Raw genomic sequence first — 54,171 nt, 5'->3', positions numbered from 1 at the left:
CAGAGGAGGTTGTTGGGAAGGGAGTCATGCAGGAAGACAGCAAGTAGTATTTACACACAGAGAGAGCCAGTTTAACTACACTAAAGGCACTGGATCCTGTCTAATCTTGGAAGTCAAGCAGGGTCAGCCCTGGCTGGTACTTGGATGGGAGATCACTAATAATACCAGGCTATATGCTACAGAGGAAGGAACTGGCAAAACTACCTCTGAATATTCCTTGCCTAAGAAACCTCTATGAAACTCATGGGGTCTTCATATGTTGACGGGCAACTTGAAGACTCACACACATGCATTGGAGCCACAGGAACCTTTAAGAATGCAATTTCTCGATTTCTCACAGCATGTTTTTGTGTGCCCAAAAACATAATTTGGAAATTATTGACCTAAGGCAAGTGTGGGCAATCTGTGTGCAGCTGCCATGATTCCTCACATTGGCGATGCTGGCTATGGTTAGGGGGATTTGTAGTCCAGCAATATGGAGGGGCGGATGTTTACGTTTAAGGCATTAAAACATCCATTGAAGTCAGCATGAGTTTGGTGCTTTGGCATTTTTAAGCATTTCCTTTATCTTTAAAGTATGAAGGACTTCTAATTCTTTTTGACTCTTCAAACAAGAGTTGCCACTTGAAACAGAAAGCTTGCCCACTCATATTACATTGCCAGTTTTTAGAGAAACTTAATATTTTGTTGACACATACTCTGTGGCCTGCACATTTCCAGATGTGTTAACGGCTCAGTGTATTTTCCCATCTCCTTTCTTTGACTGGCTCTTGTAACTCCTAGATTGCTGCCTGTGTTGTTGACATTCTGTGCATACCTCACGTTATTGTAAAGCATTTTGCATACTGCAAAGTGATCTAGAGAATACTGAATATAAATGTGGCCGTAGTCAGGCATTTTTGTTTCATCTGTCTATCTATGTAGAGATACACATATACATACATACTAACCTTTTGGGAAGATTTGTAGATGAAAGATTAAAGGTTTATTGGGAAGAACAGCCTGGATTGCATCATAACTATACCATGTGTCTGAAGAAGTTTTCAGTCTCAATCCATTGCACCAAGACAGAGGGGCTGGACATCTCCTTCTTGTAATTTTACAGAAAGGAGTAAATTTTAATACAACAAATACCAATCAGTTACATTCACATAAAACTTTCAGGTCTATATATAGGCACCCCAAGAACCCAGGAAGTCCTGCAATATTTTAAGTCTTGCGAGACTTTGCATAGGATCCAGCAAGTGAATCATGCCAGATCTCTCCTTGAAGTCCTATGATGGCATGTCTTTCAAGACTTTAGATAAGCTGCAACATCCAACTTCCTGGAGAATTTTTAGATTACCTAAGCTTTGAGAAAACATTGAGACCTATTATACACAGGTTTTCCTAAAGCTTAGAAGTGTCATTGAATTCATTGGACTCAGACCTTAAAACATGTGCCTAGGGACTAAAGATGGAGTCCTGGGGGAATGAACTGTGCCATAGTTGCAAAAGGCACTGTATTATTTTAGATGTGACTCAGTACATTGTAGTCACATATTCAAGCTTTTATGTATGAGGATTATAAACCTTATGTATGAAAACGTTCAGTGAGATTTTCATATTTTCAGCAAAAATCTATTTAAAATATGAAGAGTTGTTCAAGTTGTTCTAAGTGCTGATATTACCACTTGATAGACCTATCTGTGGTACAATTTCATTAGTTTTTTTTACAAGTTAGGTACTAAACTGACTATCTATGTTTGTGTTGGAACTATTATTGTTCTGTCATTTGTTCCTAGTGGTTAAAAGCTATTGCAAATACACCAAACAAATAACAATTTATTCATTCCTCAAGTACAATATTGTTCTAATAAAGGTATTTACTACTTGTGTGGTGAAAGTGATCCTTCACTTAGGCCTGTTACAGACTGCCAAAATAAAGCTGCTTTGGGTCTCTTTGGAGGTATGCTATTTAAATGATGCCTGGGTCCTAAGAGTCCGGAGGTCGCGCCAAAGCCACACTCCATTCCTAAGCACTGGAGTGCAGCTTTGATGCAGCTTCTGGATTCTTAGGATGCATGCATCATTTAAACAGCATACCTCCAAAGAGACCCAAAACAGCTTTAATTTGGCAGTCTGTAACAGGCCTTAGGGATATTTCTAAAATGTCCTGCCAAATTTTATAGGAAAAAAGGGGAAAAATAATTAGCATCTATCTACTGTTAATATACAACTTGCATTGCAACTAGACTACTCTACCAAAGATTTATTTTGTCAGCACTTTTTTATGTTTGTGATTCCTCTCTATAGCTATGAACAAATATGGTGTAACTGCTATCTTTTCCTGTACACTATACTATTTAATGCCTAATATATTAAGAAATAAATTATTTACAAAAAGAGTCATTTCACTTCTTCTTTTGACAACGAAAAAAATGGGGAGAGGTTTGTCATTTTGTTATCTAACAAATTAATTGGTCTTCCTAAATCTCTTGGCTATGGGAAGCAACAGGAACTTAAATGGCTCAAAATGTGCTTTAGAAAACAATTTTGCATCACTATAGAGCATGTTTATGATTTCTGTTTGGATGATCAATGCTTAAGTTGCAGTCTTTTTCACTTAACTGCATTTCCCAATAATTCTAATTAAATTATATACAACGAAAAGGAGTCACTGGCCAAGTTGGATGGAGTGTGCCAATTATTTTGCATCCATTGCAACCCAGCCACACACACCAAAGGATTGTATTGGCTTGGGAGCATCCTGCAATATGCAGAAACACAGAAAGGGAAATGATAATCTCAGATGGAACAACTTCCTGACAAAACAACTACAAGGAAACTATGCATTTTTGCACTGCATGCCTGGCCTACCCCATATGGGGCTAAAATGTAGCTTAATCCCAGTTCTAACCTTTATATGATGGCACACATGGTTTGCTCCCTTCCAGAACAACCTCAAATAATTTTCTTTACAGGAGAGTTATAACTTGGGATAAATGAACACAGTTTTAATTTGAGCTTTTTAAAAATAACCAGGTTTTTCTTTATCTTTCATGCATACATTCTACTTACTAGTCCAAGACAAGGACTAGTCCCAAGAGAAGCAAAAAAGGTTCAGAAATAAACCAAGATACTGCCAGGACAAGTTCCAGTGTAGACTGGGCTCTTGTCTTGGCCAGTTTGTAAAATCTGCTTAGAACCAGGATTCATGCAGCAGACTTGCAGAAGCCACTTTGCAGGTTCCCGGTGGAAGAATGAGCAAGAGGTAAGAGGCACAGAAGGTGTGGCCCTCTGGACTGTGGCTCCCATCATCCCTCACCAATACTGACAATGTGGGAAGAGATGACGGGAGTTGCTGTCCTTTGACATCTAAAGGGCCACATACTCCCCATCTCTGAGGTAGAAGAGATGATGACAGATGCAGGGCTGGGAAAGAAGACCAAACAGTTATGAGATGGAGAGGTTAATGAGACGCAATCAGTGAATGAGACGCAAAGGGGAAGGAAACAGATACAGAAAGAGGGGACAACTAACAGGATAAACAACAAAGAGAAGAAGAGGAGGGAGAAGGAGGTAAGGCATGAAATGGACGGCAGCAGAAAAGGAGGAAAACAGATTATTATGGGTGACAACTCTGTCTTTTGATACAACTTTCAGCAACTTGTCTTTTCATAGTGTACGCTGAAAAGAGCTAGAAAATTTTGTGTTGTGAATATTACACATTTATTAGGTGAATCTATACACATCACCAAGGCAACAGAAGGTGTACAGTGGATGTCTTGCAAAACCAAAATAACAGAAAAGCATACCATTTGAGATGACTGTTGGCAGTAATATCAAAGTTAAGGCACTAGCTTAGCCCCCACGCCTTCATTTGCCTTGCAGGCAGGATCAGAGTTCAGAGGGAAAGCACACACTTTTTTGTATGCATCATATCTCAGGTTCAGTCCCTGACACTTCCCTGTTTAAAAATGTTTTTCAAGCTGAGCTGGAAAATATTTGCAGAAAGCCATTGGCAGTTGGAGTAGTTCCAGATGGAGAACATAAGGCCTTCCAGATGTTGTTGGACTGAAACTCCCATTAGCCCAAGCCAATGGTGATGAAAATGCACTTCAGCAACATCTAGAGGGATACACATTCCACACCCCTGGAGTAGATAGTGTCTAGATAAGCCGATGCCTGATGCTGCATAAGGGAAATTTATATGTTTTGTAGGTCAAAGTATATTGAAGTAGTGAATATTGTTGTATAAGTCAGAAATAAAATTTAAATTGTAAAAATAAAAGTAAATTGTAGCATACGTAAAAATGATTTGGAGGCACACAACAACACCAAAGCGTACATAACTCTGCAGGTGGAGTTACACATCAGTTGTGCTACAGAACCCTTGTATTGAATGGCAGTGTTGAGCAGCTGAACCAAGGCACCAAATGTGCAACTGAATGCACAACCAAATGCTCATGCATGTACATGTAAAATGATTTATCGTAAATAATGTGTCTGTATTTGCAATGGCAACACATGAGCAACTCTGCTTGAATTGAATATACAGGACAAAAATGGCCAACAGTATGGCAACTTGCACATGTTTAAGACACCGATAGGATTCCAGCTTTGGTGTTGCATTTACATATCAATAAATAGCTCCAAATTCCTACTCATAACTTAAAGTAGGGTCTCAGAAGAAACAATAATATTTATGGCACTTGTTTATATGCAAAATTATTAAAGTGAACATAGCAACAGCTATGAAAGCTCAACTAAAATAATTTCTACTGCTCAGTAACAAAACTACAAGTAGTTGTATCACACCTTGGTGAAAGGCTGCAAAAATAAAGGATGATCTTTAGCAGGTGGTAAAAAATTCATTACTATAGACACCTGCCTGTTAAGCGGGGAAGAGTTCTAGAGGTCAGCTGCTGCAACAAGGGCAGTTTTTCCTGGAGCTGTAATCTCAAAAAGTAATTCCCCCAAGATCTGGTAATATGAATCATCACTACCATCTTCTACAGTAGAAATCCAGCATAAGCACTTCAGGTAGAAATTGGTTCTCATCCATTATGAGTCTAGGGCATACTACTCAAGCCCTATAATATTAGATACATCCACCAACTGTCTATAACCTTTCCACAGATTTCATTTTTGCCAGAAAGGAATTGTCTGAGATGACCAAGTGAAGATGGGGCAAACAGCTGACATCTGACATGTGCTCTCATCCTTTTACCAAAAAGGGAAAATGAGAGAATGGGCAGCTTAACTGTTGACCTGTGAGGCCAGAGGTCATTTCAAAGCCACATAGTTCAATCCAAAAGCCAGTCGAGATAAAATGACTCTAAATTCATCCTTTTTCATAGCCATGATTGTACTTTTAAAATAGCAGGTGCTAAAAGGATACTAAAAGGGAGAAAGGTGAGGAAAAATAAAAGAGGGATTTGCAGCTGGATGTGAATGCATGTTAATACACTGGGCACACCCACCGATTTCTGATGATGGGGGGGTCCAACATTTTTCATAACACTGCACAGTAAGAAATGACAGACATTCACATTCTCTGAACTATGAAAGGAAAGAATGATTAAGGGAAGTAAGGGCATATCCTCCTTTACATCTCAGGTCTCTCCTCATAATTTATGATTCATGAGGTCTGGCCCTTCAGAAGCTTGAGAAACCCATTGGTTTCTAGTTTAGTCATTTAGCGGTTACATTTATGCCTCCTCTTTCCTCCTGAGAGCTAAAGGGGGCATACCTGGTTCTCACTCTGGCGGGTTACAGACCGCCATTTAGTACGTACAGAATACGTACTAGGGTTAGGAAGGGGCGGTGCTTATACGTATTCCACACGGCCGCCGCCATATTTACGTATCGGACGCTGTGCGTCCGCACGTGTCGCGGCGTCTATGACGTCACGAGTCCGCCCCTGGCGCCTCGCGACGTCATAGAGGCGCCACTTAAAGAAGCTCCATTTTGGAGCTTCTTTTTTGCTCCGTAACGGAGCCGCGCGGTTTGGCTGCAGCGGCTCCCTTACGGAGCAAACAGTGGTGGCGGCAGACCGCCTCAAAGCAGCGGTCTATAACCCGCCTCTGATTGATTTATCATCACAACAACATTTTGAGGGACATCAGGTAGGTTGAAGGAGGAGAATATCAGGCCTAAGGCCACCAAGTAAGTTTCAAGGCTGAGTGGAGATGTGAACCTAGGCCTCCCCACTCTGTCTGAAATGAGCATTTTAACTGCTAAGCCACACTGGCTCCCCTGTTTGTTATGACAGCACAACAGGGAGTGTTCATAGCCTGTAACCTTCATTCAGCTGAGTATATGTTTGTGGATATCATCCCATAGACCCCTGCTACAGTTATGTCAGGATCAGTGAACCATTGCTCCTCTAGATATTTTGGACTTCAGTTGCCACAAGCAGTAGTCAACATCATCAATGGAAAGGCATTGTGAGCACCATAGTCCCAAATCCTCGGAGAGCCAAGTGTTCCCCATTCCCAGTTTAAATTTAAGACATTTAAAGATTTAATTTGGCTTTTGGTGGCTAGGGACTGGGGAAACAACAAAGATGGACTTTATAACAGCTACAGCTAGTTTTACTATTTGTTATGGTTTTATGAATCATGCACAACTATTCAAAACAGAGATGAAATCATGAGGCTCTCAGATGTGGTGGACTGCAACTTCAGCCATAACAAGCACAGCTAATGATGAGAAATGCTGGGATTTACCATTGCAAACACACTCTCTTCACCACCACACACTACCAAGAACTTACAGCACTGTCCCCAGGTCAAAGCCAACTCCACCATTTTAGGCATCTTTGAGCAACTTACAAGGACCCTATAATCAGCAAAAAGTGGGCACAAACATGTGGCCAGGAAGCAAAACAGTGTCTCAGAATCTCCTGGGTCATCATAGGGGAGTCTGACTAGTTAGATTCAGTTGCAAAGGGCTTTACAAGATTATGGGTGAACATGCTGTCTGGTCAGGCCCTATGTAGCCAGGATTTTGGGAAGGAGGGGGGTCCAGACTAAGTACCACCATTATAATGGGAATTGGGTGTGGCGGCACAGCAGCACCATTCATTGTATCTAATGTAAGGGGAGATCCGGACCCCTCGGATCCCCCCCTTGGCTACGTCCCTGCCTACAATGATTGAGAATCAAGATGGCAGAAATTGGTAGACCACATAATAGGTCAAAGTCTCAAAAAACTGTCCAGCCACATCAACTTTGTTGTTAAGTTATCAGGCTACTTCACTATGTTTCTCTTGATCTCCACTATTTTATCATGCCAGATATGCAAACTAGTGTAATACAAATAGCAATCAGGTAGCCTTATATTAGAACAACAAATACTTTTATAACAAATTATCATGAACCCAGTAATGAATAAACAATGCAGCAGTATAATTATGACCAATTATAACATTTTAACAGTATAAACACAGCTAACACTTTTAATACTATGGGTGCAACATGATTATTGCAGCAAAAATGGATATTTTCTAACCATAATGCCTTTCATGTCTACTGTCCATGTGCATATCTATAAAGGAAGCTGTCCATATGTAGTTACAGAGTTTGTTGAAGTCTTTTAAGCAGTCCTTTAGCCGACAATTATGTTAAGACATCCAAAAACCACAGAAGTAAATGATTCTTCCAAGGAGTAGTTGCAGAAGTAAAAGTCTTGATAATGGAGCAGTAGTGAAGTAATAGTAGCAGTAGACAGAAATCAATGAATCTTCCTCAGAGCATCAAAAGTTGCAGAAGTAAAAAAGCTTGGTAATGGAGTAGGACAGGAATGCAACATTATTATTTCAGCAAAATTGCTATTTTCTAACCATAATGCTTTTTATGTGTACAGCCTATGTGCATGCCTATGTGTATTACAGTAATGAAGTTCAGGATACTCCTATATTTGCTTGTGTCCAGATAAGAAAACCAGGGCTAGCATCCCATCCTGTTGTTATAAGATCATAAACTAGATTTACAATCTCATAACATTTGGAATTCATGTTTACAGTCATTAATGACTGGACATAACCCCCAAACCCTATCTTTTAGGCCAGACAGAACCCCAACTGCCTGGTTTCCAAGGTGCTGCAGATCAAGGTGCTGGAAAATGATGTTTACAGTGTTCTCCCGATCACAGGCTGCATTGAGAAAAGCGATTGCTGCAGGACCCTGAAGAATCTCTCTTGTTGCCTGTTCTCAATAAACCTCACAACCGGGGAGAGCTCTACAGACATAATTTCCCGGCCTTCCAATCTGCAGCAATTTGGAAACCCAAGTCGAGTAGCTGCCTGGATTAAGAATTGGGTTTTTGTTTTTTGGTAGGAGCACTGTCAGACACAGCTACAGTAATGGAGCTCAAGTTACTTCTGTAGAATCTCAGTTTAGATGTTCAGACAGGAATTGCCTTCAGATCAACCAACCCTTTTCCACAGCTGAGAAATTGTAAAAAGCTGGAGAGAAACTCTGAGCACTCAGAGCTTCTCCAGCCAAAAGTCTCATTGTCTTGACCTACTCTTGACCAATTTTCACTCTCTTCTTTGTAGGTCAGTGGTTTTTGGTGAGGAGTCTTAGCAAAGGCCTTTCCATTTCTCTCCCATTCTATAGAAGAATCGAAGAAGAGATGATGATGATGATGATGATGATGATGATGATGATGGTGATGATGATGATAGGAGTTAATTAAATCCTATGGTAGTCATGCAAATCAGCTTTCCAAATAGAATCCTTATATATCCAACCCCCACATGCGTCCTTCTTACAAAGATTTGAACCCATGTTGGTTGTGGTATTTACTTATGTATTTGCTTTCAAAGAAGTCACTCTGTCTAAACTAACAACTAATACTCTTCTTTGGAGACAGTCCAAGTCATTTTGGCACCTGAGACAGAAAAACCAAAATAAATAAATAAATAAACAAATACATAAATAAAATGAAATAATTAGAAATTTGCCGCTCTTCTATAGCAGCCTAAAATTCCCTGCCCAAGGAAGGCCGAGTTACCCTATAGGTCTGGTCCTCTTTTTCTTTCTATTCAATGTTTTGAATTTTAAATTTCCAAAAGAAAAAGAAAAAGGGAAGAAAGCAAGCTGCATCTTTGGAAATGCAATTTAACAACACAACACCCTCCCCACCCCTTCAAGAATTCCAGCAGGATTTGAAAAAGCAAAGCCAAAAACACAACCCAAACCACCAATGGGATTTGGGTTTTTCTTATCACTCTCCTGCAGAGGCTCTAAAACTCTTTATCTCGATAGAGCAGATTACTTGGCTGATCTCCTCCTCTCCATGCTGAGTAGAAATCAAACGGCCGTTTTACTGCTGTCAGCAATTTGCACATTCCCTATCCCGATAAATCAATTAATGGGATGCAGGCTGATTCATTCAGCCCCTCTTTCATTCAGTCTGCCATTCTTCCTCCCTCCCTCCCATGTTTTAATACCATCTAAGAGTCCTTAGTGAGAAGAGGACTTGTTCGCCATGCAGGTGCAAAGCCTTCAGCTCCATGGCCTAACAGCAATAAACCCTTTCTGCCCTCCTCAGGGCTTCTCTTTGTTGGAAAACTTCTTCTTTTCTCTTCTTTCTCCCCCCCTTCCTTCCCAAGTCCTTTTCAAATGTACAGCACCATGCAGTTAATCTGATTATGCTAATTTGTACTTCATGATCCCAAAAACTGTAAAGAGAGCGGTGGCGGAGGGTGCCCCCCATACCTAGGGCTGATGGGGTGTGTATGTGGGGTGTGAGGGTGGTGGCAATGGAGGACAATGCGGTTGGGAGTCAGTTCACAATAAAGCATCTTCTGTCTCCAAAGACAAAGCTCACTCTGGGAAGCCCACGATGCTCTTGAGAATTTTAGAGTGCTGGCGCTGAATTGGGTAAGAAAGGTGGAAACAGACACCCGCCCAATGCAAACACTGCATATGGGAGCAAGTCCTTTTCTTTCCTTAAAAAAAGTGATAAAATATTTGCCAGTAAACACAACATTATGGACCCAACAACTGCTGTTCAGTTTTCTTAGGTACATAGTGCACTTTTCCAATGGTGAAATGGGCCAAAGTATATATACATCATCATCTTGTACCTTCCAACTGCCCCAGTTTTACTCCTCTGTCACCCCACTTTTTCTGTTGCTTTTAAAATGTCCCAGTTTCTCTCTCCTCCTTTCCCTCCCTCCCTGTGTCCTCAGCCTACTTCATTTACTGAAAACTGAGACATATGTCCACTTTTGGCTTTGGAAAACTGGGTTTTAAAAACGTGGGCCCTATGACCTATTTAAATGCTGACTAGCTATCTCTGGAAGCTTCCAAGAAAGGCAGCTAATCTTCCTTTTTGCCAGAAAACATAGGTCTATCTAGGGCCCTAAAAGCATCTTTGAGGGTTGATATGGGACAAAGCGAGAGCCAGTGTGGTATAGTGGTTTGAGCCTTGGACTATGGACCTTATCACACGGGCAAAATCAAGGGGAAACCAAGGGTTTAAACATATCACAATTAAGATTTTCTCACACACCACTATTAAATGGGCAATAAATAGGCCAAAAAAAAAAACAAAAAAAAAAAAAACCAGGCAATAAACAGCAACAAATCATTTTTGGGATTTCCCCCCAAATGATTTGCTGCTTATTGCCTGTTTAATGGTGATGTCGTGTGAAAATCTTAATTGCGATATCACATTTTGCGCTGGATAATCACTGTGTAAACCCCCGATTTTGCCTGATTTCACCCGTGTGACAAGGTAGTATGACACTGGAGGATAGGGTCTGAATCTCTACTTGGCCATAGAACTGCATTGGGTGACCTTGGGCCAGTCACATGCTCTCAGCCTCGGAGGATGGCAATGACAAACCCTGCTGAAGAAACATGGCAAGAAAACCCTGTGATAGGTTTGCCAAGGGTTGCCATAATTCGGAGGCGACTTGAAGGCACAACAACAAGAACAAATGGGACAAATCAAGCAAGTGACAGGTGCTCCATATAAACTTCCTGGATCATGTTAGCTTTCAGTTCTGGACAGGCTGCTTGCAATTTCATAGGGGTCATTCAGATGTTGTTGTTTTTTAGTGTAACTATCTGAATAATCTCACTCATGCATTCCAGTCTTGTTGTCCACAGTATTTTTTTTTAAATAGAACTGCATCCCTGCAAATTCTGTTGCTCATACGTGACAGCACTGCGAATAAAGATGGATTCAATAACACAAATTTATTCCAAACTTGTTCAAGGCATGCAGAGTTTTATCCTGATTTATCCCGGGTCTGTTTGCCTTGGTTGTTCACAGAGCTGACAATGAGAATCTTTCAGGAAAACCCAGAAATACCTGCAAGATCAATTATCCCGGGTTAAGTGGGGTTTTAATCGGATGCATTTGAAATGCATCTGAGCAATAAAGATTCAACCCAGTTTCTACCAATTCTAAGAAACGGGAAATATCCTGGTTTTGGAAAACCCGCACCGAGGTGGATTTGCACCTGAACAGTAGTGCAAAACCTCGATCCGGGTGTGTAAAACCTAGCGCTGGTAGCAACACCCCACTTTTAATCCAGGGTGAAAACTGGGTTATACGGTAGTGTGAATGGCCCCCAGGATTATTTTCACCATTTGAAAAACCCCATAAATAATCTTTCAACAGTGCTATCTTTGTCCTTTCACAGCTCTCCAACTCTGCTTGACCTTGCTTCCATGCCCAGCTCACCTATTCCTATTCTACAGACAACCTGGCTGGCAATAAACTGGCTCCTAGTCAGCCAGTTTAACTCTAGTACCCTTTTAATGGTTAAAATTTGAATTATTGATAATTGGGGCTAGGAAGGGAACAAAACACAGAACCTTTGTTTTCCAGCAACTAAACCTACTGAGAGATTTGACAATTTAATTGAGGCTATGGTTAATAGTGATAAGGACTGAAATAATAAAAAAAAACCTGGCTTGATAAATCTTGATATAAGACATAGGGTAAACTGAGAGAGATTTATTATACATATGGGACACATAATGAAAGAGCCTCCCAAATACCTATTTTCAGTTTTAAAAGAATGAATATAAAATCTGGCAGTTTTAAGACAAAAACAACCTTAAAAGGAAGTGTGATGTGTGCTTGCAGATGCTTTCATTGTCTAGATAGAGAATTTTGGAAACATGTATCAGGAGCATTGGTAAATCCAAATGGCAATTTACAAGGTGAATGGAAAGAGCTAAACTGTTTTGTCTTTCTAGGCTGAATCTGCACTGCCGAAATAATAGTTTGGTGCTGTTTTTATTGCCATGGCTCAAAGAAACATTCAAGGAAAAATCAAACTGTTTTGACTTTCTAGGGCTGAATCTGCACTGCTGAAATAATACAGTTTGGTGCCGTTTGTACTGCCATGGCTCAGTGCTCTGGAATTCTGGGATTTGTAGTTTTATGAAATATTTGGCCATCTCTGTCAGAGAGCTCTGGTTCTACAACAAACTACAATTCCCAGGATTCCATAGCATGGGGCCATGACAGCTGAAAATTTAAATCAATTCTGATCTGCATCTGGTTCATACTTCCGTGGAATCGATTTATCCAAAAAGACGTGGAAAAAATCAGCATGAAAAAGACGCAGGTTAAATGAGCCTAACACGTGGCCCCCCTCTCCGAATTGCTTCAGCGATTCGGTTCAAGTGCGAACCATAGCCATTTAAACCAGTTTTTTAGGTAGTGGGAATGAGGCCTACATTTGTTAGACTCAGTGTTTGTTTGTTTATTTATTTAAATAGCATGCTTTGTGGAACTGTAGTGAATATCTCATGCTCAGTGGCATCATCAGCAGCTGCCACTTGCAGCAGCATCCTCTAAGCATCACCAAGGTCTGCTTGATGTGACATCACAAAGGGCTGTCCCTAGGTCTCACATTTTGGCCTTAAAAGCTCAGGGCTTGGGATAACCCTGACCTAACAACCCAAGTGGGCATTACATGGCCTGGACACTACATTCCACCCCCATTAAATTTGTGGGGTAGTATTGATAGGGAGAAATGGGTTTTCTTTTAAAATTAGGTCCATGCTTTCCCACACCTTTTTAGCAAGTGGAATTTCACTCCCAGAAGTGCCATTCCATTTGGAAACAAAGTGTGCTGGATGTATGTGCCTCGTTTTAAAAGGGCAGAATAGTTTCTTCAGTACTGTTGCAAATTTAGCAGCAGCTCTAAACAGCTCAGGGTAGGTGCCTTTGCAGCTCCCCAAGCCTCAGAAGTGGCTCATCTCTGAAGAAAATAAGTCACTTGACGTTGAAAATATTGAAAAATACCACTAAAAATAGAACTTTTTCTTCTGAAGATGACATTGATATTAGAAGGAGAGACAGAAAGGTGCCAGTCAAGAATTATACTTTATATGATAACGGCAGCAAGGCTGCTTTATGCACAGACATGGAAGCTACAACAAACTGACAGTTGAGGAATGGATCATCAAACTAAATTAAATAAAAGAGTTGGATAGATTATCAAGAAACATTCAAGGAAAAATGATAGATCATTTTGAAAAAGACTAGACTATCTGAAAAATATAAATGTATGAAATTAATATAGAGAATGTGATATTCAAAAGGGAAAAGAAGTGAAGGGAAAAAGTGGATCAGAAAGATTTGTTAGAATTCAGATACACCACAATATGTGACATATAGGCAGGTTAGAAACCGCCACTTGGGACGTCCTCAGGACGTCCCAGTTTAAAAAAGGGGCGTCTCTTCCAGACGTTCCACACGGCCGCCGCCATCTTGACGTAACGGACGCTGTGCATCGGCACGTTGTGCGGTGCTAATGACGCCGCGAGTGCGCCATTGGCGCCTCGCGGCATCATTAGCGCGCTGCCAGAAGAAGCTCCATTTTGGAGCTTCTTTTTTGCTCCGTAAGGGAGCCGCGCGGTTTGGCTGCGGCGGCTCCCTCACGGAGCAAACAGCAGTGCCGGGAGACCGCCGCAAAGCGGCGGTTTGTAACGCCTCATAGATTTAAGCATATAAATGTCAAAAGAAAAATAATAGAGAAAGTAGAAGTACAGGTGTAACTTATTATGATCTGGCATTATGAGTTGAAATTAATGGATGATAAATAAGCAAGGGTAAATGATCAAATCAGATAGCTCAGGCTTTTAGCAACTTCAATTATTGGTGAGGGGGAATATAAGTTGGTATATTAATAATGTAATAATACAATATCTTGTATATTTTACAAATTGAAGAGAACAATGGATGTTATGTTCTATAATCAATTTTCATTTTTCATTTTCTCTTTTTTTAATAAAAATTATTGTTAAAAAAAAAGAACTGGTTCATCTCTTCAATGCTTATGGAATCCCTCAAACGGCTTATTTCAAGCAATTAGGCGCCTTCGTTTCAAACCACTGTAAGACCCCTGACCTGGTGATATAAGTGGTGAAGGTACTAAAGCAAATAGTAGGCAGTGGATCCCTTAGTGGAAGTGCTTCTGGGAAACTGCCACACGCTGATAAAAACCAACAAATGTGCCTGCCTATAAAAAGGGATGGAGATTAAACCCTTCCAGGTATTGCCTAATGAGTCTGTATTCCATGACTGTGAATATGTTTCATATCTGGGCTTGATCCACAAGTCTAAGGTGCCTGGAGGTGAACAGATCAGATTTAAAGCCTGACGTTCTGCTGTTGGATACTGCTGGACTATATGACAGTGGGACCTTGGTATCCGCTGGGGTTTGGTTCCAGGATTCCCCAGGGGAGACCAAAATCTGTGGATGCTCAAGGCTCATTACAGTATATACAATGGCATAGTAAAATGGGGTCCCTTATATCAAATGGCAAAATCAAGGTTTGCTTTTTGGAATTTATATACGTTTAAAATATTTTCATGCTGTGGATAGGGATAGAGGACTGTACACTGTGTAGAAAAGTACTGAGAGACCTGGCATGGTGTAGTGGTTTGAGTGTTGGACTACAGCTCTTGTGACCAGGGTTCGAATCCCTGCTCAGTCATGGAAACCCACTGGTTGACCTTGGGCAACTCACACTCTCTCAGCCTCAGAGGATGGCAAAGACAAACTCCCCCCAAACAAATCTTCCAAAAAACAAGAACACGCAGGGTCACCATAAATCGGAAATTACGTGAGGGCATATGATACCAATAGAAAAGTATGGCTTTTGTGGATCTAAAATGAGCTTTTAGCATATCTTGCCACGTATTATCAGATAAATTATGGGGAAGTTGCAGACCATCAAAGTAACTTTTCTTTTCTTTTTTGAATCTTAATCTTTTATTAAACGTATAACAATATAACACATAACCAACATTAATTTACACAGTCGCCTACCCACACCTAGACAACCGAACATCCAATCTATAATATCTAAACTAAAAACACATCCACACAAAATTGACTTCCTCTTTCCATCTAATTGGTTTATTACTGATATATTTTCCTTTCTTTAATGATTACACTCTTTTTTTCTAATTTTTTTTGTAATGTTCCACCATATAGTATATTTATTTTTAATCTGTTTACATTTTCCTCCCAGACAGTTTGCTCAATTTCCTAGAAAGTGTATTGCAGAATCTCCCTATCTTAATTTCTAAAACAGTATTAACTTTTCAAAGGTTTGCTTGGCAGTGTAAATTTGATCCCAGGGTAACACTTCACTTCCTTCATCATTATTTGGCCTGATTTGTCTCCCTCTTCTGCCAGTTTGTGAACACTAGAAGTCAGTCTGAATTTCCTAGACATTTTCTAGACATGAACTTGATGCCACTCAGTGGGTAAAAAGCTGTATTGCAAAGGAAATAATGGTGTGTCTCTATAATGCTTGGGAATATATATATATTCAGGGTCCCATACAACTGTGTTGGGTGTAATTTGATACTTGCGGGCCAAGAATTTATCAGAGATTATACAGTATAATGGAAGGAGGAAAGGAAGAATTACAATGGTAAAGAAAGCTGATTTTCCAAAGCCTGCCACAATGCAAACCTTACAGAATTAATGAAGAGCATACTTTAAATGTATTTTGTATTATTCAAATCCTCCTGGAAGGGACAGATTTAGCGATGGAAGGATAGTGGGACTTATTTTGTTATATGTTGTTTACATAAGCCACCTCAATCATTTTGGAGAGGCAGGATAAAAATAATTTTATTGTTATTATATCGACCAAGGAGATATACATTGCTAGTTTCTGCAAGCAATTTTCACATAAAAGGCGATTTTCAAAAAGACAGCTGTATTACTGTTCCTGTATAACAAGAAAAGGAAAAGGTAGTTCTCTGACACCTCTGCAAAGTTGGTTGTTGCCTGTGAAAGCTCATGCTGAAACAAATTGCTTAGTCTTATGCCCAGTTCTTACAAAAATAAATGAATCGGGATTGCATCTCCAGTCAATCCTGTCCTTGCTTTCGATCTCCAAAGTATGTATTTTGAGAAACATGGGTTTGAGAGGCAGCAAAGGACTAGGCTTGTTCCCCCTTTTAAATAAACCAGACAAGTTCTGGGGAAAAGTATGTCCAAACAGTGTGACTTTTGACAGAAAAGGCATGCACATGTTTGCACTATAAGCTGTTTTGGAGTCTGCAGTGCACACTGGAGTGCAAAATGGGCTTGGAAAGCATGGTTACATCAGTGTCACACCAGTTTCAATTAGCTTGGCTCCATCCTAAGGAATCCTGGGATTTGTAGTTCAATGCAGTACTTAGAATTCTTTATGACAGAGCTCTAGTGCATTCTGTCTACACTGCAGAAATAATCCAGTTTGAAACAGCTTCAGCAGCCATGGCTGGATTTGCACTGCCATGTGTTTTGCACCTAAAATTTAAACTGATTAAATTACATAGTTTGTGTTATTTTAGGAATACACAAACTGTGTAGTTTAATCAGTTTAATTTTTAGGTCCAAAACACAAAGTCTGCCAGTTGAAGCTGTTTCAAACTGGATTATTTCTGCAGTGTAGATGAGGCCTAAAAGGGCTCAATGACAATCACTGCCTTCTTAGGCTGCATCTGCACTGCAGATATAACTCAGTTTGAGACCACTTTAACTGCCCTGGCTCAGTGCTAGGGAATCCTGGGAATTGTAGTTTATTATGGCACCATGCCTCTCTGACAGAGAAGGCTAAATGTCTCACAAAACTCTCAGCTCTGCATCTGTACTGCAGAAATAATCCAGATCGACACTGCTTCAACTGCCATGACTCAATGCTATGGGAATCTGGGATTTGTAGTTTTGTGAGACATTTAGCCTTCTCTGTCAGAGAGTTCTGGTGCCACAACAAACTACAGCTCCCAGGATTCCACAGCATTAAACCATAGCAGTTTTAAAGCGGTGTTATTGTCTCATTTTCCCCCTTGCAGTTGGAACTCAAATGCCTCAAGGCTATAGTATTCTGGGATTTGTAGTTTTTTGCGAGAACTCTGAGGGGAGAGGCCGCAAACGAACTACAACTCCCACAATTCAATAGGGAGGGAGGAGCAACGACCGTTAAAAAAACAATTCGTTCTCCTCGCCCCGCCCACAGCGCGCGCGGGGGGGCGGGGCGGAGGCTAAGAGTCCAACCAATCCGCTTCATTTCCCTCCATGTGACGCCAGAAGTGGGCGGAGCCATTTCTGCCCGTAAACGCCACACAACCTTAGCCGCCGGCGACGGCGCTTCGTGGGGGACAAAAAACCCCGCCGATTTGTTCCTCCTTTTTTTTGGTTAAGCCGTTCTCGGATGGGGCTTGAAGGGGAGGGGGCGGGGACTTCCCCTGTGGCCCCGCCCCCTCGACGACAGCAGCGGTGGCTTTCCTGTTCGCCTTGGCTGCTTTTCATTCCCTTCATCATCACCATCAGAAGAAGAAGCAACAGCAGCAGCCGGGTCCGCGCATGCGCATGAGCAGCCATGGAGGCTCTGCTAGGGCAGGTGCCTGTGCGGTTCTCCCGGCTGCCCATGTTCCCCTTCTTCGACCTGGCCCACTACGCCGCCTCCGTCATGGCCCTCAAGGAGCAGCGGGGTGAGTGGCAGGAGGAAGAGCTCCTGAGCATGGGCAGAGTGCACTGCTGGCGGACACACAGAAAGAGGCAGCTTTCAACCTTCCCTAACAGCCTCCCTTGTTCTTATTCTTGGATATGCCCACACTGCAGGAATGACCCACTTTGGCACCCCTTTGACTGCCACGACCTCACGAACCTGGGATCTGTAGTTTGGGGACTTCTTCTGGCAGACCAGGCTGAATGGCAAAACACACTGTAGGAATAATAATCTACTGCTTTAACTGCCCTGGCTCAGTGCTAGGGAATCCTGGGAGTTGTAGTTTATCGTGGCACCAAAGCTCTCTGACTGAGAAGACTAAGTGTCTCGCAAAACTACAGTTCCCATTACTTCCTAGCATTGAGCCAGGGCAGTTAAAGCAGTCCCAAACTGGGTTATTCCTGCGTTTTGGACCTACCTCACCAAACTACAACTCCCAGAATTCCACAACATGGAGCCCCGGCAGTTAAAGTGGTCTCAAACCACTTTGGTTCTCCAGTGTGGAAGAGCTGGTTGTCCTTTCTGACTTACAGCAAACCTTTCGTGGGGTTTTCTTGGGCAATTCCTCAGAGGGGTTTTTGCCATTGCCATCCTCTGAGGCTGAGAGAGTGTGACTTGCACAAGGTCACCCAGTGGGTTTCCATGACTGAGTGGGAGATTTGAACCCTGGTCTCCCGGGGTTTGAATCACTGCACTGTGCTGTTTCACCTAGATGGATACATACGAATTTGTTGTTGTGTGCCTTCAGGTTGTTTCTGTCTGAAGGGGACCCTAAGGTGAACCTCTCATGGGGTTTTCTTGGCAAGTTTCTTCAGAGGGGGTTTGCCATCGCCATCCTCTGAGGCTGAGAGAGTGTCACCTGTCACCGAGTGGGTTTCTATGGCCGAGCTGGGATTTACTTATGATTAAATGTTGGTAGGACTGGACTTGATGGCTCTGAGGATAACCAAGTAGGAAGAAAGAGTTGCATTTATATCTGCCTTTCATCTGATAATGGCAGAGGTACTACTTCTCCCTAATTACCAGTTCTTGAAAAGAGAAATGAAGTTTCACACATTACCTTTACAGGAATGGAGGAGGCATCTTTTGTTTTAGTGGCTGCGTGCCTTCAAGTCATTTCCGACTTATGGTGACCCTAAGACGAACCGACTTATGATGGGGTTTTCTTGGCAAGTTTCTTTGGTGTTGTCTCCCTCTGAGGCTGAGAGAGTGTGGCTTGCCTGAGGTCACCCAGTAGGTTTCCATGTCCGAGCTGGGATTCGAACCCTGGTCTCCAGAGACATAGTTCAGCCAAACCATGACACCATGCTGGCTCTCGTTGCTCAATTCTTCTGCTGGCTGCAAGTTGTCCTGAGCGCTTTCATGGACTTGAGGCTTAATTCCTTTTCTAAATAATAATAAACCTCTTGTTCACAGTATTGTGGATTGCCAGGGAAGGTAGGTAGGAATGGGCATTTTAAAAACTTAGGCCTGTTACAGACTGCCAAAATAAAGCTGCTTCGGGTCTCTTTGGAGGTATGCTGTTTAAATGATGCATGGGTCCTAAGAGTCCGGAGGTCGCGCCAAAGCCACAGTCCATTCCTAAGCACTGGAGGGCAGCTTTGGTGCAGCTTCCGGATCCTTAGGATGCATGCATCATTTAAACAGCATACCTCCAAAGAGACCCGAAGCAGCTTTATTTTGGCAGTCTGTAACAGGCCTTTGACTTGATGCATTTTGGAATTTGTGACGTTGTCCAACGCAAACCACTACGCCATGCTATCAGTGCGGGGTGTGTGTGTGTTATTTGCTTCGTCTGTCAGCTTCCCAGAGGCTTGTATGGAACAGGATCTGGAACTAGAAAGACACATCTAGCAGTGAGTGACTTACCATTGTCTATGTGGGCTAGGGCTAATGGGACTTGCAGTCCAGCAGTATCTGGAGGCCTGCATGTCTTCTCCTCTAATGTGTGTGTTGTGTGTCTTCACGTAGTTTCTGACTTATGGCGGCCCTAAGACAAAACTGTTGTGGGTTTGTCTTGGCAAGATTTGTTCAGAGGAGGTTTGCCATTGCCTTCCCCTGAGGCTGAGACAGGCTGACTTGCCCAAGATTACCCAGTGGGTTTCCATGGCCAAGCGTGGAATCAGACTCTGGTCTCCAAAGTCACAGTACACCATGCTGCCTCTCCAGCTCAAAGTTAGGGCATGGGAAGTAATAAGAGTGTGTTTGGGCAAATGTAGAGTTTACTTCCCTCTTACGCTTTCTGACCTTTATCTGTCCACATCCATCAGGGAGAGTGACTGTTAGAGATAAAACTTTTAATAGGGCTCAGAAAGTTTGTTTGATTTCGACCCTGCCCTTCAGTAGGTTCTCACGCTGGCTTGGAAAATGTAACATTGCAACCAAACACATTCTGATAAGGATTCAAACCCCTCATTATTAGAGCAGACGGCAGAATTAAAGCAAACAGTAGCCACATAAAAAATTGTGTAGACCTTTTTAAACGTCTGGGGAAATTGGACTAGATGGCCCTTGTGGTCTCTTCCAACTCTAGGATTCTTTGACTCTATAAAATGGCAGGACCTTTGCCTGTTGCTAAAATTATATGGATAATAAGGATTTGGACCAATGGGCACCATATCAATCAACGGACAAGGGCAGAGGGCTCTTATTTCATTAGCTCAGTGGTTTCCAAACTTTGGTCCTCCAGATGTTTTGGACTTCAACTCCCAGGAGCCTCAGCCAGCTTGGTCAACTGTGTGCCCAGAGTTTGGGAATCACTGCATTAGATCATGTTTTCTTCACTGATAGGACTTCAAGCATAGGGTTGCCTGAGAGTCTCCAATCCAGGCTCTGACCAAATTCAGATCTACTTAGCCTACAACATCAGATGATTTCAGTCTGTGAACTGGTCTAGAGTAGAAGTTGTGAAACCCTATTGTGGTTGAAATCTGAGCAGTGAGCACAAATTTAGAATCATCCAATCCATTGTATTCCCCATCACCATATGTGGATGGGAGACCTGGACAGTGAAGAAAGCAGATAAGAAGAGAATAAATTCATTTGAGATGTGGTTCTGCGGAAGAGTGCTGAGGATACTGTGGATGGCCAAAAAGACAACCAAGTGGATTCTTGAACAGATCAAGCCTGACATCACCCTGGAAGCCAAGATGATCAAAATGAGGCTGTTGTACTTTGACCACATCATGAAAAGACATGAATCATTAGAAAGGACAATGCTAGGAAAGGTGGAGAGAAGTCAAGAGAGATGGACTCCATTAGGGAGGACACAGGTATGTGAAGTTATGGGACCTGAGCAGAGCAGTGGAGGACAGGGAGCCTTGGAAGTGCTTCATCCACAAGGTTGCCATGGGTCAGGGACATCTCAAAGGCAGTTAACAACGACAACAAACCCTTTAGAAATTAAATATCACACACAGTGCAGCTCAGAATGGTGACCATGGACTATTGTTGGTTCACAGGTCATCAGAGCAACTGTGTGAAGATGATGATAATATGGCATAAATATGGTACCAGCCCGTGGCCAGTCAGTCACATCAGTCACCTTGAGAATCATTCTATCCTACCATTCAGCTGCATGCATGTTGATCATCTCTTTAGCCCATTATTATACTTTGGGTCCTCTGTGTGAGGCCTCTCTGCCATGTGCTGCTGCTTTTGACTCAAATAGCTCTCCCACCATGTCCTGTGGGCTTTCCCTAGATAACTGATTGGTGACTGTGTAACCTGAATAGCAATTAGGTCTTTGGTCTGAACCACGAGTGTTCCTCTTAGGTTCTTAGGTGTTAACCTTTGCTTCATCGTAGTGCTTTCTGGGAACTGCATCCCCAAGGTTTACTTTGGTTTTTTGATTTCATGAGCTGCCCCTTTGCCAAATGTCAGCTTTACTCACACCAGGCCTGCATCCACACAGCAGAAATAATCCTAGTTGACATCACTTTAATTGCCATGACTTGATGCTATGGAATTCTGGGAAATTAGTTTATTGTGACACCAGAGCTCTCTGACAGAGAAGGCTAAATATCTCACAGAACTACAGCTTCCAGTGTTCCACAGCATTGAGTCATTAAATTAAAATGTTGTCAAGATGGATTATTTCTGCAGTGCAAACGCAGCCCAAGTGACTGTTTGACCCTCAAACTCAATCACAAAGTAGCCATAGCCAAACCCTAATTGCCAGTCGCTGAAATGGAAATCCAGTGGCATTTTGCTAAATGTGACCCATGTTCGGCTGCATTTCTGGTCACCCAAACTGACATATTTAGGCAGTAAAAACAAAGCAGTTCTTCACACTTGAATGCAATACTTGCAATGTATTGATGGCCACTAGCATAAATGATTTTTAAAGATGATTTAGAAAAAAGGAAAGGTTTGATCTGTTAATAGTATATCCATGATGGTTTTCAAACTCCATGCTCTGTACATCTAATGCAAACAGAGTGTGGCTGTTTATCTTCAGGCTCTTTTGTGGAGTTTCCAAATTCACTCAGGCTGTCACTGTTGGAAGCTGAACAGTGGATGTGATTCAGCTCAGTAGGGTCTCTGTAACACATCCAGCAGGGAACTTTCTCATGGGATATGTTCTCAGGCTTTTTTATAATTGACACATGATGGTTATTGACTTCTTCCTTGAGGACAAAGTGCCTTGGTTGGGGGCTTGATTGTCAGGACACATGGAAGTGATCATTAAAAAAAAAGAAAGATAGATAGAATCCATTAGATTTGTCTAATGGGACTGGAGAATGAGTCCATTAATCCCCTGTATTGTTTAACTAACTAATTGATTATATATGTGTCTTTCTCCCAGCATGGGATTTAAGGGCATGTATGTGATGTGGTGATTTGAGTGTTGGACTATGACTCTGGAGACCAAGGTTCGATTCCCAGTTCAACCATGAAACACACTGGGTGATCTTGGGCAAGTCACTCGCTCTCAGCCCCAGGGGAAGGCAGTGGCAAACCTCTGAACAAATCCTGCCAAGAAAACCCCAGGTTAGGTTCTCTGCTTCACGTTAGAAGAGGCCTCAATTATAAGAGAAAGAAATCAGAATCCTTTGGGCAAAAATGTCACAACAAAGTTTTAATTTTTTTTATAACAATCCCACCCTTGGTCTTCAACATGCACAGTATGAGAAGGGATAGGTCCTTCCTAGTTTCCATCCAAACCCAGTTTTGCTGCACTTAGTTGCCTCTTGTGCTTATGCTGTATTTGTGGCTGATCTCATTTTCTGCCAGCCACCCACTCATCCATACACCTGTCAGTAAATCTCAGCCTTTAATGACTGTGTGCCATAATGGACTGGAGCCCAAGAGCACACTGTACAAATTAGGCTGAGAGAGTATTTGGGGCTTTGGATGTCCTGCCACACCCTGCTGACATGGGAGAAGCCTGAAAGACCGTCTGAAAATTTGTTCAGATAGGGCCTCGATGCGAGGGTGGCAAAGATAGACGGATGCTTGCAAGTGGGCAGATACGTTTAAAGCTGGAGCCACGCCTCAAGGAAAAGGCTCATGATATTGCTTTCTGTTGTATTTGTTTCCCCCAAATTGTTAAGTTCATAAAAGAGTGAGAGAGCGAAAAAGAGAACATGAATGTACTGTGTAATAAGACTACACTGAAAATGTTGAGTAGAGGATCCTAAAATAATTTTAGTCCAGGATCTGAAAGAAGAACTACTTCATAATTGCCCATGGAGTTTTTGACTTGGTGACATTGTTATAATAGCTTTTGTGGTTTTTTGGGGGCAATGTGGCCACATTTTAGAAGAGTTTATTACTGACGTTTCGCCAGCATCTGTGGCTGGCATCTCTGAACTAAAAAGTAAAAAGTAAAACAAACAGTATACACATAAACAAAACACATAACGATATAAACAAAACAAACAAATGCACAAGAAGTACACAAAAGGTTATCCCTACCCCAGTCACAAATGAAAAAGATTCATAATACAGTGGAGCCTCGGCATACGCGGGGGATCCGTTCCGGATCCCGCCACGTATGGCGATTTCCACCTATGCTCGAGCCCCATTGTAAACAATGGGGCTCGTGCGCAGCGGTGCAGGCGCTCACAGGGCGCAACGGGCGCGTGCGCCCATTCAATTGAATGGGACGCACCGCCCCTTCCGCCCCACGCGCGCGCCGTGGCTTGAGCGCGTATGCTCAAGGCCGTGTATGGCGAGCGCGCGTATGGTGAGGTTCCACTGTACAAAACTTTGTCCCTACCCCATCACCCATTTAAAATGACTTCCCACTTGCCATTGACTGGAGTAAATTAATGTTTACTATTCCTCCTCTCTACATCTGTCATAATAACTATCTTTTTAATAGTACAAATTATTTAATTGCATTACAGTATCTAATACTAAAAACATTATTTATTAAAATGTATTCTGAATTTGAGAAATGAAGGGCGGCATATATTTGAAATATCGAAGCTTTACTCTTTTTTCTTAAGCTGTTAGGAGATAATTATGATACTCTTATCTCCATGTGAATTTTTTGTATTTAAAACTAATGCATTTAATAATTATCATTGAGAAACAAACAATTAAGGCAATTTAGGTTAATTATATACTTGCTTTTAGAAACAATTCATTTCTGTATATTTCCCCTTTAATCTCTTTTAAAAAGATCACAGAAATAATAGAAAATGTCTTTGCATTGGACTTTCTGCATGACTTCTTTGTTATTGTAAATTTTACAAAAGTATAGGAGTCATACAAAAAATACCTGTATTCTTTAGCAACTGTAATGTTTAGGGCTTAGCTGCATCTTACCATGTGTTTTCCTATAATGGTTATGTTATAACAGAACCCTGATATCTTTCTAAAAGGAAATAGAAATGAGGTGGACATTTGAGTGGAAAAGTTGTGGTGTGTGTGGATAACTCATTCCCTGTTCACTTTTTCTTCACTTCTTCTGCCCTAGTGGTGTGGAAAACGGACATTTGCCTGCAGTTTAGAGGAGAGAGCTTTTGGGTGAGAAAACAGTGGAAAAGAAAAACACTTCTCTACTTAAAACCCTCCCTTATGCCCTACCTTTTAAAATGGGAAAAAATTAATTGCATTTATTCTTTTTGTATTATGTAGTAAGGTTGCCTTAGGAATCTTATCATTACCACTTATTTGGCATATGTGAAGATTATTTTGCATTGGTTCGATCACATGTTGTGTGCTGTCACAACGCCTGCACATTGTTAATCCTTGCAGAACAAACACAAGTGACAAGGCAGTGCTCAAGTTGGTGAAACATTAAACCCTGAATTAACTTCTTTTAATCTACAATATAGCAATCAGTGTCAAGTTAAATGAGGGTTTGTTGAAGCACCAAACTTTAGCCCCATGTCAGTAAAGTATCAAAATCCCTATGCTCTAATCATTAACTTGATTTTTTTTTTGGCCTCACTAGTATCCGCTGTGTGACTTTCTTCCCCAGAGGAACAAACACAAAGTTGCAGAAGCCCCAGGGGACACTAAGGATAGAAAAATATTGGGAAATATTTGAAAAAATGGTTAAAAAACATTTCCCTCAAGTGTCAAGAATCTGTGATGAGATGAATCCTGGACTGAAGACAATCTTCACAGTTTGGGACTTCTTCTGTGCCAATTTTGCATATGGTTGTTTTGCCCAGGAAACAGTATTTTCTGCGCATGACACAGGATTTTCAGTGCAAAAATAGTTTTCTATGCAGAAAAGGCTATTTCCTATGAAGGAAATTCTGTTTTCTTTGCACAGTTTCTGTACAAAGTCCAGAGCTCTGTGTTGCTTTCAGCGGGAAGAAACATACTAAAATCACATTGCGCTTTCTTGAGGAAGAAAATGAGCAAAGAATTACATCCCTAGAGCATACCACAAATGCATACTGGTTTTATGCTAGTATAATCTTATGCCTCCGGGGATGGAAAGCTTCCGGGGATGGAAACTGGAAAGTATGAGAAATCTTCCTAAAGGCTCTTAGGTGTTTCTGGACTAATCTTTTACTGGACAGTCATTTTTCCTAATTTGGGGAATCTTACTTGGGGCAAGGGGAATCTAGTCAAATCTACTATGTTTTCCCATAGATTCATGTGTCTTTTTTCTTACTACCAAAAGATCCTTAACAAGGATAAGGTGGAGCAGCTGCACAGTGTCTTTGACCAGTAGTGTGCTAGGATCTGTCAGTTGGGAAGGATCCATCGGTTTCTTAATGCAGTTTGAGTTGTGATGTGCAGAGGTCATTGGTAGTAGTCAATGCAAATAAAATGGTGTTTCTCTGTTTTAACTCTTTGTGGTGTATTTAAAAAAACCAAATTTATCTAATGACTCTGTTCCTAGTGATCTGTTGAAATGGTATAGATCAGGTGAGGACATAACGGACCCTTGGGATCACATGCATCCTCCAAGGGTGATCTTGATGTCTCTAGACTTTCTTGGGTGCACGTTTTTTGGCCTGCACTCCAAAGATGTGTGAATTGTCTTTCCTAGAGACCTCCAGTAGTGGCAGTCCATCTTTTAACTATGCTTCAATCCTCCCCTCCTACACTGTTTAATATAAAAAATATGAAAATAATATATAAAAATATTTTAATATTTATTTTCAACACTACAAGTAGTCTTTGAGGCACTTCTCATTTGTATTTTTAAAAACTTTGGGGCAGTTGATGTGCCCCCAGAAAACTGATCCTTAGTTCACCTGCTGTTGCCAAAGTCATACCCATGGTCCAGGACCTGCAACGTGTAGTCATGTCTTGATCTGCTCAAACAGTGGTTCCCAAGATGTTGTATTGCAATGTAAGTCCCAAGATCTCTAAACATGGGATGAGATGTTTAACATATGAAGACTCATGCTGGGAAGTATTTGGGGAAAAAGTGAAAGAGAGGGAGAGTGAAGCAAGTTAAACCAATTCCATGTTTGAATCAATACCTGTCTTATGCTGCAACTGACTTACCTATGTAGGTATATTGGGAAGGTGTAGCCTAGGCGGAGTTGTGAAATATGTACATGAGTGTTTAAGGATGTATAGCTGTAGCAAATATAATACTAGAAACAACTGTTAGAATACACTATCCTTAGTGTCATGTTTCCACCTTCTAAAATGGGAATAATAACGAGATGCTTTTATATAAACAGCCCACAAAGTGTTAAGAGCACCACATATTTCAATATAACAATACATTTTTGTTACAGGTGAGACCTGAAACAAAGTGCTACAGAGTGGAAAACTGTTGCCCAAGTTTCCAAATGCTCTGTTCTTTCCCCCACTCCACAAAATCCTGTCCTGTGGTCAGTCAGTGTTCTGTCACCATTGAGAGTACTTGGTTCTTTCAAGGTTGTTTTTGTGTATTCCTTGTCCTTATGGGATTCCCCCCCATACCTTTTTTAATACTCCTACAAATCTTGGGATCCCTTTGAGCCTGCTGTCAGCTCTCTCTTGTTTTTGGGAATGATACTATTTTGACTCAACGAGCAATGGTGCTCAAATCATGAACACACTGGAAATAGAAGGATTGGTGGAAACTGGTGTTGACTTGCAAGAGCGTGAATTGTGCAGCATCCCCAAAGTTGGACTGAAAGTCCCAGCAGACCAACCAGAATAGCCAATGGTGAGAAATGCTGGGCGTTGGAATACCTAAACATATGGAGGTCCACATGATTCCCACCCCTGCTCTAGATCTTGGCGTTCACCTTAAACACATCTTTATCTTGTCTCAATATGTCATTTGTTGGGGAACACACATTGGGGTATGTGTCACCACTTCTCAGTTTCCCATGGACAGCTATTTGGTTTCTGTGATAAAATGCTGTGCTAGATCTTTGGTGCAATCCATCATGGCTCTTCATCTGTTCTTAAGTTCCCTGAGCACTCTGGTTTTTGAATGATAGTCCTAATATATCTTTTGGTATCTTCTGCCATATGAGATGGTATCAAACAAAGGACACAGGATCCTTATACTGAGATTTAATGCCAGTGTAGTAATATGGTTGCATTTAGTGTCTATCCCAGGAATAGTTAACCATCAGCTTGGGAACGTCCCATAAAAAGAACTTGGGAAAAGAGCTAGATAGCTTTAGTTATTACACCAATAGAATACCCCCTTCATTTATTAGATTACTTTTGCGATGTAACTTCCCCCCTCATTCCCATAATTCATCACAACTAGGTCCTCTATTTCCCCTCTAGCACCTGGTACTAAGATGAATATGGCAATTGAAACTGGCACTTTCCTTTCTTTTCCTTGTAGCTAAAAGTGTAGAATCTCAGAATTTGTTTAATATTTCTTAGACACCATATTAATATTGAAATCAGTATCTAGAGCCAACGGTTTTGTGTCAGTGGATGTGATCAGTTAACAAAATGTTGTGTTAAGTGTTAGTTTCTTTTGTGTCTGTCCTGAAGGTACTGACGTTGAGTGACCCTAACCAATAGTAGTTTTAAAGAGAAAGTGTAAAAGCATGACTGTCTCCATTTTCTTTGCCTATTGTAAACCTCTATCATCTTCCCCGCCAACACTATGTTTAACAAACTTGTGGCTCTCCTGAAGTTTGACAAAATCCAATCATCTGGGAGCTCTCATCACACACATTAGAACTGATGAGAGCTAAAATGCAAAAACACTTGAAAGGGCACAAATTGTTTTCCACTACCCCAAAATGTCAGTCTGTCCTCACTCTCCAATCCCTTGTCATCATGTCTCTGTTCCACACCCCTGTATGATTCCACGTGTATTCAGGAGTGAGAACTGCAAAAGAATATCCTTGAATCTGACCCATCCTTCCCCAATATTTTTTACTGAAGGAGAGAAAGGTAATTTGTTAGAATGATTGAAATTTCATACCACTCTTGGAACAAATACAGTGGGCCCTTGGTATCTGCTGGGGTTTGGTTCCAGGATCCCCTACGGATATAAAAATCTGTGGATGCTCAAGTTCCATTAATACAATGGCAGAGTAAAATGGTGTCTCTTCTATAAAATGGCAAAATCAAGGTCTGGTGTTTGTTTGTTTTTTTAATTTGTATTTTTTTGAATATTTTCAAGCTGTGGATGGTTGAATCCGTGGGTAAAGAATCTGTGAATAAAGAGGGCTGACTGTTTCCCTAAGTAGTTTGCATCTATTAAATAAAGACAGTGTTTCCAAAGCCCTTCCCTAAGACTTATAAAGTGAAACAAGCAAGAAGATTCCCAAGAAAGGGGAAAAGAGAGAGCAGAAGGAAAAATTAGAGGGGTAAAATCAAAATGAAGGGGCGAGTAGAATGCAAGCCAGTGGGTTATTTCCTTGTTGCTGTTTGTTTGTTTATTTATTTCATTTTTATGCCACCTTTCTCCCCAAAAGGGACCCAAGGTGTCTCACAAGATGAAAAAAATCTAAAAAAACCAATTTTTTTTTAAAAAATTGCTTGCTAGGATAGACATTTTTTTTTTTTTATCAACCTGGTAACCCTTGTTCCTTTCATCCGTCGGATCAGTCACAGCATCCTTCTCCTGAATATTGAGATATCTTCCTGTCTCACTTTATAACTCAAATCAAATTTATGAAATGGGTGTTTGCTTGTCTCTTGGCCTTCCCAAAATATGTGGATTTATCATGAGAAATATGTGAGTATATATTTGCAGTACAAGGTGTCGGGATTTAACACTTCTCTTGTGCTCCTTACTTGCCGTTTGGTAAATCTGATACTTTATCTAGATAATTACCTCCCTTGTTAACCTTGTCAGACACACAATTAAGCTTAATTAATGGCACTGTTGATGCTAGAAGAAATATTGATGAGCTTTACGTGAACTGAACAGTGATCCTGTAATCCTGAATGTAAACTGTCAAAAATGACATGCAATACAGATATTAATGTTTGAAAATTTATATTTTGTTATTGCAGATAAGAATAGAAAGGTTAACTTAGCTCTTACAAAAGTGTTTGCACAGAATTAATGTTGTATGAATGCCTAAAGATATAAATGGGCCTTGTTTTTCTTCATTTTTCTTGCTCCTTGAAATGGGTAAAAAACAGTTAAGAGGAAATTAAGGTTCATTGATATGTGCTGCTCTATGACTGTAATAAAGATGAACTTGAACTTGAAAGTTCATTGATGGCTACTTCTAATATCTTCTGAATTACTAAAAGCAAATTACTAGAAATAATTGCTGTTTTCCCATTAAACATAGCTTTCTATTAGACAGAGGTGAGACACTTGTGCCCTCTATATGCTGTTGAACTATAGCTCCATCAATCCTGCATAGAAAATAGGGGATATATAATCCAACATCTAGAAGGGCAACAGTTGAACTAACCTGCATCCCTGATGTGTGTTCTTTAAAATATAACATAGGAGAATAGATTTCTTTATTGCAGTGGTGTGCAACTTATGGCCCTCCAGATATTGTTGAACTGTAGCTCTCATCATCCCTTACCATTGTCTGTGCTAGATTGGGCTGATGGGAGTTGCAGTCAAACAGTCTGGAGGGACATAACTTTGCTGTTGCCATCTGTATTGGAAAAAGCTGTAATTGAGGTTGTGATTCTGGCCATACACTCAGTGCTGTGAATGGTAATTTTCACTTGGACCCAAATTTTAAATAGTTTTCCCCCTCCATATTCAGATACTGCCAGTGGCTTTGAGTTATCATTTGAGACAGTTATTAAAGTGTGTACAGTATTTCATCTTGCCTAATAAGTACTCGTTGAACATAAAACAAATTTGAAGCAGTCTTGCTGAAAGGTAACTTAAGAATTTCTACCACTTGAGATCCTCTTTGTGTTTTAAAAAGAAAACCTTTTCTGTGCGATCTCCTGAGGCTGGTGGCTCTTGCTACAAGCAACTAATTTTTATATGCCTTCAGGTTGTTTCTGACTTACAGCTAGTGTAAGTCACAGGGTTTTCATGGCAAGATTTATTCTGAGATGGGGTTCTATTGCATTCCTCTGAGGCCGAGAAAGTGTGAGTTGCCCAAGGTCACCCAGTGGGTTTCCATGGCTGAGCAGAAGTTTGAAACATGATGTCCTGGTGTCCAATCCAAAGCTCAAACCACTACATCACTCTGGCAAGAGGCTATTTCTAAGCCTAAAATGGAGGCAACACATAGCCCAGTTAAGAGGAAATATTAAATGAAATGAATAGAGGTTGATTTGTTGGATGATGCAGAGGAGAAATCCACAGTCAAGTGAGTTGTGTCCTCTTGTATCGGTTCCAGGGAAAAATATAATTTTGAATTGCCCCTCTCCACACCCAACAATTCATGGTGATCACTAACACCTCTTTTCCAAGCGTGCTTACACAGAATTAAGTTATTTGACATTCACTGAATTTACTCTGTGCTCAAGTTGGTTATAACCTGTATCAGTTTATTCTGTATATTCAAGATTCAACAGGGCTGTGGATTTATTTTATTTTAATTTCTATGCTGTTTTCCTATAGCAGTATCCACAAGGCAGTTGTGGATAGAATCATAGAGTTGGAAGAGACCACAAGGGCCATCCAGTCCAACCCCCTGCCATGCAGGAAATCCAAATCAAAGCATCCCTGACAGATGGCCATCCAGCCTCTGCTTAAAGACCTCCAAGGAGGGAGATTCCACCACTCTCTGAGGAAGGAGTGTGTTCCACTGTCGAACAGCCCTTACTGTCAGGAAGTTCCTCCTAATGTTGAAGTGGAATCTCTTTTCCTGCACTTTGCATCCATTGTTCTGGGTCCTAGTCTCTATTAGCAGCAGAAAACAAGCTTGCTCCCTCCTCAATATGACATCCCTTCAAATGTTTAAACAAGGCTATCATATCACCTCTTAACTTTCTCTTCTCCTGGCTAAACATCTCCAGCTCCCTAAGTCATTCCTCATAGGGCATGGTTTCCAGGCCCTTCACCATTTTAGTCACCCTCTTTTGGATACGCACCAGTTTTTCCACATCCTTTTTAAACTGTGGTATCCAGAACTGGACACAATATTCCAGGTGAGGCCTAACCAGAGCAGAATAGAGTGGCACTATTACTTCCCTTGATCTAGAGACTATACTTTTATTGATGCAGCCTAAAATCGCATTGGCCTTGTTACTTGCCACATTGCACTGTTGACTCATGTTCAACTTGTGGTCTGCATGGACTCTCAGATCCCTTTCACATGTAGTTTCATTCAGCCAGGTGTCCCCCATCCTATATCTATGCATTTCATTTTTGTATGATAGTTATTGTAGGATAGGTTTGATGGGCATAAAAACAAGGATGTGAGAGTGCTTTACTCAAATTATCTTATTAAAACCTTTGTAGTCTGGAATGTGACATTTAAGAACAGGAGAACAGTCATGTGGGATCCTACCCACATGGTAGTTGTAGGTCGATGGTCCCGGAGAGAGAAGGCGAGGGGAGAGTCCATCTGAAACATGAATCCTGGTGCTATACTTAACTACTTCCCACTCCTTCCTGGAATTATTTTGCCAGGGGAGGAGGGCAACTGGTCGAAAGCCCTCTGAGTGAGTGTGTGTCACGTTGAGTCCTGGGAGAGCAGCTCCTAAGGTCTTTTTTGCCTTCCTCACTTCCTCTGTCTCCTGACATCCAGTTGTGATTCTGGAATCCAGTTATGATTCTGACTCTCAATATCTTTCATAGTTATCTAGATACTAAAAAGACATTCCACACATAAATAAACAATGAGCTGTGTTAGAATTTAGTAGTCATCAGGCGTGCTGATTCAGTATAAGATGCGCTTTGAGTTAGATACCACCTACTTGCACAGAGAATGTTAAAGTTCAGTAGAGTGTGGAAAATTTATCTTGCTACTTTTCTTGAAGGGATCTTTGATCCCATCTAAAGAGCTGTCTTGAGGTTCTGGGCATGGTGACATTTTTACTTATTTTCTATGATACTTTCCAGTACAATAATGCCTGCCAAGTTTTTTCTCTTGAAGCCAGAATAAATTAACTGTGGCTGTCATCAGGTTTTTCTCATTTCTATGGAGATTAAAGATGAAAGGTTTGATAGCAGAATTCCTTATAAACAGTTGTTCTTATTTTTTACTGTTTGCAGGAGCAGTGGAAGTAGCATATCGCAGCCCAATTGCATGTTGGTTTAGCGCTATGCTTTGCTGCTTTGGTGGATCCATTTTATCTTCACTGATGCTAGCAGAACCTCCAGTTGCATTTCTTGCCAATACCACAAGTGTCCTTCTAGCCTCATCAATCTGGTAAGCACTTTCTAAAATACATTGTCTAAGACTAAATCTGCCCTCAGATATATGGAATATCTCAAGCACATGAATTAAAATTTTAGTGGAAATTTGGTGTTCCATGTGTTTTGTACGATGACTGCCACAATACCACACCTTTTGGTCTGCTGAGTGGGACTGATGGAAGTTGTAAGCCAAAACATCTCTAGGGAAAAAATATCCTCATGCTTAATTAAAAGGGTGAATTTTAGGGCTGTTACCTGGTTTGAAGCATCATTGTTTGTTAACTGTATCCATTTGAGTAGATGAAATTGGCAACAATATACACATGGATCAGTACTCTGGATGAAACGTTTTGGTGTCCAAGAGAACAAAAAAATCTCTTTGGGTAAAGTGCCTGTTATCCATTGTTTTTGAATAAGTTCATTGTAAGTACTTAATAAAATGTGTGACCTGAATATTATTGGTAGTCCCAACTCATCATTTAAGGCACTAGGGCCCTGTACAGACCGGCCAGATGACGCACACCTTGACCCCACCCCCAGGGTGCCATGATGCCGTCTGTGCAGCTTCATGATGCTCCTCCGACGCTGCATCCATACAACACAGCTCCAAAGGAGCACCATATAGCTGTGCTGCTGTGGCTATGGCACCCTTTCGAGGGCACAAAAAGGAACTGCTTTTTGCAGCTCCTTTTTCCACCTTAGAAAGGCTGGATCCAGCTAGGAAGGGGGGGCAGTCTGTAGAGCCCCTAAGTTTAAATGATATATCAACACATATATAAAGTTTTGATGCAGGTAGACTGACAAATCAATGTTTCTATTATTGTTTAAGTAAAGGTGGAAGTAAAAGGAAATTGCGGTGCTGGAAGGAAAAATATCACACCAATTCCTGTTTTTGGGTTTATATTGAGTGCTGCAGAACTATGCACACTTCCATGAGAGCAAACCATGGCTGAAATCTGTTGAGCCACACAGTAGGCATAGTTCAGATCAGGTTGACTGCATCAGTTTTTAGAATGTAATCTGATTGCTTTATTGTAAAGGTTATCCTGTCTGTGTTGGTTTAAAATGTTAGCTTAAGGAGAAGCATGAAAATATTTTCTCAGACAAGCAAGTGAAATAGGTTTGTATGCCCTCTATGTCAGTTTTCCACAGGCTGAGAGACCCAGCTAATAAGACTTAGTTGTATTTTGGTACTGGCACAAAAGAGTCTTTTTATTCCATCCTAAAAGTGCACGTTGTTCCTTTCCAGGACATCCCACTAATTAGTGAAGCTCATTAACAAACAATTTTGAATGAGGCTTGAACTTGTGAAGTTCAGCTCTTTGTTGGGAGTCTTTGTGATGTGAGTTATGGAATTAACCTCTCACTGTCTGTAACTCACATTTGCCATGCTTTACTAAATCCTTAGGGTGCAGGATAGGGAGAATCTGATGTTATTGTTCAGGGATGTTCTGTTTTCATTACAGTAGCTTCTCCATTCAAGCATTAATAATATCATCTCTTTGGTATTTCACGATGAATTAATAAGCTTCAGTTTAGATCATTGTACTCATTGTCTCAAAAACAGAGCCTCTAGATCTGGTTAACTGTGGCTTTGGTCTTCCTGGCTTCTGTGAACAGTTAGTGCTCACACAAATAGGCTTTCCTGACTTTCCCTTCCTCTCACAGTCCCTTGTGCCCCTGTCCAGTCAGTTCCTGTGGGTTAGAGGTTTCTTGCAAATAGTGTGAAATATAGTATGGAGATCTGTAGGTGGAAAGGAGCTGCAGAAATGGCCCACCCTTTTACATAAATAGAGGAACAATTTAGAATTCCATCCTGTTGCTTCTACTCTCATGTTTGCGTCAGAATGCACAGAATTCAAAACTACAGCATTTGTTGCAACTCATTGCTTGACATGGAAAGAAGTTGCAGTGGGTTACTAGCTGAGTACCATTACATAGTCACGGCTGTACTCAGAGAGTTGCATGAGGGCTACTACTCAGAGAGTTGCATGGTGTCTTGTTGCAAGTAGTCAAAATAAATAATCTTGGCCCGATTTAGACGGGCCTTTGCAGCACCCCACATGCTAGTGGTTGGCTGAGGATGCACTGTCCATATTGGCCTCACCCCTAGCATGTGATGGGGGCGTAAAAATGGTGGCGCCCTGTACAGACAGGCGCCACCATTTTGACATGACGGACACCTAGCGTCCGCACATCCCAGTGCCTTTGTGATGCTGCAAGTGCGCCATTGGCTCATTGCGGTGTCACAAAGGCGCTGCAAGAAGAACCCGCTTTTTGCGGGTTCTTTTTGTTCCGCGACGGAGCCGTGCGGTTTGTTCACTGTGGCTCCCTCGCGGAACAAACCAGGGCGGTGGGAGAGCACCCTTTTTGAGCGGTCTGTATCCCACCCTTGTTACTCAGCAAAATTACCATAAGAATAAAAAAATATAAATTCACTGTCTTGTTTCCTATTAAGAAACACAAGGATAATACATGTAAGATATGAAATTGAATTTTTTTTACAATGAGAATGAAAAATGTTTCTTAAGAATTTAAAATAGATGTTTTAGTTATCTGATCAGTGTATGTTGGATTTTAAAAACCTGATTCATGTATAATTTGAATTATCATACATAATGAGATTGGGATGATGAACCTATGCCTCCATATTTCATTGGACTCTAATTCCCATTAGTCTCAGCCAGTGTGGGCATAGTTGGAGATTATGGAAGTTTTAGCTCACTAGTCTAGCTAATAAATATATATAGTCAGGCTGCGCTGTACATGGGCTTCGTTTATACAGTTTTCAGTTTATGCTGAAGCTGCACTACAATTAAATGAATGGCGTGTGCACCCATGGTGCAGGATGCTGCTGAGACAGAGACAGAGCTGTGTTAGTCTAGAATATCAGTATGCAAAGGTATTTTATAGCACCTTTGAGACTAACTGTGCGAAAGAAGTTGTAGCATCAGATTTCATAGTCCTAAATCTACAAAAGCATATGCTACAATTTCTTTCACACAGTCTCAAAGGTGCTACAAGATCCCTTCAAATAGAGGCCTGTCTTGTGTAAACATGGCCACATAGCCACCCCATTAGCACTGGTATCCAGTCAATTGAAGATGACAATTTGCATGTGAAAGTACAGTATCACTGGGATGGGTTAATTGTTATGTAGGAGTGGCAGGCCATAGTGTCATTCAGTGTGCTAGTTCACATCACAAGCAGTTTTTTAAAGAGAGCACTTAAGTTTTTGGAAAAGACCACACGTTTCCGTACTTGGTGATTCATAATTTTAAACTTCTGCTGGATTAGGTGTGTAAAGCAAGGGTGGGAACTGTGTGGCCCTCCAAATGTTGGAGGGACAGCAACTCTTGCCAGCATATCCAAGCCCTGCCTCATTAGTACATATGATTTGAAAAGAAACTTTTCCTTCTAGGGAATAAGCCAATATATTAATTCTTTAATGCTTGTCAGTTAGTGACATCTACTGGTATGTACTGGAAATATTATTAGACATTCTGCAAAAAGGTAACCTGATAAATGTCTAATGCTGAAGACTTAATGAACTGTTCTGTTTTCCATCAGACAAAAAGATGAAATATTGGCATTGTTACACCTTTATATGAAAGGAAGGTGCATATAATGAATAAATATTGCTGCTCGGGGGTGATATTTTGAAAAGCTCTCTTGCTGAGGACAGGTGAAAATGGGAGGTAGACCTCAAAAACTTAGTTGAACAGTCTCATGTTTTATTGCCAGTCTCTGGCCAACAACTACAGGCTGCGTTGAGGAAAGGGTGGAGAATGTTGGACCACAGTATTGCGTCCTTTTCTATAAGTCAGTAGTTTCCTAAGTTGGGTCCCCAGGTATTATTGGACTACAGCTCCCAGAATCCCAGTTGCCATGGTGCTGGGAGCTCCCAAGACTTGAAGTTCAGCAACATCTGAGGAACCAAGGATGGGAACCACTGTCCTTAATCAGACTACCATTAGTCTCTTCCAAATAGCCCCTTCCTTCTGGATTGGCAGTTTAAGATCCTTAGGAGGACAGGTTTGGCAACTGGGCCTCCACTTGATGCTTTGTGTTGTAAATGGTAGTGTTAGAAATATTCCCTTTGTAATTAAGTATTATATGTTTACGTTACATTACTTTGCCTTAAACAATGCACTAACAATTTCTGAGCACATGGTGATTTTCACAGAGGAATTCACCCCAACGCAGCTGCTAAGAGATGTATTATTATCTCCTAAATTTAGGAGATACTAAATTTAGGATAAACTAAATTGAAGTCTTGATTTATCTTTCCTCGCCTCCTCTTTTTAAAAAAAAATAATGCATTCTTTGTAAAAGGGGAAAGATAAAGTTAAACATAGTAACTTCATAGTAAAACCAACACATCTCTAATGACTGAGGGAAGCATGTGTCCTGTTAAGCTTCCAGTGACACATGAACAACCTGAGAGGCAGCATCTATGATTGGCCTAACCCTTTGACGCTACCATAGGAAGAGGTGGGAGAAAGTTGCTAAAATTTATTCCTAGGGACAATGAGAGTGAAATGGCATCTCTGTTCTCTGTATTTTAGCTGATATATTAGACAAACAAATGGGTTCTTGACCAGATCAATCCTGGAAGCAAAGATGCCAAAACTGAGGTTGTCATACTTTGGCCATATCATGAAAAGGCATGGCTCACTAGAAAAGATGATGGTGCTAAGAAAGTAGAAGGCAACAGAAAGAGAGGATAACCACACACCAGATGGATAGACTCAATTAGGGATGTAATGGGCTGGAACTCTGCATGATCTAAACAGAGCACTGGAGAACAGAGGGAGATGTCTTATCCACAGGGACACCATCAGTCGGGGCTGACTCGAGGGTAGTTAACAAGAACAGACTAGATTTACATCCATGTTTTGCTATGAGACAGATTGGAGAACAAAGAGTTTCTCTGCAAGTGAAGACTGGTGGGTGGTGGTGGTGTAGATGTAGATGTAGCTATAAGTCAGAGGCAATTTCTGGCCCATTCCCACCCAGTTGAGACTGAGTCAGCTTTCTGCAGCAGGGACTCCCTTTGCTTTTGAATGGCACATCCAGGAGAATTAGAAAGTGTGGCTGAGAGAGTGTATTTTTGACTTCTTTCACTATATACATGGAAGGCCTAGTCAGGAACTGAATTACTGTACTTGGATTTCAGCAAGTAGCTTTGGCAACAGAATGAAATAAGCACGTTGCCCCCGCACAAAGAAAAATTCTGCACTCCAGTGACATTTTCTTTCAGATTTTCATGCTTACGAGAAATTTTTGCCCTCTTGGTATTATTTTCAGAAAGGCAACTTTCATTTACTATTACTACTATTACTATTTAGTTCAATATTTTTTCTTTACAGACTGTTTTTGTTGGGACCAAGCTCTAACAGGGAGGCTTTTGTCACATCAATACTGTACAGAATCACAACAATTAATAAAACAAAGCTATCATAAAAGATCAAGAAAGAATATTACAGCAGAGTAAAAGATAACAGTAATATTTATTAATTAAGAGTGTGTTAATCCACTGCCACCCTGAGCTCCCAGCTGCAAATTTATTGACAATCAATTAAAATTCTAATTGATTCTCCTTCCCATGTGTATATATATATGTATCAAGCATAGTTATAATATAACCAGTTGGTAGCTCCAATACTATTGTAGTTACTTAAAATCTATGTTTAAGAAAAAATCTGAATTTGTTTCATTTTATTAGCATGCTTTCATGACAAATATCTTGAGGTAGCTAAGGCTGAAACTTCTTTCCTCCCTTTTTTTAAAGGTATCTTATATTTTACTGTCCACACGATCTAGCCTACCGCTGGGTCTCTTTTCCGCCCATACGACTGATGGTTGCAGGGATGAAGGAAGTGACCAGAACGTGGAAAATAACAGGCGGGGTTTTGCACGCACATAGCCATTACAGTAATGCCTGGATGGTCATGATAGCTATTGGCTGGGCCAGAGGTAATGTGTGAAACTTCCTTTCTTTTTATAAGAACTAATAATTAGAGAGTAGTACCTCAGTCATTCTCAAGGAAAAGCAGATATAAATCCAGCATGTTAACTCTTTTTTCCTTCTTGGTTGATCCTCAGAGCCATGAAGTCCAGTCATACCAATGTTCAATCATACGTACATCCCATTGGTTTCTGTTGTAGGGCAAGGAAGAGGTCAGCCTCAGTCCTGCAGTGTTATTTCTATAGCCTTTGGACGAAGGGTGCTGTTTTAGCTAATGATGTGGTTGGGTGAAATCTGGCTATATGTGTTGATCCATGGCAAAGCCACCTTCTTTGTCATGATCTTGCAAGTCTTGTCAGTTTGACAAGTCCCTTCTACCTGTTCCAGGTGTAACAATGGCAAGGTCCTTTTCATGTTCCTGTTCAAGTAACTCATTTTCCTTGCCTATATCTGTTCCACAGCCTTTCCCTAGTATTGCTTTAAAAAAAATTGTTGCAAAAAATCTCAGTATTTTACAGCTGGGATAGGAATCATGAGGACCTTCAGAAGTTGTACGATGACTCCCAGAATTCCCCATTATCAAGGAAGTGGCCCTGCAGGAGGGGGGATTCTGGGAGTTTTACTCTGCTCCCCACAAAAATGTTTCAGAACTTTCAGGGAAAGTTGCTGGTATGTCCAGTAAGCCAATATCCTATTGGTGATGCTTTCATGTAAAGAATGAAGAGCCTCAACCACAGAATTCTTAGACTCCCTGCCTTACCCATGCTAAGCAAGTTCTAGCCTGAAGGAAGGGAAGGGAAGCATCCTGTCTGCTAACAATTTCTGCCTGCCATAGTTATCTAGCAGCATCTCAGAAATTCCTGTGTGAGATGGGTTATCTAAATCCATTTCAGTCTGGCTTCAGGACCACTCCATTGGGTGGAAATGGTGTTGGAAACCAGTTCATATGGTATAGGCTTCCATTCCTGTTAATTTTGTGTGTCCAGGGATAAGGCCTTGTTATTGAGATACAGTGCCTTGCAGAAACCTTTGACCTTTCTACATTTTGATGTATTACAATCTGGGATTGAAATGGATTTAAATTGCATTATTATGCCTTGATAAGCACAACATAACACCATGAAGATGTAAAATGGAGTGACTGTGCAAGGCTCTATGATGAGAATCATTTTAGAAAATGGGACAAAAGTTGTACTTATTGTATGCAAATGTACTTTTCTTTAGTTGACCTCTATTCAGAAAGTGGTTTTATTGAAGGAAAACAGTGGGTGCAGAGTGGTGTGCCAGGCTGAGATCCATCACATAGTGTCTTTCTGGTTAGTCCTATCTATTTCTTACCTGTGGAGACCACTGGGGGTGAGAGGAATTCAGTTCACGTAGGAGCCAGATTTCAACCAAAGTTGCTAACCAATACCACATAGGCACTGTATATATGTTATTATTTTGTAGGCAATTAGTTCTAATAATTTTGTATTGCTTCTCAAGCTAATAAGATATACGGTGAGGGCCAAGGACAGAATCCTTGGAGAGATTTCACCATGCTCATGCCTTTTCAGGCTCATAATAGTGGCTGGAGGGACTGCTCACATGGGTTGGAGATGCAGTGAGGCAGGGTTCCAATGAGCCTAAGAGACAATGGCAATTGCCTATTAGGCCCATTGAAATTGTTGCTGAAAAATATCTTCCCTGACCTGCACTACACTGAATTATTTCCAGCCAGTCTTCATTAAATCATTCTAGGTCAGGGTGCTGGAGCAGGTAGCAGCACCACAGAGATTACTGTATAAGATAGGTTATCTGGTTCCATTTCAGCCAGCTTATTGGCTAAAGATGTCTTTGGTTACCTTGATACCAATCTGGACTGGGAACTGGATGCGGGTGGTGGTGGTAGATATGACCCTGTTGGTTTTGCTAGAAGTTCGATAGCTTTCAATATCTTCTGACTCTAGTTTGGGACGAGACTCATAGGTACTTTTCACTAGTCCTTCCTGTATCAAGGAAGGAGAAATTGGCCTGTGTTGGATGGGGACACATTCCCCTTAAAGATACAGGTCTACAGTTTGGGTATACTCCTCGATTCAACCCCGAATCTGCATGCTCAGATTTTGACTGGTCAGAATGTGTGTGCGCAGCTGAAACTAGTATATCAGTGGTGTCTGTTCCTGGAGATGTCTGATCTGGTGACAATTTACAAATGTCTTAGATACATCTAATTTGGACAGCTGTAACACACTCTTTGAAAAGAGTTTGGAAATGTCACCTAGTTCAAATTCCTGCTGACTACAGGGAGCATGTGATGATCTTATGAAAATAGCTTATTATTTGATTCTGTCTGGGGACAATTCAGAGTAGGTTATAATATACAGTCGATCTCTGTATCCTCAGATTCCTTATCCACAGATCCAAGCATCTACAGTGTAAAAATATTTTTTAAAAATATAAATTCCAAAAAGCAAAGCTTGATTTTGCCATTTTATATAAGGAACACAATTTCACTAGGCCACTGCATTTATTGGGACTTGACCATCTGAAAATTTTGGTATCCATGGGGATCCTGGAACCAAATCCCAGCAGATACTAAGAGCCCACTGTATAAAGCCCTGTGTACCTTGAATCCAGTCTATTTGAAGGACTATATTTTCTCATACAACCCTGCCTTGACTCAGAATTTGCAAAGGAAGCTCTTCAAAGTTCAAACAGTCCTGCCACCTTGAGTGCAGTGTCTGCTGGGACATAAGAAAGGGCTTCCTTGGTGGCACTTTCAACTTCTGAAACTCCCTATGAAGGGAGACTATGCTGGCCTAGGCCATGATGCCTTTCCACTAGTTGGAAAATGCCTTTTTATTCAGGCAGGATTTTACCAGTTTTGTAGTAAAAGGGGTTCTTATCTTGTTGAGTATTGTCTTCTATTTATTAATTTGGTCTCAGTTGTTTTAAAAATTGTTGCAATTTTAATGCTTACAACCTTGTTTCATTCATTTTATTGTTAGCTACCTTGACTCCCATTTTGTGGGTGGAATTGAGAGAGATGGAATAGAAATAAAATACCCATATTTTCTGGCGTATAAGATGACCGGACATATAAGATGACCCCAACTTTTCCAGTTAAAATATAGAGTTTGGGATATAATTGCCATATAAGACTACCCCTCTTCCAACGCGCACCAAATAAAACTTTAAAAAACCCCATCAGATTTGATTTCAATATGGTAATTTTAATTTGAATGCTTATGACATGCAGGTACTTAGCAGGAAAACTTGTTGTATACAAAGCCTGCTTGGATTGGTCAGTTCTCCCTGCCTGCCCAGCCCTCCCTGTCTCCAAAACTATCAGACCGGTAGCACAAACACGGCTTTTTTCCCATACCCCGGGTGTCTCGGACACCTGCAACTTGCTCCACCCTTCACTTACACCTTCCCGGTGAGGCACTTCACTTCTTTCCATGAATCCTGGTGAGTGGATTTTCTTCTACCGTACTTGTACAGTGCTGCCCTTGCTGCTTTCATACAGTCGCTGTATACGGCAGGGATGTGGCCGCAGCCGTTTTTGAGCTTCCCCCACCATATGCGGCAGCTGCGGATTCTCCAATCCGGCTTGGAAGTTTCAGCCCCCACCCTATAAGATGACCCCTGACTTTTGAGAAGATTTTCCTAGGTTAAAAAGTAGTCTTATACGCCAGAAAATACAGTAACTAAATATAGGAGTTCTTCTTTTTGAAGCCTACTCATTTTTTGCTATGTGAGACAATTCTCAATTCTAAATTCCAGAGAGCCAAATGACGTAGGATACTGCCCCCATTTCTTTTCTCTTTCCCAGCTTTGACAGAATTTAAGATTATTCTGGTTGAATTATTTTTGAGAAATATTAGGGCTTGCCCTCTACGAATAAGATACGTTCTAAAGAGTCTCAAACTGAGTATCCAATTTCAATAACTGTATAAAGTAGGTCATCACATTCATGTCTATAACTTGAGGGCCTTATCTTACTCCGGTTAAAAGTAATGTGACAGTTTTGAGGTTGTCCTAACTAGAGGCAGAATTGAGTGTCTAAGACCCTTTGAACCAATTTAGGCATGTAATAATATATATTTTTTTTGAATTATAGGAGCTGGTGGCGGCCTAATATCCAACTTTGAACAGTTGGTGAGAGGTGTGTGGAAGCCTGAAACTAATGAACTGCTGAAGATGTCCTAGTAAGTCAGTGAAAAGCACAGAACAATTGTCGCAGTTCTGGGAATGTTCCTTCTTCTCTGTATTGAAAGATATGTGCTGTTCAGTGACTTGGCTCTTTAAAAGGAATGCTATTAAAATGTGTTTCAAACGTCCTATTTGAGGAGACACTTTTCATGTCAACCTGTCGGCTAAGGAATCACTAAGCTTCTGATATGGAACTCTTGCTCTCTGCAAAGCATTCTGGGACTTGTGGGGTGTCCACTTTTCTGTGCAGAAATTGACTAGTGCATTCTGAATATCCTTTGTCCCCCATGAAAGTGGAGTGTTTTTGTTGTATTTTCTCTTTGTGTAGCTTCATTCTGTGACTTTTTGAGTGAGAGTGGTTGAGTGGGGGCTTACCATAATAAGATAAAGTGACAGAGGGATTTCCACTTTTCTTCTACCAAAATAACAATGAAGAATGAAAAAACCAAACAAACCTTGGTGGCCTTTTGAAGGGTGGAACTACAATCAGCAGCCCAGTCAAAAAGAATTTAGAAGGAGAAAATAGTGATAGAGGTGCTCCCTCTATCACTATTTTCTCCCTCTAAATTCTTCCCCCTCCCAGCTGAGTGGAAATGTATCACTAAGGCTGTCCTAGAATTAAGTGTGGTAACAGCCCACCTTTGAACTGCACCTTATATAAGATTGGAAACTGTGTGAGCAACCTGGCTTGAATTTTGATTCACCCCCTCTACCCTTTTCCTGTAACAAATAAGTATTAGCTGAGTGAAGACAAGTGCTTCTTCTGTTGAAGATGGTGGTTGCTATCAGCTTTAGGGGGATATGGAAGGAGCTGATGTGGATGTGAGGGAATTACTCCTCCACTCCTATGGGATTTACTAAGGAAGCTGCTGTGGAGTTCCATCTTGTTCAACATGCTTTCTGAATGTTGTTGTTTTGCAACACCAACCATTCTGATGGGAGTTAGAATCTGACAGCTTTGGAAGAGCAGCCCCTTCACCACCACTGACTTGACTTAAGATGCTGGGAGACATTGCTTGGGGGTCTGAGGTGAGGTGTCACGAGTGTGCTGATGACATCTCCTCTTCTTCCAATCCTATTGGATCATTTGAATCCATGAATGGGTATTGGAAAATGGCAGTGAGCTGGATGTGGAGTAATAAAAGAAACTCAGTCTGGTCATGATGGAAGAGCTGACTATGATGGTGAATGGTCTTGATCTAGGAAAGGGTATTTAGCCTATTCTAGACAGGATTAGGTTGTATTCAGATAGGTCTGTTGCGTTTGGGTACTCTCTATGTGATTGGAAGCCAAAAACAAACATGATAAGATCTCCAGTCACATGAAGAGTGATAACAAATAGGGGAAGCTCTCCTATTGAGACTCATTCCTCCCTGTGAGGAGAGTGATGGGACTAGGACTTGAGGGGGTGAGAATAGCACATTACCCTCTTGGCGTGTTGACATAACACATGTACATAATGAGGGAACTGGACTAAAGAATGGCTATCATTTGCTACTACGGATGAAAATAAAGTAAAACACTCTACCTGGGGCAGAATTGTGAAACTTTGCCTGCACTTCTTCTAGTCTAGTTACTGGATAGACACGGCTGAACTGACTGAATTTTTAGTAAGGGTTCTTGCAGTATTTTAGCCCTGCGTGGGCATCCTCAATCATAAGCACCCTGCCTGTCATGGCGATGGATGCTTCGCTAGTTTGTGACTTAGGTCAACTTCAAAACAATAGCTAAAATTAAGTTGGAATAATAGTTCAGATTTTGTGAGGATGCAAGAACCTGCTACGAAGGAAGCTGCTTTAGCATGCTGTAAGAGCGTTACCCGCTGGCTGGCCCAGGTGGAATATTGCTTGAGTTACAGCTTTTCAGCTCAGGCTCGAAGAAGCTAAATTGGGAACGTTAAATCACTCCCAATTTAACTTGTGCCATAGGACGTAAGAGCTGTAGCTGGCTGGCAGGCTGCAGCCCTGTCCCTGTAAAGGGGAAATAAGCTCACGGTGGGCATTTTCAAGTCCCCTTGCCCTTCCGCTGTGACTTCCTGACAGGCTTTTTTGTGGAAACGATTATTTTGAAAACAGGGTTGTGACTTCTGGTGTGATAAAAGCAGCAGGGGTGCCAAAGCACTTAGGCACCCTGCCTCCATGCTACTATCCTAGGTAATAAAGAATGACAGGAGAGAAACACAGAAATGCAAGCAGAGCTGTTGCCAAAAGTGTATTCCCGTCTCTTTGATTCCTCCTGACCCCCTCCCAGCTTCTACTGTGGTATCCACAGTATTTTTTGCACTGTATTTTTGTGTGTGCTAATGGCAATGGGGCAGGGAGTGTGACCTAATTTCTCGGCTGTGATGAAAAATATAATTTCTGTCAGTTTAATTCACTACAGATGCCTTTTAGTTTCTCTTAAAAATATATGCTGGGCAAGGAGGACCAGTTTTAAATGTTAAAAACCAACAAATTAAAGCTGATGAAAGGGGGTATGTGTATAAGGAGTTCATCTTCTCCTCATATCATTGTGTTGAGAATGAAGTAGGATTCAAAACAGGGTTATTTTAGAAGTAGGTAACCGTTGTTCCTCCAGATGTTTTGAACTTCAGTTCAAGAAGCTCCAACCGAGATAGCCAATGTTAAGGGATTATGATAGTCCAGAGCACCTCAAGGGCCAATGGTCTTATGCCAGTGAATAGTTATCTCTGTCTGATGTGGATGGATAGTGATCTAGCACTGCAGTAGTGCAGTTTCATGCTGGTTCAGAAATAACTATATAAGTGATGGAGAATTTATGGATTACACTTTGTTCTCAGTTTTGCAACCTCTGAAACCTTGAAAAATGAGGTATTCCCTTTTTTTTGTTTTGGGGGGTTAGAAGTAACCGTTATGTCACTTCCAATTTCAGCAGGAAGGGGTGGTGCAACCCCAGCTGCTCCTGGAGGTGAAGAACTGATGCCTGGACCTGCTGAAAGTTGTCTGCTTGAGTTGTAACCCTGTGCTTTTCATGCTGTCTCATTTGGGGGACTGCCATAGACTGGCCCTATATTTTTGACAGTTGGGTACAGTTGTTTCTTTCTTTCCTGCAAACTTGGAGGGACTGGAAAATAGCTCTGGGACTGGCACCAATCCTGGGACTGCACCTTCAAGTAGCTCTACTATTAACTATGGTTTGATGAAAAGTAGAGCAAAATGTTGGCCAAGAATTTTAATTTTTGAACTTTTCAAAAATGTGGCTCTCGCGCATTCTCAAGATTATTCTCTGTGCATGGAGATGAGACAGACTGTTTCAGGGGGCTGTGCTTGCTGAGTGCTGGTTTGTGATGTGCATAAACTTGTGCTCTTTTCTGCCTTCCTTGTATGCCATATAGTCCACATTTACTGCTTTGTTTTTGGGAGACCAGAGAATGATTCTATGTGATTGGCAAGCTATGCTTGGTTGAGTAAGTCCAGAAATCAGAGTGCATGGGGTCAGTGGGGAGCATGTGAAACTGAGGCGCAAGCCATTTTTGCAGATAAAGGTATAGGAACTGTTAAGGAAATGTATAGAAGATAATCTTCCATGTTTTAAATATTTGGAAAAACAAGTAGATGGGAGTGATAGATATGAGTGCGTTAGCACCACCTGTAACCTGAGTGACGGATAAAGAAAGCAATACAACACAGTTTTCTTTCAGCCATATTCTGCTATGGAGTTAATAAAGCTAAAGCAATAGCTTGTGTTAGTACAGTGTAGCAGTTGTTCTGAGAGGTCTCCAGATTTAATTTCCAACCAGGAACATAACTGGCTGATCTTAAGGAAGTCATTATTGGCTCAACATACCTTTTTGCAGTACTGGTATAATAAACCTACCTTGCAAGGTGGCTATAAGGGATAACATGAGAGAATTCTACTATAGTTTTGCCCCCTCACACACACACTGGCCTTTTTAGTTCAAAAGGGAGGCTTTTTGAAAAACAAGAAGTGATACGGAAGTCATTTCCCTGTTACATTATGTTGTAAAAAGACATTCCTTTGGACTAAAACAGTTCAGGGGGCTGCAAAGGTCTCAGATATGCCCCCCATACCTTCTAGAGCATATTTGGGAGCCAAAAATTATCTATCTATCTATCTATCTATCTATCTATCTATCTATCTATCTATCTGCAGGGAGATGCAGCCATCCAGAGTCTCCTGGGTGGCCAGTGTAGTCCTCTAACCCCCAACAGTTGCTGTTCCTAACTTTAAAACAAAATAAATCCAACAAAGCCATCTTTTTTTTTAATTAGTCAGAGCCTGGCACAAGAGATTATGGAATTATAATCTTAGAATTAAGAGAATTTGAGTTTGGAAATTTGTTTTGTGTGAGAGAACTGAATGGAGCTCACAGTTCTTCCACACAAAAATACACTCTCGGTTTATTGCGAGCATTCTTCATATCAGCAGTATTGTGGTAGGAGGTGGGAGCCATTTGGTTGCTATTATTGTTAAATGGTTGGCTATCAGAATTCCTTGGTGCTTTGTTGCGAAATCACCCACAGATCTACCAGTAAATCCAGATCTACTTTCTCACCACTTCTTGACTTCAGCTGACAGATTTACTGATTAAAAGTGTGCAGTCCAATTTGTGAACCTGAATTGCTCTCTGGTCCTGATGATAATGCTTCCCAAATAACCATGTTGATAGCAGCTGTAGAGACTTAGGAACTTTAGCTGAGAGGCTGTGAGAAAATAACAGCTCACCTTTTGTGTTTTATGTTTCTTTCCCTAGTCCTGTAAAAGTAAGCTTGGTGGGTGCAGTACTCTTCACAATGCAACAAACTCTTTACCTGCCAGTAGAAAAGCACAACCTTATGTTCCTCTACACAATCTTCTTGGTGGGCACAAAGGTAAGACTTTTGGAGTTGATTGCTCTTGAGAAGTCATGGTATAGTTATAACTTCTCATAAGTACTGTAAATAGGTGTATAAGGGTGGAAATCATGATACCCTTCACATGTTGGACTAGAAGTCTCATTATCCCTAGCTCACATAGCCAGTGTTAAGGAAGGCTGGGAACTGCAGCCTAGCAATATCTGGAGGGCTTCATAATTCACAGCTCAAAGTTATATTTTGTATTTCCTCATGAACCTTTTATCTATTGATAACTTCAGTTATGCCTAGTGTATTCCTGTGTATTGCGAGTTGCTATATATTCCCATCCATTGCCAACTTTGACAGCAGCTATCGCTGGGCCAATATGTTGATGATGACTCCAGTTTCCACATAATGGCAAAGTATGTCAGGCTGTTTGTCAGCCTAACTATGATTCTAGTGGCAAAGATAGGAAATCCACAATAGTTAGAAACACATTATTCTTGACTCTCCCTATAGATGCAGTATTTCATTTGTAATCCCTTTTTTGGAAAATAGCTTGGTGCCAGCCATTTGTACCAATTGCATGGTCACTTTGACCAGATGTCAGATAAAAAAAAATCCATTTGTCCAGCCGTCCTTTTTAGCTAAACTGCTCTTTTCCCTTTATGGCTGTTTAGCCAAGAATAGCTCTTATTTTATATTATTCAAAGACACAGCCGTGTTAGTCTGGAAGATCAGTATGCAAAGGGTTCTTGTAGCACCGTTGACACAAACTGAAAGAAAGAAGTTGTACCAGAGCTTTTGTAGACTTGAGCCTACTTTCTCAGATGCATGTTTATTACATGCATCAAGGAATTAAGTTTAAGTCTACGAAAGATTTATATTATGTTATTGTTTGTCACAGTGTAATTTCATCTGTTGCACAAAGTTTTGAATTATCAGGAAAACAGTGTAAATACATTTATTTTTAAAATATGGGTCACCATAATTGACTTAACAGTTGCACACAGAACCATTATTGACAGAAAGAGATTACCTAATTTGGTTCTGGGATCCTTTTCGCTTTGCACAATTATGGCATTATAATTCCACTTTAACTGCCATGGCTGCATCCTATGGAATCCTGGGATTTGTAGTTTGCTGAGGTACTGGAGTAGCTATCTAGCTGAGAATTTGAAAGCCCCCTCCCTATACTACAAATCCCAGGATTCTATAGGATATTGCCATAGTCCTTAAAGTAATGTGAAAGGATCCCAGTACTAGTTGCAGACTTGATCCTCTCCATGTGCCTTTCTTATAGATATCCATGACGTTGATAGAACGTTCAGCTTCACCATTTGCTCCGCTTGAGAAAATATTGGGTCACCTCCTCTTTGGTTGGCAGCCGCCATCTGCGAGAGCGAGAGGCGAGGCCAAAGTACCTTACAACGGCACTTCCTCAGCCGGCGGCCATACTAGTGGTGGAGAAACAGGCGAGAGTGCAAAGAAGAAGCATGCAAAGAAATCTGAATGAGACCATTGACAGGGGGGGCTAAATGAAGGTGGCAAAACCAACTTGTTTGTCTATGCCCATAAATATTTAATATTTCCTTTTCTTAATGATGTGAAATGACAGTTAAGGAAATTTGTGTGGCAAAAGTCTAACTATAATAGCTTTTGACCTCAGGACGTGGTAAACGTTTCCTATGCAGAGTTCCAGTGAAGCTCTTGCAAGCTACACTGTCCGTGAACTTTTTGTGCTGTTTCCGTGTACCACTACTACTGCCATGTGGCTACATGTAGCCTCTAATGTGTGCTTTTTTGTAAACTAGAATTCATATTTGGACAAGATGCATCATGTTAGAATTCTTTTTCTAATGTAAATGATAAAATAAGAGATTATATTGTGATTTTACTTGTATGATAATTTTTTATTGTTGTTAAATATGTTTTCTGTCTAAGAAAACAAAACATCAAATGTTTTAAACAAAACCCTTCACAAAATATCATCTGGCAGCAGAAGTGGCTTGATGGTTTTCATTGATTGTAACTTATTTGAGAGATGATCCAGCCAGAGATGGGTATATTTTTTTAATTCAGTGAGGGAGATTTAAGCATGTGCATTTTGTGATCACAAATCCTGCTTCATGCCGACTGAACTGTACTCTGATGTGTTATTCTTTAACAGCAGAGTTACATCCTCAATTCCTTATATGAACATTGTTGTGAAAACGTCATATTCAGTGACTGAGAGGAACAATAATTAATACATGCTATCAGATTTAAGAAACCATCTTAATCTTTCCAGACAGCTTCTTAATTCTTGATACACTGCTACTGAATTGTCTTGAAGGCACACATTTGTAATAATTTTTGCACTCAGCTGGAGTGACAAGGTATCTTTAGGTATTTTTTCACAAACCTTTCATAGTAGGTTTTCAAATTTTTCTACATATACTCACTTGAACCACTTGGATACTAAATTTCCTGTAAATATGAGCTACACATGTCTTTTCTGGGGTTTTTTAAATGGGGCAACAAAATGTATTGGAACCATAGTTCATATGGGTTGATCTTTTGAGTACATATTTTTTTCCACACAGTGCCATTTCTTAATCAGGCAGGGATTTTTCAACAGAATTGAACAAAGATCCTTGTCCAAAATAGAGCTTTTTAAATTATTCAAACAAAAATTGCATTCTAGACAGGTTTTCCTTTGTGCTTTTTTATTCTGTTTCAAGGGTCTGTGACAGAACTTGCAAAACGTTAATTTTTTAAACACCTCCCAGAATCTGCCAGCCAGGATGGCCAGTAACTATATTTACTATGGGATTCTGAGAGGTAGAGCTATTTTTCCAAACTGTGAGCCAATGCTAGCTAACTAGCTGTAGGCCAGACTCACACAGTTTGTGTCACCCTTCCTAGCTGAACAAAGCCCTTCAGCCCTGTGTAGCTTCAGGCTAGGGGATTGCCAAATTCTTGTTTTTGATGCCTGCCTTGGACTGTGACATGGAGCAGGTATTGGTATCATTACTGGAAAGTGGAAAGGTGCCAGTTGCAAGGGGGTTTCCTTCCTTTCTTTCCCCTCAAATACTTGGCTCGTGGTCAGTGCTTGGCTTGGTAGAGCAGAAGCTGTGTGAGCCTGCTTAGAATTTATCTATTCTTTGGATGTGTGTTTCAAAAATTAAATGATGATTTTTGGATTGCTTTTATAAGTAATTCATATACTATAGTTGAGCCATAAATGACGGGGAGGGAATTTTTAAAAAATGACATCTTTGATATATAGTTTTTTGCCCTGTGACCTTAGGGCTCAGTTTCCTTTTTAACCAATCTATGCTAAAAGCTTGCAGTTGTAAGTGTCTGTGTAGTATTGTGCTGAACTTTGGTTGGTAGGAAACTGAAATAAACTTGAAGCAAACACCAGCGAACAATGTGCTTCCACCTTTTATGAATTCTCTCTGTGTACAAATAAAGTCACTGGTGTCTTTGTACGACATGATTAAAAGCCTTGATGCTTTTTGGTACTACATTTTTTGTACTGTGTGTGGTGCTCTTGTCAACAACTACACGGTAATTGCACTGTAGTCCTTTGCAGCACAAATTGATGTGAAAATGTATTTTAAATTATTGTTAAGATATTTACTGTTGTTAGGCAGAAAATGGTCTGTGCATTTAAAAACCCTGCTATTAAAAAAGTGGAAACAGTTTATGTCTCAGTGTTGTTGCAGCAGTATGTATGGCAAACACATGGGCATAAAAAAATTGACTAGTTAACAACTTTAGAACATTAAGCAAGGCAGATTCATTTTCCTGCACTGTAGGGACCTTGGAAGGCTCTTCTTGTTTAAAAAAACTGGCACTTTCTCCAATTTTGTTACATAAATTGCATTGCAATGTGTTTTTGCTAATTTAGGCTAAGGGATTTGTGGCTATATGACTGAATCCGCTTTCATTTTTTTAAAATTACAAGCTGCTCTCTAAATACTACAACAACACAGAGTTCAGTGTGTTTCATTCTTTGTTTTAACATGTTGGTTGTGGCATGTTTAGGACCATGGTAGCCACATGCTCTGAGCCTCGGGGAAGGCAATGGCAAACCTCATCTGAAGAAACTTGTCAAGAAAACTGTATGATAGGTTTGCCTTTGGGTCGCCATAAGTCGGAAGTGACTTGAAGGCACACAACACACGCATTACGCAGTTGCATTTTTATCATACATTTATTTTCCTTTGTCCCCATGATAAAACAGAACCTTATAACTCCTCTTTTGCTCTTATGTAAGCAAACCTGCTTTCTAATGTATTCTTTTGGGACGTCTTAGAAGGTTGGGTCCCAGTATGAACCAGCAGATTATGTAAGAAATAGTGAGCAAGCTGAACTAAAGAAGACAGTTCTGCACTGTTGCTGTCCTGACCATCCATTTCTTCTTGGAAAAGGCTTTTTGCAGACTTTATGTCTGGCTGTTTCCACAGTTTTGTATCATGCCCTTCCATTGCTTTCCTGTCTGGAGGCAATTGCATTTTTCTCTCTCCAGTGAATCACAGCTGGGACAAGAGATCATGTTCTTGGGAGCGAGCAATGGCTGCTTTGATTGGTAGAGCCAATCTCACGGAGAGCTTTGAACATCAGGGCAGAACCTTTGAGCCGTGCACTGTGTTCTCAGGTGAGCGGAGAAGAGAAGAATTCGGAGGGGTTATGTTCACACCATCCTGTCACACTGTGCAGCTGGGTTGCTGTGCTTTGTATTGGAGGCTGTGTAGCTTCATTCCTAGCAGAAAAGAATTTAAAGTCTGCTTTTTCAGTTCTCTGCAGTTGCAACGTGGCAACTTAGGAACTGAAACTTGGGTGGTCTGCCCTACTAATATTCTCTTGCTTTCTGCCTCCCATCTCCCTCGCAACTCACTGCAAGTATATTATCAATCTGAAGGTGTTTCCACAAGCCATGCTAAGAATGCTTCCCTCCATTGATTTTTCAGTCCATCATACTTGAATGCAGATCGCAGAAAGTGGAAGAGAGCAGTTGTAGAAGTGAGCGTTCATTCTGCGCAAGAAGCTCACAAGTACTTATAACCAGCCCACCTCTTGCAACAGACTTTGGGTAATATCAAAGAGCAGATAATTGTCATTGTGGCATAGTGGTTGAGTGTTGGACTGCAACTCCGGAGGCCAGGGTTCGATTTCTGGCTTGGCCATGGAAACCCACTGGGGGACCTTGAGCAATTCCCATGTTCTCAGCCTCATGGGAAGTCATTGGTAAACCACCTCTGAACAAATCTTGCCAAGAAAACCCCATGATAGGTTTGCCTTAGGGTTACCATAAGTTGGAAACGACTTGAAGGCACACAACAACATGGAGGTACCATTTGCATAAGCATTTCTGCAAATGCCTTTATTTAAAAACAATTGTTTTTTAGATCTCACAAAACAATCACTCTATAGATGCAATATAAAATACAAATGCGAAGATAACAATAGTTAGGGGTAGATATAATAGGCATGGTCCTTCAGCTATCCTCTTGTGAGACACACAAAGGTATGTCAGAAAAGGATAGTTTTCACAGGCAGCCAAAACATCATGCAGCGTTTGCTCTAGTCCAATATCCAAGGAAGACTATTCCACCACTGGGATGCCATTTCTGAGGAGGCCCCCTTGTAAGTTCTGGAAGCCTGGCTTTTCTATAGTGAAACTTGGCTTTTGTAGCCTTTCTCAGTTATGTCATTTAAGGGCAGTTCCACACTGCAGGAATAATCCTAGAGTGATAGTGATGGTAGTCTCTTAATCGGAAGTCTTTGTATAAACCATGACCATCTCTCAAGAGCACTGGTTAGACCAAAAGACCCTTGCAGTCCCTTCCAATTGTATTTTGGTCCAAAACACACTGCAGAAATTATGTAGTTTGAGACCACTTTAACTGCCCTGGTTCAATGCTAGGGAATTCTGTAATTTAGTGAGACATTTTCTGTCAGAGAGCTCTGGTGCCACAATAAACTACAATTCTCAGGATTCCCTAAAACTAAGCCAGGACAGATAAAGTGGATTATTTCTGTAGTGTGTTTTGGTCCATAGTTTATTTTGCTTTT

General features: G+C 40.9%; 1 protein-coding gene across 1 annotated transcript; it reads left to right on the top strand.

Moving 5' to 3' along the window:
- Positions 1 to 17,603: 17,603 nt before the first annotated feature.
- Positions 17,604 to 51,795, top strand: TMEM38B (transmembrane protein 38B). The gene is made up of 6 exons (XM_089488630.1): positions 17,604 to 17,967; positions 32,977 to 33,133; positions 38,915 to 39,099; positions 43,197 to 43,284; positions 48,024 to 48,141; positions 49,409 to 51,795. The coding sequence occupies exons 1-6, from the start codon at positions 17,856 to 17,858 to the stop codon at positions 49,619 to 49,621; spliced, it is 873 nt and encodes a 290-aa protein (XP_089344756.1). The 5' UTR covers positions 17,604 to 17,855; the 3' UTR covers positions 49,622 to 51,795.
- The last annotated feature ends 2,376 nt before the right edge of the window (positions 51,796 to 54,171 follow it).

This window comes from Sceloporus occidentalis, unplaced genomic scaffold (genome assembly GCF_023333645.1).
Source record: "Sceloporus occidentalis isolate IW3139 unplaced genomic scaffold, rSceOcc1.0.p SCAF_1, whole genome shotgun sequence".
NCBI lineage: Eukaryota > Metazoa > Chordata > Lepidosauria > Squamata > Phrynosomatidae > Sceloporus > Sceloporus occidentalis.
Note: the sequence above shows the minus strand (reverse complement) of the source record. Positions and strands in the feature narration are given on the sequence as shown.

What these genes read in the sequence shown, in the direction of transcription:
- TMEM38B (XM_089488630.1), top strand. Translation starts at nt 17,856, where the DNA reads ATGGAGGCTCTGCTAGGGCAGGTGCCTGTGCGGTTCTCCCGGCTGCCC. An exon ending in GAACTGCTGAAGATGTCCTA is followed by an intron (nt 43,285 to 48,023) that starts GTAAGTCAGTGA and finishes TTCTTTCCCTAG; the next exon opens with TCCTGTAAAAGTAAGCTTGG. An exon ending in TCTTCTTGGTGGGCACAAAG is followed by an intron (nt 48,142 to 49,408) that starts GTAAGACTTTTG and finishes CCTTTCTTATAG; the next exon opens with ATATCCATGACGTTGATAGA.